Here is a 68915-nt window from a genome sequence, read left to right on the forward strand (position 1 = left end):
ACTGCAAAGGGAAACTCAGTATGCATAGCACTACAGCCACGAAAGGACAATTGAGGTGTAGAAGGCACAATCCTGTTCAGCTCATCCAGCAAATTAAGTCAGGTTTAAGGAGTGGGGTGGTTATTTTTGGAGCAGCCTCTAGGATGATAACATAGGTCCTGCCTGCACATTAAACTCTGACCTACGGGCCTATCTCCGTAGCAGTATATTCATCTAACATGATAACAACACTGAAGTCAGCCAGGGAAACTTTTTAAATATATATATCAAATCCCTGATATCCTTGAGGAAATTATTCTGACCTTATATTGCTGGAAGTTCTCCCACAGTTATTCTGCCAAAGCTCCTTTGTGGCATATAAGTTTATTTAAAAAATGCCTGTTGCGGATTCTCTGATCAGAAGCTCGTAACGCGAGTCAGAGGCTTCTGCTCAGCTGATGCAGTGATAGCTCTCTTCAGTAGGGAGAAATTACTTTTGTGTAAGAAGCAATACCCAGCTTGTTTCAAACCTCAGCCTCTGGCAAATCTGTCATAGCAGGAGACATTCCCTGTTTCTTTGACAGATTGGCCTGCGGCTGAAAGTTAATCTAACATGTCAGCAAAAGTACACAGTAAGTAAAGAAAAAAGCCAAAGCTAACCCTCTCAGCATTTTGCATCAGGGCATATTTGAAAGAAATGCTCGTTTATAGTCAGTAAAAATATTGCTCTAAGTCTTCAAATTAAAAGAAAAAGAAGGCATAAAGAAATGATAGTAAAAAAAAAAAAAAAAGCTTACAGAATGAAGGAACTGGAATTTGTAACCTACACCAGGGATTAAAAAAAAATACTACCACCAGCTAAGATCTAAGGCTGCTCATTTTTACTGTTATAGATCAATTTTCTTTCACCTTATCACTCAGTGCCAAACTCATAACTGGTTTCAACTATGATGATGAAGAAAAGCAAAAATTCGGCTACAACCACAATACAGTGTAAAAAAAAATAAGTGAATATTTAATTAAATCACACTTGCCACTGCTATCAATTAATAGTTTTATTATGGTTATTCTATAGATCATTCCACTCAACAGCACAAATTTGCTGCAGTTTCTCTATTCTTTCTGGCTGACAGGGTCCCTGCAGTTATATAAAGCATCATTCCTAGAAATGCACAAACATGTAAACACACTGAAGCTGTACCCCAGATGTTAGACAAAGTCAATAGCATTGCTGCAGCCAGCAGTAGGCTTGGAAAGCCAAAGTGAGCCAGAACAACATTATCTGTAGGAAATGTACTTTTATCAAAAGTCTAAACATTCTGCAAGAATAGTTCAATGGCTGAGCTCCCTTGGCGAGTACTGAAGCAAGAATTTTTTATTTTTGTTCCCGTGATTTGATTTCCAGTTGCACCAAAAGTATAAGATTATATTTATGATTTTACATTAGTAAAATGAAAATACTGAATCTCTCAAAACTTACTTTCAATGAAATATCTTAGAACTAGGGGGAGAGGCTGGAGAGAGGAAGGGTCTGATACAGAATGAAAATACATTAAGCTGTGTGAGGTTTTCCCAAGGGGTTGTACTTCCAGGCAGCCATTAAAACAGGATGAAATACTGCATGCTTATTGCTATTATAAACACGTAAGGAAAGTTTTCATAAAAACTTCTTATGTTGCCAACTTTCTTAGGCAAAGTAACACTCCTGATTCATCTGTAAAATGCTAATGTAAAATGGCTAAAACTGTGAGAAAGGAGTGTGATAATCTTTAATCTCTGTATCATTTTATGAGTCGAAAAGAACACAGAGAATGAAGCAACTCACCAACCAGTCTAGAAGTTGTGTTGAGGCTCTGAATGCCCTCTCATTGTCACCTGAAGCATCATTTTCCACTTTTCAGTCTCCAACTTCTTATTCCAATACCCTGACAGTTTTTCTCGTAATCCGTTAATGCCAAAATAAGGGCAATTTTTAAAGCAAAGCATGTTTGGTACCAGATGTCATTTGATGTCGTTTGGTTATTTTTCACTCCCCTGTGCTCTGCAATGGAAGGTGCAGCAAAAGGTCAGCTCAGTCCCACAGCTCAGCTCCCTGCTGGACACTCCTGCACTGCTACAGCTATGGACAAAGCAACAGTTCACATGCAATTTCTGTTCACTGCACAAAACATTGTGCTGAAACTACAGAAGCAGCAGACCTGGGCGGTATCTGGAAGGAGGCAGCAGAACCAGGAGATGAAGCAGCCAAGAAGGCAAAGGGCAGCGGAAGTACAGGGAACATCTAGAAGGGAAGGCACCACCCCAGATCCTTTACTGTTGCTTCCACCCATGCACCTCCTGGCTTAGGAGGACTCCAAGTCCCTCCTGACCTCATATGACAGAATGGCTACCTGCCCCCCCACCTGTCCCTTCTTCTTAGTTCTAGGTCAAAGAAAAAATTGGAACATGATAAAAAGTGAGCAAGTCTAATGGAAGAGTGACAGCAGAGTACTTTAGGCTCAGGTAAGCTGAGAGGTCACTCAAGACCTCCTAAGAGACAGAGAACCAGGCCAAGTTGGAGGAGGAACAAAGCTGAGGACAAGAGTTTAACTCCTCTTTCTGCAGGGCACCTTCTCTCTCAGGCAGCCCTATAAACCCCAGCACCCTCTGCCCTGCCACTTCTCACATTGGCTCTGCACAGGACATCAGTTGGGCACCTCCCACTGTGTTGACAACTTCCACATAAGGATGACAGTGGGGACAAAGGGGAGTGGGGAGTTTAAAATGTTTGAAAACCAAAGTCTTACTGGTTTCTACAATGACTAAATAAATCCTCAATTAAATTCTTTCCAATTCTTATTAAGCACATCGTTTGTATCTCTGAGGATGATTTCATGAATGGCTGAAAGCACCTTGAAAATATAAAACAATAATCATTGCTCTTTTTATAAGATGTTTTGGAAAATCATCCAGGCTCATTTTATTCTAATAAATGGCAGCTTTCCAGCCTGATAGCTTCATAATGGGTACCTTGGCCTTTTGAGAGTCTTTTTTTTAAATCCCCAGAGAGTATATATGTGCAATTGCATGTGAACTATCAGCCTTCAGAAGGAGGAGGGTCTACATCATGCTTTGCTGCTAGCAAGCTGCTTCTTCTAATGAATACACCAGTCCTCATCCTTCCCATTATGATTTTTCAGGGAAGTATTTGTGACAGCAGGAATGAAGAATCACATCTGCTTTTGTTGTACATTTTGTTCCCCCAGAGTTTTGGGGAGAAGCTACAATATATGAAGAAAAACACATGAGATTTCTTCAGATAAAAAGAGAGAAATGTATTAATCGATGTAGCTTGCTAATAGTCAGGGAAAGAGTTCCACTTGCATACCATCTGAAACAACTTTCACAAGGTAACTCTAAGCTTCAAGGGACAAAAATTCACAGACTTGTACAGTGCAGAAAGTCAGCTTTGGTTCCTCTTTTAGGCAAGTTCTCCTGTGGTGCACTTGTAACAGATTATTTGAATGAGGCTACATCGCAGAGATAAGGGCTTTCCCAAACTTAGTTTCATTTGATTACTCAAAATAGTCACTAAATAACTAATTCCTACTCCAAGCATGACAGTCAGTTATTTTGACAGTCATCAAGCAAGCAGCAGGATCATATTACCAGCTAACATCACTGTCAGACTTCAGCATCACACAAGGGAGAATACAGGTGCTCACATGGAGAGGACCAGATGCTTCCCACCAGTCTGCACATGTATTCCTCACTGCACAACACCACAATAATCTACATTAAAGCCACTGCAGGGACAAACACGAAAGCTGTGTGAGGAACAGAGGTCTGGTATCATAAAAGGCTCTGTGCTTTCAAACCTTCAGCTTTCTGCCAAATCTGAATGGGAACCTTTGAGTTTCCCCTAAAATTACTAAAACTCTGTCTGAAAGTCTGGTTTTCACTTCAGTTATATGCTGTACATACACACACACATATACACACAATCTTTAAAAAAGCTGCTTCCAATTAAGAAGAAGAAAAAGAAGAAAAAAGGAGAGGTGAAGGGGCCCAAAGAAAACAGCTTTCAGTTCCCAAAAGGTGAAATGGGAATGACATCACCAGATTTTTTCTAATTTTTTCCCAAAACAAAACCCCTAATCAACCTAATTTGGCATGACATTTTGGTTCATATAAAGCACTTACCCCAGGAAAACATGCTTTCATCAGGGTGTTGGACTAACTTTGGCAGGCCTACTACTCCAGAGAAAGAAGGGTTGATACACTACAGTAACAAACACTGTAGCAGTACTGGAAAGAAGAAACCACATGAACTATATGAGCCCAAATGCACAAAAAGAAATTAAAACAAGACCCTTCATCTAGAACCAGACATGGTCACTGGCTGTGCAGCCCTCCTGCTCCACAGGGAACTATGCAGCATTCACAAATGCTGTTACACGAGGGTGTCTTTTAAGGGAATAACCACTGAGCACAACTTGAAATCCTAGTATTAATCCTTAACCGTCTGCTTAGGAATGGACTACAGCCCATTTATGAACACACTGTTAACATTTTACACAGCAGATATCTAACAGACACAATCTAGTTACTGTGTTCCACTTCCCCATGCAAGGAGAAATCTAAAACCAACTTCAGAAAGGCCCTTGTCCTTTCACTCCAAAATACCAAAATACCAGCTTTATAGAATCTGCTGCTAGCAACAAAAGCAAGTCAGATTGGCATCAACAGAAGAAGAAAGTATTTCCCCTTAGGATACTGTTCCCAAACACTCCCAGCAAAAACCTTTTTATTCTAAAGACTTCCTCTTGGGATAAAACAAGTCCAGTGCTATGTCCCTTGTGGGCAGATATTTACAGCAAGAGCAGAGGAGCTCATGTGAGGAGTCCTTTGACTCCAGGAGAGTAGTTGCAGAGCTGTCAGAGCAGCACATGTGACTTCACATGTGTCTGAGGAAGAGCACAACGGATGTGCAGAGGAGACCACTGCAATAGGGAAAGGATCCTATTTCTAGTCTGAATGCACAGAAGTGTCACTGTGCAGCTTGCCCTCTCTCTCAACACTCCTTGATTTTGGTTTCTGGCATCACAGGCTAAATCAATTTCACCCTTCTGTACCAGAGTTATAAAAAAACCTTAAGTAAAATGTCTTTGTCATAAAGGATATTGCTCCCCTGCAGTGCCAGATGGGTCCACAGGCATGCAATTTATCCAGCATCAAGAGGTGAATATGGGGTTAGCAAAACCATTTTCTCACTACTCTTACACTTTTTTTGCTTTTGTTGTCCCAGGCTAAGGTTCATAATTTCAGGCTTTTCTCATACTGCAAGAATTAAAACCCTGAGCAAGCACACAGAACAGGAGGGGAAGAACAACACCTGCTGAAGAATATAAACCTGAATTAGGTTTCAAAAGTCAATCACTGAACAGAGACCCTCTGCAAAAACTCTCGATCAGAAGTAAAGTATTAACATACTTGCAAAGAGAACTCAATCAAATTATAACCACTTTGATTCTGAATAAGTAATTAACTAGATTTGCATGAGCTGAACAGACCATAATTAGCAGCAGGCAAGCTGGTGAGAGTGCATTCAGAGGAAGTCAGGGAGGATTTTCTACACACAGGGTGGAAACTTTGTTTAGAACAAAATCTGGATCTACATGCAAGGGGTCTGCACCACTTACAACCTACCCAGAGGAACCTGGCAGCTTTGGGATCACAGCCACGTGCCCCTAGAGAGAAAAGAGCAGATGCCAACTGCAAACTCTCCCCTAAGACTGTGGTAGCCAGTGGCTTGTGCTGAAACAGGGAGTGAGCATCATTCCCTACAGGTATGGGGAGGAAAAAAAAAAAATCAGATGGGTTAACCAGTCAGCAGTACAAATTGGTACACAAGCTGGCTGTAACCTCCACTTTGGCTAAGATAGAGGGAGTTGTCAGAACTTCATGACAGTTAGGAACAAGTAATTAAATACCAGATGACTACTAAATCTGACCTCTTCCTTATCTGCACAATTTCTTGTCTCTTGAAACTATAGCCACAATTCCTTTGCTGGAGTTTGCTTTGTCCAACTCAAGGATTTTATATTTTCCAGAATTTATACAAGACAGAACACCCAGACACAGGGAAGCATGAAGCCTTAGCAGTATCAATGCTCTTATTTGCACACAGGAAAAAACTGCACTGAATACTTGACGATATCAAAAACTGGAGAGAAAAAGAAGGAAGTTACTTTCCTTGAACTCCCTCAACTGCAACAGGAACACATCATCCAAACTCCTCCTACCCCAGCTCACCTTTCTGGCTCCTAAGAGCTTAGCAGCTTTCCCAAGCAGGTAAATAAGAATCTTTTTCGTCTAGAGGGCCTAGAAAATTAAGGGAACAAAGTAATACTATTCTTTGTTTTTTAAAACTGCCACACCCAGGGAAATACCAGCAGAGATACTGTAGGAAGACATTGCTAGGTCAGGCTTGGCTTCTGCCCAGACAGCAGATGTGTTGCTGTTAAAGAAAAAACACATCATGTGCAGGTAAATAGCACTCATCTGATGAAATTTCCTTCTTCTCAATAGCAGACAAAATGCATTTATCCCAGTTATACTTTCACTGTTTTTCTGCAATTTTGGATTTTCTGCACATCTTGTTTAAAGCCCATTGCTTACAAGTTGTCAGAAAAAAAGTCTCCTGACTAACCTAGTCCAATTTTGCTCAGGTGTTACATGACATTAGTTAAATGTAGGACTTAAATGTACTTCAGTCTTCCCACCTCCATGACAAATATATTTCTCACACATGTTAACATGCGAAGAGGGAAGGACAGCAGAAAGGAGATAGCTAGGAGCAGGCTACCCCAGCTAAAGAACCACTTCTTTTGCCTACAGACTTCTTCCAAATTATCCTGGGAAACTGGCCAGGTTAATTACCCCAGCAGACCACACACAGTCCATGGGTAAGCAGCCTTTGCCTCAAAAAACTGACTTGAATTATCTCATTCTCTGTTGAAAGCATTGTCAAAGGTGTCAGGCTTAGAAAATAAAGCTGCACAACCCTACCTACATTCAGCTGCTATATTTTGAGTTGTACTCATTTAGGATGCATCCTATTGCACCATGCTAGCTGTTGGAGGGGAAGTGCAGAGCTGTAGGAGTGGTATTTCAAAATTCACCAGACCCTACCCTGCTGTCTGGCTGACTTCCAGAATACAGAGGCTGCTTTAATCACAGGCACATGTGTGTGTTTCCCACCATACTTCAAATCTCACTGCCAGATCCACTTTGTATGAATGAGTAAAGTATTGAAACCAGCAGGAATCCTGTTTTCACAAGGTTCAGAAATGGGAAGTCTTGTGAATCTCAAGACCTGCCATGTAAGAGAAGCCAAGGGACCACATATTGCACACTGGATGGGGGCTGAGATTACTGTTAACAAGTTCCTGAGGAGCCAGAATGTTCAGTTAAACACTTGCTTGTTTCCAGAAGCATCCTTTGAATATCATGCAGAAAGGACTTTAGTTTGATGGCTGTGCAGAGCTGTGCTTTCCTTGGGTACCTGAAGTGCTAAATGACTTTGCAAGTATTTGAAGCAGCAGAGCTGTACTACCAGTGCCTCCCAAGTGCCTTACTATGGTCAGAAGCCTGTTTCTCTACAACCACAGAGCCTATGGCACCATTTGATTTGATATGCGTTGGAGCTACCTTAAGGTGGACCTTGCTGTTCCAACCCTTTGTCCTTACACTATAGTTCACAAAACACCACACATACCCTTGTGTGAAACACATGGAATTAGATTAGTTTGATGATAAATTGAATTGTTCTAAGGTGCTGGACTGGGGAATGGAGTGGCTGTGTTCCCTTATACCAGCTCTGCTGCAGGAAGGCAACCTCAAGCAGAGGAAACATAGCAAATCACTGCAGGGCAATGACATCAAAGTTGCTGCAGCTGAGCTCAGGCACACAGAAGTCACAACCATCACCCTGCAGTCAGCAAACAGCAGCAGGTTTGATGACTCAATAGTGGGCACTTCAGGACACAGAGGAACACTAAATCCAGATACCTTGAGAAAAATAATATTTCTTCACTGCTGGTCATATCATAGGCAACAAAATTAAGAATGTCTTGTTAAAAGCTGAGCAAAATCCTCTGTGAGAAAGGAGGCTTGAAGGTGGATGGAAGAAAGAACGTGATGCATGAGCAAGGCTGTACTTACCATGAGAGGGCAGCAGCTGGTTCAGTGGAACAAATACTAACTCCCTAAGAAAGGGAAATTTTTGCTTTTGTTTTTGTCTAGAAGCTTTTTCCTGTGCCAGAAATATCCTTGAAGAAAGTCTTGCTTATAAAATTGAAATCCAAATAAAGCCCAAACTGTCTGCCTGACAGACCAATGTCTTAAGTCACCAAGGAGAGTCACTAGAAAAGAGTCACCACAGTGACTCTCAACTGTCAGGACTTGATTTTAAAAAGTCCCCTTCTCTTTCAAGACTTGAGGCAAGGTTGACAAAAGCTGAGAAAAAGGCTCAACAAATACAGATCCTCCCTGGAATAAGGGGAAGAGAACAAAAATAAAAAATAATAAAAATCATAATCAAGCAAAAAAAACCTCACCTAGTCAAAACCACTGTAGAGATACCAAGCTAAGCAAGATGAGGCTCAGCTTCAATGCTGCCAACAGTCAGGCATGACCACTATCACCAGTACACACCCTAAGTGATAACTGAAGCATTTGGCATCAGGACACCACTCCAGGAGCCTCTTTCTCTAATGCTGAGTGGCAGATCCAAAAGCAATGAAAACATGAGATTCTTGAACTTCCAGCCACAGCCAAGATCAAGAAGCCCAGTAAAAGCAAAACTAAGTACAACGGTTTTAAAATAAAGATGTGGGATTATATGATATGCTGTTGTAAACATCCTTTTAGGAACATAATAAATACTTATATTCAAAAGTCACCATCAAATAAAAGCCACTTTCTTTATATGTAAATGGCATGTCAAGAACAAAAAGAAATGTGCAACAGAAAAAGGATGTTTATGCTCTGTTGCTACGAGACTTTCTGTCCAGTTCAGAAATGATTTCCAAATATTAAAATATTTGATACAGCATTAGGGATTATTTAAGAAAAAGACACAAACATTTACGTAACATTACTTGCGTTTTGAAACAAAGTGCTGGAAGTGCTTCTTAGTAATCTATCACGTGCTGTATCACTCAGTGTGTAGCATTTCAGAGGGAAAATATGAAATATGCAAGAAAAAACAGATGAGCATTTACAACGTTAGTTACCATGCTCAATACTGAGCATGCCTGGGTTTTTCATTTAAAAAACAACAAACTAAAAAACCAAACCAGACACAAACAGAAAAATTTTAGAGCTACTTCTTCTGCTTGGATAAGACCTTGTAACATCATGAGAGTGTTGCCACAGACATACACAGCCACTACATAGGGAATTAAGAGCACTGGTACCACTTTGGCCCTTTATTCAACTTTACAAAAGAAGGGAACTTGTCCATATGTCTATTGTAAGTATTTGCATAAGATGCGTGTTCTGAAGGCAACAAAACCCAAAAAAGATAAATCTACAATCAGCTTCTCAGGAAGGCTGCACACACTTTCAAATCAAGATTCTGAGGACACAGGGGTTTTGACAGGTTCAAACAGTCATTCAACTGTTACAATTTATATTACAAGGGAAAAGAAGTGCAAATAAAGCAAAGAATTACTTACCAGTACTACTGACTGCTTCTGCCTTAAAAATGAATTTTCTTTAGGACCCAGAAAGGGTCTGAGGCAAGTTATGGCACATAACCACTGCACTGGCCAGCTGGGAATTTGTGACACTCAGTCATCCACATCAAAAGCAGAATGCGTTTTTTTTCCCCAAAGGTAAAGCCCACCATTTGGAAAAAAAACTACACACACATCATAGGTAATGGTACTGCTGCTGCTGCCATGAGTTTTAATCAGGTCTTAGCCACTTGTAAGAAATCCATCAGGTGATAGCAAGTTATGCTCTCCTGACCATGTAATTAACAAAGCCCTGGTTCATCTATGTTACAAATACAGATTGAACAAAAGACAAAGTGAGAGTGTGAGAGAGAGACTGAATTATAAATGCATCTAATTTGGCTATAACACAAACTGCACATGTGGACCAAGAGTCCACAGCCCACAGTATGTAAATTGTTAGCAAATTGCATTTTGCTAATAATTCATATCTCTAGCCAGCAAATTACACCAAAGTGTCACCTAGGCATAGGGAGTTATGCTGACTGTCTTTAGGGATCAGTGTAACAGCTACAGCTCGATTTAGCTTAATATGGTTTCTCAAAAAAAATTGACAGCTGGCTAAATGCTCTGGTAGTTCTTAGGCAAATTACTGCAAGATTTCAATTTTCATCTTAAATTCTGAAGATATTTATGTAATCGTATTATGCTAATAAATAATCAGTCCTTTCAAGGTCAACAAAAAGGGATCAAAAAAAGAAAGGGATCAAAAACATTGTACAGATAAAAATACAAATAAAAGTCTGAAGCAGACAAGTTCTAATTGATTTGACATTGATGCTCAGCACTGTTGGTCAAATTAATGTTTTGCTTTCACTTCTGCCATTCATTTTGATATCCTGAGGTATTGTCACCGACCAGAAGAGAACATCACTTGTGATGAAACTTTTGCCTCTGAGAGCTCTTGAATTCCCCAAGCCTCAGAAAAACATCATCTGTTTTACATGCATAACCTTACTCTGTATTCAAACAAGCTTGTTACCTGAGAACTAAATATGTAAGAGTATGTGGCTGTGATTTTTTTCCTTCTCCAAACAGGGTGTTATGGTAGCAATTTACACACATAGATAAACTTTTAGATCCACAATGACCTAGAAATTTAAGTATCTTATTAACAGAGTGTCATGTTTTTAGCTAACAACCAGGTGACAGATGCTCTCTGTCACTATCCCCACTGCCCTCCCAGGGGAAGACAAAAAGGGAAATAAGGAAGAGACACTTTATAGTTAGGGGGAAAAAAAAAAAAAAAAAAAGCAAAAAAGAAAAAGAAAAAAAAAAAAAAGAGCATAGTTTTAATGAAGTAATAATAATAGTGATGATTGTGAATTATGAATACATAAAAATCTGTGAGTATGAAACCCACACTCCTCTCCTGGTAGTTATTTTCTAACCAGAAAAGTCCCAAATTGGACTAAGTAGCAGACGGGGATGCCCGAGTCCAGGGTCCCAGTGACAATCCACAAAAGCCTTGGAGCAGCCACCTGGGTCCTACTCAGGAAGGCAGCAGAAGTTTACATTTTCATCCTGAATCTTTCAAACGAGGACACAGAGTAGATTATATCTCATCAGAACTTGATACAACATCAGAAGATGGTTTTTCTACTGCAAATTCACAAGACCTATCACTTCAGCTACAGGTGGATGTTCTCATAATGTCACATGTAGTATAAAATTCCATGCAACAAAGGATAGCAGTATTCCCACACTTTTCAGCTTATAAATCTTATTAACCTCCAAATGGGAGGGAAAAAAAAAGCTTTGCTATCTCTATTAGTCCAATGTGGTAAAAAGTCTAATTTTTTTCCTACTTTGGAAAAGAAAAAATGAAATAATTACAGTGTTCATTAGCACATCTGCTAATTAATAACCACTCTGCTTGCACCTGAGATTTGTCTGCAGTTGGATACGGCTCCCAGACATCTGGATCTCTATCGGCAGCTTTGAGATTTAGAACTAAAGGTCACCAGGATTTGGTTTGTAAAATTTTCTCTCATGAAATATTTTAATTATATAGCATATCAAATTCAGTGCAGGAGAAGAAAATCATGTGCAGTACTTGAATGAATGAATCCAAACATCTTTTTTTCATATGTATATTCTATCTCTATAGAAATATACATGCATAAATGTGTATAACTGTATCTATCATCAATATTGGTATGGAGTTAAGAACTTAACTTTTTCTTTAAATTTGTTAATTATAATTAAATATCATTTGCACACTGCACTTGTATGCACTCCAGGAGGGAATGCAGAACAAGGCAGCATGTGACAACAGCAAGCTTTAGGGAGACAAGGTTACTCCACTAATAAATCCATCTGGACTTCAACAGATGCCATCTCCTGTCAAAGTTATTAGAAAACACTTGATCACTTGCTCCTGTTTTGTTTACCATGTATAGTATAATCAAGAAAATTACTTCTCAAGTAACACTTTGCTACCACTTTTTACCCCTACACAGAACATCAATATTGTTCTTGTTTTAAAGGCCACAAATATGGGGTGGAATTGCTAAACACATCCAGCCAGGCAACAGCAGAGCCAGTTGTCCATGCTCCTGAGTCCCATCTCTCTGTGCTTTGCATGGTCACTGTCCCCAGACAGCCATGAAGTAGCCACCTGCACACAGGTACAGGCTCACACAGCACAGATCTGTGTAGCATTTGTATAATAAAACACATAAGGAAACAGTGGGGTTAACTGCCAAAAGGCAGGGAGAAGACAGATATGCTGGGGAATAATGCACATGTGCCTGGAAAAAACACCAAATAGCTACCACACAGCACAGCTTCAGAGACCTACATTGCACCACTAATAGCACAAACCCCAGAAATCACAGTAATGTGGAAGAATCACAAAGAATAGTACAAATTATTGTACTCCTCCAAGTCACGACAAATCTTCAACATAAAAAATTCTTCCCATTTTATGAAAGTCATAGTGCACTAATTACAGTTACAGAAACATTCATCATATAGTGTTGCTTTACCTGTTTTAAGTCTCTGCTCTCACCAATGGATTTTGAAGACATGCTTGGCAGGACTGTTCAACAAGCTCTGACTGAAGATCTTAAAGACACTCATTCTTCAATGAGAACCACTGGAACAGAAATTGCAGCCACAGCACTCAGCCAAGCACGAGTGGTGCATATTACACTGAGAGCCTGAAAGAGACCAGACTGTAATAATCTTGGGCCTTTAAGACAACAAATACTATTCACCAGCTGACACCAGCAAGTTCTGCTCTCTAGCAAAGTGCAGTCATTTTTGTACATGCCATCTCAAGTATCATCACATTTTTAATTGCTTTATACTTTGCAGTGATGGTGCCCAGGACTCTTATCTTCAACCTGTAAATTAATGGTCTTGCTGTGCAGTAACATCATGAGGAGACACTGCAAATCACAGCTCAGCACTCCCCACAATATCCCTGTCAGACAGAAAAATAATTTCCATTTCTTATATGAAGCAAAAACAAATTTATTGAGAAAAAAGTGTAGAACTTCACCGCTTCCATAATTATTTTCCATTATCTGATTCACTCCTCTTTAACTGCACACACAGCTCCTGTAAACATCAATGGGACATGCATGACAATGACTTGGGGAGAAGGGGAAATTACCATCTTCCCAATAGCTTCTTTTCCCCTCAGTTTTAGATAGTTTATGTCCACATGAGTTATCTGAAAATAGCTGTACTCTTTAAACTCTCAAAATATAAGCAGAAATGCATTTCCTTCTAGCAAAGGACACTACTCCATTTTACTAGTTTTTAGACCAATAAATATTGATGCCAGCAAACCTTGCAAACAGGGCAGATGATGCAGTCAGTGACATTAATGGGCAGTAGGGATAAGAGATTCTCTCAACCCTGGAAAAAAAATAAAACAAACAAAAAAACAGCAAAACAGGGCAGCTGTTCTACATATGCACAAGATTCATCTTAATTTATCACAAGACACCAGAAGAAGGTGGCATCAAAAATGTGTCAAAACGTAGTCAGAAGTGGAAGGGTCTGTGTGGCACAGATGCACAAGGTGTCATGCAAGATAAAAGTATGCACAGGGCATTTAAAGAGCATGCAGCTCATAGATGACAAACAGCTGGAAAAATTATTCCCCAGTAGATACCATTTCAGATTGATAACACAGCTGGCTATAAACCTCCCACAGAATTTGATGTCTCTTTTCAATTTCAATACAAATAAAAATCACACTTTAATATCCCTATGAATGATACAGGTTTCATGTGGGTCTAATGCTGGACCTGATGTAACAGCACAGGAAAAATCTGTATCACTTCACAATTATTTTGTATAGTTCTGCTTGACTGTTTGAGACAGGTAGCTTGCTGTAGGTAAGATTAAAGGGGAATAGGAAGAACCTGACAGGAAAGAAAAACTATGATCTAGATAAGAAGCATCCCAACAAACATTCAAACTACAACAGGCAGGCCATTTCTTCACAGCTAATGGCCTGCCTGCAGCCAGCAGTTTCATACCTGCTTTCCCAAAGCTAAAGGAAGAGATAGATACAAAATAAATAAACAATCCAAAACACTGGTAAAAGGAAAGGGCAAACAAGGCCAAGGTAGCGACACTTTCAGAGCACACATCAGCCAGCAACAAATCCAACCTGCAAAAGCTGGAGTCAGCTGGCCTACAAACCCCACAAAGAAAGCTCAAAGATGCAGTCGATAAAGAAAGGCCCTCCCTTCATTTACTTTTTGCTATTGAATAAAGAAATAAATTGTTTCAAGCTTTGCATGGATAAATCACTTTGCTTACCCTACTGGGAACAACTCTAGTAACAGACAGCAATGCCCCCAGGCAGGTGAAACAGGCACCCTTTGGTACAATAAAGGAGCATATTACACCAAACCAGAACATTGGCAGCCAGGGTTCAGATGCACAGGCAGTCCAGCAGAGCTCAGCCACAGCCATGCTCACCAAGGCTGGGGTGTGCAAGCCAGTCCAGCCCACATCTCCTCTCATTAGGCAGTCCAGAACCAAACCATGGCAGCAGACACCCATTTGAGTCTTTGTACCTCTTCCCATATAAGCTGTCAAAGAAAGGGAACAAGGAGGTGCAAGAAGCACGCAGGTGTTCACTGCTCTCTTCCCTGTCTACCACAATGAAAACATGTATAAACACTTAATACACATGTACATAAACACTTTATACACATATATAAACACTTCATACAATGACCACTCCCTTGGCACAGAAGAAACATGATGGCCCTAATCTGACCGGTCAAACACATGCTAGAAACCTCTAGAGTACTTCTCAATGCAGTGCAGAGTGATGCTGCCCAGGACAGCCAATTTCACTTGTATGCAAACTTCTGTAACACAAATTTTATTAAAATATTATTCTTCCCCAAAAAACATATATATGAAGTTCTATCAGAATGTGCTTCCTCATCATGCTCTTTGCTGTTGGGCTCAGGGCCAAAATGGTTCTGCTTTAAAGATTCCAGTCTTGTTTTACTCTGGATAGATACCAGAGGGAGCAGATTGATAAACACCAGAATGAAACCCTCTTCAGGAAGAATAAAGGTCAATACATTGCATAGCAGAAAGTTTTCTGCTCTGCCAGCAGTGGCAGAAATACTATGATATGTTCTGCATAGATAGTGACTGTAGTTTATATTCACATACTCACATTTGTAAACACTGTCATGGTAATATGATGAACAACACTTGTGGTTCCTCCCAATGAACTATGCTTTGAAAGTTGTCTGCTCTGAACAGCTGGAGGAATTCTGGTCTCCCAGTCCTCAGTCAGGTCATAAAACATAGGCCTTATTGACAGCCCCCCAAAAAAACCTCTGCTGCAGTGCTACACAACAGAGCCAGCTTCTTACAAGCCATTGTCAGCCACGTGTTGCAGGGATATTTTTATGCTATCAACTTAATAATGTAATAAAAAGCAGAGAATAGTTTTAAGTAAAAAATATAAAATCCTAGCACAGATAGTGCAGAGAAGATAGAGCCTCTTCTTACAGACTAGAAGTGACAGCTTTGCATTAGAAAGCAGCAGTAGATACTCAAAAGCTCCAGGAAAACCTGTAGTAAAGGCACCAAAAATCAAAGTGCAGCTGCTCTTTTTACTGTTTAAATCATTATATATTAGCAACAAATCTTGTTGTTGGCCAACACTCAGAAATGGCATATGGCCAGAAAAAGGTTCAGTGGAGTTTTCCATCTGTCACTGAAATCAGCCATGGCACCAACTCATACATAGTAAGTTTAGTGTCATAATTATTTGTGTACAGGATGTCAGCCACTCAGTCTAACATAATGGTTTGAGTACACAATTTGCTAAATATACTGCCCAAGCAAGGCATGGCATAACCACCTAACTGGAATGCTGAGAGATTGTGGTATATAACAGTAGTATTAACAAGAGGCAAGAGGTAAGCAGGGCAATAAAACAGCCACAGCAGGTTATTCAAACACACTAATGTATACTCTTGATATGTAAAAAAAGACAGTAAGAAGCACCCGTGCTCTTGTTAAAATCAAAGTCAAATGCCTGCAGATCTTCTGCATGATAGCCACTCAGTAAGTGGTCACTAGATCTATTTTTGTGCCCCTGCTTTTTCATTACAAATAAAAAGCATAAGGATTTGCTTTGCTGCCTTCACTGTCCGGCCAGCACAGAAGGCTGACAGACTAAGCTTGAAACTATTTCATGTCACTATAGATTCAGGTAATACCTTAGTAAGAGCAGTGTCTGAGGCTTTAAAAAATTCTTTCTACAGCATTGTCCATCAGTTCTATCAACAACAAAAATATTTTTTCTCCCTCCCCCCACATCACTCTGGTGCTATGATTCTTGCACTGATAGGTCTTAAGGGCTGCATTTAGATCTGGATTTTCCAGACACCAGGATTTATATTTCAATCAGCCAAGAGTCACAGTCTGCTTGGCCCCAGATCTGAGTGCAGAGACAAGCATATTTCTATTTTCTATCTAAGTCAGAAAAATGTGTAACATTCCCAAATGCAGAACTTTGACAAAGGGAGGGGGGCAAAAAGTGCTCTAAAGTGTGCTGAAAGTCAAAATCAAGAACATTTTTGTTTGTGCAAGTTTGCTACAGCACTCTTTGTCTTTCCTAAGCCTTACTGTTTCACTTCTGCTCCAAGGAAACTATCAAAGTAGTTTAGAGCTACTGGATGTGACCTATGGATGACTTTTAATGTTTAGAACTTGGGAAGATGGAATCACGGTAAAGACGTATGCAGGAATTCACTGAAACCTTTTACAATATTTAACAATCCCTTTGTGGTTTGGTCAGAGCTGGCACAACTTCACAGCAATAAGCTGATTTGCACAGAAATGAGCTTATGACTCCATCAGATGACAGCAGCTCACAAGAACAATTTTTTACTGCAAATGAAGTCCTATCTGTAGTGCTGTTTTGCTCATCAGGGAGGAGAGTAAAAATTTATCATCTTTTAAAAAAAAAAAAAACCAAAAAACCAACCCATCTCAAACAATGACAATAATTTAAGCGCTCTACTCAGATGCCCAAATATTAATTATCTTGATTAGCTGTGGGTCCTTAGAGTACTCAAGACTCTATCATGAGTCTAGCAGGCATAGGAGGACCTATTTCAGGGGAGCAGATGGAAGGAGGGTAGGATCCCCTCAAAAATCAAAAGATCAAACACCCACAGTTATGGGACTGGACTGGAGTCAGTAACACATTCCAATTTTTGGACAGCAGATATCCCATTAAGCAGATCCAGTATTCAATATGTCAAGGACAATTAAACTGAACATTTTAAAAGCTAGTTTAAATTTGCATAATTTTATCTATTGCTTCTGTGGGATTGAAACAAATACTTAAATCAGAAAGCACACCAAAAAAAAAGCATTTCCAAGCACAGCTTTTAAAAGCCTTGAGTTTTATATTGTGCAAGGTGTCTTACCAAGACCATCAACTCATTAGACAGGCAGGAGACTAAACTAGAAAAAAGGTTCAAGTAAGTCCCTCAGGAGACAGCTTTAGACAGATCCCAGAAAGGGACTGAAGAATACATAGATCATGCTGCAAAGACAGGGCCCCTCACCTTGCTGTGCCAGCAATTAAAACATCAATGTGTTCATTTTTTAAGGTCTGATAAAAGCTTTTTTTAAAGTTGCCTTAGAATATTCAAGATTTTGTGTTCCAGCACACACAGCAATGACAGAATTACTATTAAATGTGTGAGGTTTTAAATATTCTCCATTTCACAGTGGAGCTTTTTAATGTTAGAATTCTTAAGGAATAATCAGTAGTAGCTCACCAGTAGTTTATGCAAGCTTGGGAGCAGCTAAGTCTTCTGCATTTCTGGTGATGAGATATCTCATGAGGAAGCAGTAGGGAACTGCAGAAAAGATCTCTAAAGAGACACATTTTCAGAGATTTCAGGGATTTTATGCTTCAGCTGCCTCTACTGCTTAGTCTGAGCAGTAATAGTTCCATCCTCTCCTTCACAGAAGCACGGAATCAATTTTGTTCTTTCATCCTCGTGTAATGCTTACAGTGTTTCCAGAGGAAAGGCAGGAGTCTGCACACATGTATAACTTACATATTAGCCTGGATATAATCTACATGAACTCTACCCAAAGTATTAACTGGGAGAACCAATCTGTCGAGAAGTTCCAGCTGAATTTCAGCTAGTGCTCATAAACTCCAGGTTCACAGACCTGTCAATCTATCTAGACCTTTTTGGCATGCAGCCATTCAGCTATGTGTTATCAAAAGTTTCTGCTCTTCAGTTTGTTGCCCCCAGGCCCCCTTGCATTGCAGAGGACTCAACAGGCTTATGCTTCACTGTCTAGCCAGGCTGCTGCAAAGGCCCCTGCTCCACCTCCTGAGAAATGTGTTCTCTGCTCCCCCCCTTTTCCTCTTCTCAGTGAAAGCACAGTCAAAAAGCAGCCAGCCTGTTTTTTTCCCCTGCTGGCCTCACCCCTGAGGCTGCACAGAGAATTTCCAGGAGCATATAACAACATGCACAAAGTAAGAAAGGTTAGCATCACAGATACTGCACCAGAAGCTGAAGGTACTTTAAAATGCAGGGAATCTCCTCTAGACTGACACACAGTAACACAAGCCAACATCTACAAGTAGTTTTTTGCAATACACTGTCTTTCAGCAAACAATTTCTGAAACAGAGAAATATCCTCAAATCAACAACACCTATTACATTGTAAATAACATTCATACATGCTGATGTTACCTGCTGAAACAACTGGGTAGCCTATAGGACAGAATTAAATGTGTCTCTTCTCTAGTATGTCAATAATAATTATTTTTCTCATGCTTGTTTGGTTACAGGAATACATGAAAAGAAGCATTTTCCAATTGCATTGGAAAAAACATGATTTGATGTTGTTTATATACAGACAATTATGTACTGAGAGTTTGTTTTATCTCCTGAGAGATCACTGAGGTTACAGATCTTGCAGGCAATAACCATAAGAGTAATATTATAATAAGAATAATAATTTCCATTTTATGTTGAATGCAAATTCCCAAGTATTCACAAACCCAAGGTCAGATGAAAGTTGCCAGAGCAGCTAGTTGCCAGACTATTTCATTAGCAGTACAAGGAAAAACAACAGCAAAATTCTAACAAACTCAGCAGACTCCCTGAGATCACAGGGGCTGTGACATTCAGCCATCAAACATCTTAATCTCCAAAACAGTTTGAGATGTACACTGAAAGAATGGCAGATAGCAGGTAAAGCCAAGCCTCAGGACAGCCAGAGCCAAAGTAAAAAAGTCATAGAAAACACAGACTTGAAAGAGTGGGAAAAACAAGTGTATACTCCAGTGTTAAGTACAAGCGCAAGTGTTTGTTGAAGTGTCTGTGTCAACAGAATAGGGAAGAAAACAAGTAGAAGCAAAAGTCACTGAGAAGGACCGGAAAACCTTTGTGCACAAAACTGGCATGAAAAGACAAGCTTAGAAATTGCAGGCAAGGAAGCAATTTTCTGCTCTTTGGTTCTCCTTTGTCCACAGAAACAAGACCTTGCATAGTTGAGAGGGGAAGAAAGCAATAATAATAAAAACAAACAAATCAACAGAATACTAAAACGAGCATTTATCAAAGAAATATATGACTCACTCATTGCTAGTGTCTACTCTCCTGTATACTTTGGGGTGTATTTACCAAGCCCACTGACATTACTGTATATTTGAAATACAAAAGGTGGATGGGTATTTGATTTACAAATACAGACCTCCAGAAGGATGGACCAGAGCCACCTCAAATGAACATAGTGCAATATTACTACTACCCATAGGACTCCCATCAAAAACCTCAACATTTTAGTCCATTCTTTGACCATCCTGCATGCAAAAACCTAAATGATGTGCTTGAAACCTGCTGGCTTCAATTGCACACCATCCACAATTTTCTATCCTTTTTATACTATGTGTAGTTTTCTGAGTTTCACAGCCTTAAGAAATTCTAAAGGCACTGGGTATACTGAGATACCAAGAGCTATATAAAGAAACCTCTCTACAGCATTATTACTGGCTAGCAACAGTCCTGCATTCCTAGTAAATATAGGTCTGTCTATACATAAGCAGAACATATAGGTATGTCTAGTTTACGTGGCAAGATTTTCTGATGTGCTCATTCTCAGTCATCCAAACACCATCACGTTTGGTTTCATGACACCATGAGCACTGACATTTTTGATACATCCCCGTTGTCTTAATGAGGGCTTCTAACCAAAGAAAAGCAGTTAACACAAAGGAACATTCAAACTGCTACAGAAGTTCTTCCTGACATAAATATTAAATCATTTAATCTGGGACATTTTCATTTCCTGTATCATTTTCAGTTTGACCGACTCCTTCTGAACAGGTGATCAGATCACCCAGTGAGCAAGCTACGACTGCAAGCAGTACTGTAGAGCCTCACCAAAGAGACAGCAGATTGAGAGAGCTCTATGTTCCTGGAGATGGGAGGTACAGTTTTGTACCCTTGAATTACTGGAAAAATAGAAATCCCCAGGCACCAAAATGAACAGATTCAATCTGCTCCATCAATAGTACACTCTCAACAGGCATTCACTTGAGAACAAGCAAGCAAAAAATCCTTCCAGGGAGTTTCTAGCTTTCGTGTCATTGTGGGTAGCTGTAAATCAAGCTATGCCTTTGTCAGGCTATGATCCACATTATCACAAGGAGTGGCTTTACTCCAGAGCTTACATGAAACATACTCCACAGCTACAATCCCCACAGAAGAGAGAAGGCTTAAATAACTCTACCTCTCCTTGACTACATAACCTGAACACTTCCATGGTCTGCCTGCCAAAAATAACCTTGTCACTCACTTAGAGACTGAAATACATACAGTTGGAGGCAGCCAGACAGAACAACTGAAAAGCTGGGAGGTGCCTGCATCTAGCTCAGAGATGCACTAGCACTGAAATCTAATTACCGACCACCTAAAAATACACACAGTTCACAACTTCACAGCTTAGCATCAATAAAAACCATTCACTGCACATGGAAGGTTAGAACACAAAGGACATGGGATAAATCTGACTCACACAGGCTTGTGCTGGCTACCACATGCTGTTCCTTCACAGCTCAGCAGCTTTCCTGGTTGTCACCAGGGACTCCAGTTGGGTTCTATCTTTTGGTAATTTTCAGAGATATTCACAAAAAGAGCATTTGGCTCCTGGGTACTTCAGGGAGCTAAGGGCTAGAAATCAAATCCTTTCCTTTTGCATTGTTCTAAAGCTATGAATTAACCTAGCACCCCTTGCTCAAGTCATGAGATTAGCTTGAAAATAATTTTATCATGTGTTTATTTGCCTCTAGCACTTGATGTTCAGATTATGATTTTCAGTCTTTCTCTACAACTATCTATTTGAAACAATGAAAAAGCAAGCTAGGATTCTTGTGTGGCTAATGCACATCAAGCTGATGTTTTAAGAAAAACAGCAGCCATCATGAGAGTTGGCAACTCTCAAATTGCTGGTTATGGAGGAAAGAATATTAAATAGCTATCATCAATCTATCTAGATCCAGGAAGCGAGCCATGAAATGCTGACAAAGGGGAATATCTGGTCTGACAATGACAGTATATTTATCTTTCAAATGAAGAATAATGAAGTTACACTGAAAAGACTCATTTTAACTTTGCAACAGTAAAGTATCCATCTCTGTACCTTAGGCTGATATCTGAGCACCTCAGGGTAAGAAAAATCATTCTACCAGCTATTTCAGAGGTGACCATTTTACACAGGTAAACTCTAGCCTCCAAAGTAACCACGCAAGCAGAATGAACAGAGGGAACAGAGTCTGGAAAAGTGGCTTTTGGGACAGCACTAGCACAACCTCCAAACAATAATAAAAAACAAAATCGCAATGAAAGGATGACACAGAAAGTGAACCCTGATTGAAACAGTAAGTCACAGCTTGAGTTAGAGGAAAAATCGCAAGTGTATTTCGAATTAAGAAAGCCAGAGAAAATCAGCATTCTTTTTACAAGTACACACAATCATCTATATCTAAGCTAGCTGCAGATACCTTACTAGGATCTCTACCTTTTTTCTTCCTCCAGCAAGACTAAAATCCAGCCCCCACAAACATATTTTCTGTTGTGGTTTAAGCTAGTCATGGATTCATTATGCCATTCCGAAATCTTTTCTATCCAAGGGCTGAATCCTACCCACAAGGACTCACAATCCCCTTAAGCACTGATAAACTTACCTGATTTTTTCTCTCTCCATCTATATCTTGTCTGCTGCTATTATGAAGAAAGTAGCAGAGAAAACCATCAAATTCACTGCTAAACAAATTTGTTGCTTGTAGAGAAACTCCTTCTTGGACTTGTACAAAAGTACTGAAGTCTTGCACCACTCAAAAGAAAATTATTAGCTGCTGTGTGGAGACACCACAGCTGGTCCCAATGAATGTTTTCTGCCACCTGCCCCCTAAATTGCACACAGCTGGAGTCAGACCTCTAGACAATGCAGTCTAAGGGGCAGCAAATTAACTCCCTGTCCTCAATTAAAATGGGCATTCAGATGTATGCTAACTGGTGCACACAAGAATATGATCACTGGGTAAGGAGCTACAGCTGCTGCAGTTTGATGTTACCTCACTCTTTTAAGAGGTTTAAGCTTGGACAGCCATAGGAGCCTTTCAGCACACTCCTGTGAATGGCAGGGCATCAGTCTTAGCAACCTGACTAGAAAACAGCTGCCCTCCTCTCTTCCTCAGAAGCTCTGAAAAATGTATTTATTACTTTTTGCTACTGAGGAGAGAATGGCTTAAAAAAAATGCAGCAGCACACATGAAACCTACATTATTAGTTGACCCACCTCAGCTTGCAGAAATTCTCTCTTAGACTGAAATAGCCTGGACCAGGCAGCCAGCCATGCTGAGGCCAAAACACATTCTGGCTCTCAGTATTTTTTGTGCTGGGTCAAGCATGCAGACATGTAGCTCGTGGTTCCTCATGCTGGGAAACTATGAGAGGGTTTTTTTCTGTTTGTTGCTCTCTCCAGGGGTGTGCTTGGCAAGGAGGGTGTGAGCACAGCAACTTCACTCACAACTCAGCAAACTAAGTGGGCTTCAGTCTTCACTAAAATCAAAGCTCTGGCTTTGCTTCAGCTATGCATGGAGAGGAGGTGCCTATGGAAAGGAATTAAAGTTGGAAAACAGAGCAAACCCAGAGCACACTGAAACCTCCAAATCCTGAAATCACATGACTGAGCTTTCCCAGCTACACAGCAAGCACATTACTGTACCAGAGAACTAAGTTCCCATCAGAATGGCATGCTTGTAAGGAACTTGAGCGATAAGAAAAGAGCACACCATCAAAAACTATCTACACTGAAATGAAGAAGCTGATATTAGAAAACTGTGATGAAGTTTTAAGTGTAGATAAATGACCAACTGTAAGTAAGAGAGGCAGTGGCAAGGAAGGCTCCTGCCTTGACAATGAAACTGTTTCTGTTGACTTATGTAAGGAACAAGACACCATAGATTTTGACAGCAAAGAAAAAAAAATTGTTTTACTCTGGTTGAAAGGGGGATTCAGAAGAAAATCCTTAAATCTTTCAAGACCAAAATTATTTCTTTTCTGCTGTAAAGCAGGAGAAGCAGCAGCTGACATAACTCCTGCAATCTGCTTTTCAAAGAGTATGGAAACCTCATTGCTGAAAGTTAGTTGTCACCCCTAATTAAAATATTTCTTTAAAATAATTACAATAATTCTTGCTCTGGTAAAAAGCATTCACAGGTCGCAGAGGGGTCAGAAATAAGGAACAGCAATTGCTGCAGAGTTTGTTGTTCTGGATCTTTTCCTCTGAGAGCCAATGTTCATATTTTAATAGTGGATGTTTAATTTTGTTTGATTGAATCCAGAAGAAAAATGTCCACTTTTTTGCCTTATCTCATGTCCAGTACCCTAGAGAGAGGGTGATGAGGTATTAGCCAAACCCCCCAGGATGCTGGGAACAGCAAGATTTTAGAGGGATTAGATGGAATGAAGCAAAACAGAATTTAGCAGTGTGCGGTTCTTTCTCACAAACATAAGCACCAGCCCTGCACCTAACAAACGATTAGTGATAGCACAGGCACCTCAAAATGTTGTTTGGCACAATGGGTTTCCAAGTGCTTATGGAGAGATGTCTCTAAGTGCTTCAGTGGAAACACAACGCTCTTTCTTTCTGAGAAACCAGTGACTAGGGAGGAGCAGGGAGAGAGACTTTACAAAACCATCTTGCTAAAAGACTGTATTTTACTGTTTAATCCTCAGTTATACACATGACTTCATTCCGCAAAGGTCACCAGACAAAGAAGTTTAGTGAACTGGGTCTGAGGGGTGGGATTGCTCGCTAGGTCTCAGCCTTGCTGTCGCTGTACACCTAAATAGCATCAACATCTCCTCTCCGGGACAAGGACGAGCCCGGGACTCGCACAGGAATTTTGGTAGATGAGTGGCAATAAACAGAAGCTGTCACAGAAGAAAACAGATACGGAGGAGTAAGCCTAAATTCACCTTCTGCCTCTCCAGCCACCCAGCATCTGGGCAGCGCCGTCAGGAGCCCGCAGCTGAGGCGCGCAAGCCGAGACCTCGCGTTCTCCCACGGACACGGAGCGGGAGGTGCCGAAGCCGGAGCGCGGCCCCCCGCCTGCTTCCTCGGACACGGTGCCTCCAGGGGAAGGTCCCGCGGCAGCCGCGGGGAGCCCGAGGGGAAACCCCTCTTCCCATTCTCCTGTCCCCTCCTTCCCCCCCCTTCATCCCCGGTGCCTGCGGAGCTGCGGATCCCGGGGGCCCCCGACCCCGCGGAGCACTCAGGGGGGGAGCGACTGCTGCTCGCGAGGAGGGCAGCGCGAGGCGGGGTCCTCACGTGACCCCCCCGGCCCTAGCGCGGGCCGCCGCCTCCGCGCGCTCAGAGCCGCCCTGGGGCCGCCGAGATGCGGGCGCGCGCGCGGGCGCTGCTGGTGCTGGTGCTGGTTCTGGTTCTGTCCCCCGGACCCCCCCCGCCCCGGGGAGTGCGGGCACAGCGCCCCACGGCAGACACAGGTACGGGTGCAGGGAGATGGGGAGGAGGGAGAGGGGCAGGGAGGGAGCCCACCCGCCGGGCGGCGAGGCTGCTCCACGCTGGACAGCTCGTCCCGTCCCGTCTCGTCCCGTCCCGTCCCGCGGGCAGAGCCTCCGCCAGCTGTCCCGACACCCCCTCCCCAGGTGGTGTTTGGTGACATTGCTGCCGCGCTATCGGTGTTGCCGCAACTGCCCTTGTCCCCAAGTGAGGAATAGATCCCTGTGAAAGGCAGACACCCACCCCAACCCTCCTCCCCTGAGGGTTCCACAGAACTCCGAGAGCCTGGAAAAAATCGAACGGAATGGGGATGTCTTAACACCTTTGTACTCCATTTCCAGAAAACAGGACGGTTTGTATCCTTTCTTCTTCATCGGAGTTTCCTGAAGGATTTTTTACGCCGCAGGAGAGAAAGGATGGAGGAATTGTTATCTACTTCATGATTATACTTTACATGTTTTTGGCTGTGTCCATTGTGTGTGATGATTACTTCCTACCTTCCCTAGAGATCATCAGTGAAAGTAAGTGAACACACTCATCTTCCTCCTGGGAAACTAAGCAGCTTGGTGTAGAAAAACTTTGGAAAAACTTTTGAGTGCTCTGGAGACAAAACTGAAGAAACTTCAGAGACTCCATTAATAGTTCAACTTATCAATATAATATTTAATTTGATACAGTGTATCAGTCACTATTAATTTACCTATTCTATTGAAATAACAGGAAAAAAATGGAATAACTGTCCATTTCCTATTGAAAAAAATTAATTTAAAATTTGCCTTCCTTGTGCCTGGAGGAAAAACTTGAAGCTTCATCAATCACTGTTACGTAAGCTGACAAACTATTAACTAAACTTTAGCAGCAGGCTAGCAGTAATGTCTAGGTTACTAGTAAAAGAAGAAGAAAAAAAAAGAAGGAAAAAAAGAAAGAAAAAGAAACAGAAAAAAAGAAAAATAGAAAAGAAAAAGGAAAAAAAAAAAAAAAGGGGGGGAGGGGACAAATGGGTCATGGGATTGATGGGATTGGACACCCAAGCAAGAAACCAAAATTCTAAACTCTCTGTATATTAAAACATGGAAATGAAGTGCCTCCTGCAAATTTCTATAATTCTCTTAAAGTAGTGAACAAGTATCAGGATGAGCTACTGTTAACACATTCGAGGTATGACAGGAGGGAAAGGAATACCACAGTTAAACAGTTCTATAAATCTAATCAACCTCTAATAATTCCCCTGGCTTCAGCAAACCACTGAATTAAAGGGATAGTGTTGGCCAAGAGTTCATCTTTTCATTGCCAAGAATTAAAGTTCCCTAGGGAAGCACATAATTACAGAAAACCAAAGCTTAAAGATTGCTGTAGAGCTGGGTTTTTTTGAGTTTTTTTATTGATGATAAGGTGAAGATTCAAACTTTTTCTATTGTTAGCTATACATCCCTTTTCTCAGTGTGCAGAACTTGATCCAGAGTTACATTTCAGAAACAGTCAACTTATCAGAACAAAAATTTCATTTCATTCAACCAAGACACAGTTTCTTACACTGCCCAAAATTTTAGGATCACAGCACTGGTTTGAATTCAACTAGTATTTCTGGTATGTGAAGACACAGTAGCATGGATTTCCCTGGAAGATAGACAGACTTTACATGGATCATGTAGCAATATCACACTAGCACTGAGGAATTTCCCCACAATAATGACCCATATGAAACAGGGCCTGCATACATATGCCTTTTACATTGAAGATCATGCCCAAATATTTTGTATTATCGATACATCTTTTCTGGCATTTAAACTGATTTTTGTAATAAAGGTACAAATAAATCAGCCCAATAAATGAGGCTATGTTTTCAATATATTAATTTAGCAACTTCACATAAGTGTAGTATCTGTACAAAAGTTAGAAAGTTCATTCGATTAAAGCGTAGTAGTTTTTAAAATTATATACTAATGCAAGTAGTGGGTACAGAATACTCAGGTTTCGTGGGTTTTTTAAGCAATTCTTTTGCTCTATCCTCAGCCCTTGGCCTCTCTCAGGATGTCGCTGGAGCAACTTTTATGGCTGCTGGAAGCTCTGCTCCAGAGCTTGTCACTTCGTTTCTAGGTAAGACCCGTTGTGTTTTGGCTCTTCAAAAATCTAGAATTCTTTTCTTAACATGGCAAACTGAACATACCAGAGAGTCATTTTCCTTATAGGAGTCTTCGTGACAAAGGGAGATATTGGCATCAGCACCATCCTTGGGTCAGCAATCTATAATCTTCTTGGTATTTCTGCAGCTTGTGGGCTGTTTTCCAGCGTGGTATGTATCAACTTTCATAATTCTGCTCCGAAGAGCCAGAGGGTTACCCTTTCTGATTTGCCAACAAAAGCCAAGACAGACTTACTATGACAACTGTCAAGTTTATTATTTAGTAGCAAAACCAGCATGTAATCAGTTTTAAGATAACTTGCTATGAAAGTTTTTAAAAACACTAACTCGTTAAATATTGTACTCAAGTCATTCCTAAGAATCTTAACTTTTTACATAATATAGAAACAACATAGTGATGCAGCATTTACAGCACTTAGTGAAAGTATTACAGACAAATTGAAGAAAAGTAAATGACTCTGTGATCTGCAGGTTTCGAGGCTATCCTGCTGGCCGCTGTTTAGAGACTGTCTGGCATACACAGTTAGTGTAGCAGTGGTCCTGGCGATGATATCTGACAACCTAATTTACTGGTAAGAGCACAAGTAGCTTTGAATTAACATTGACTGGAGATTAGTGAAACAGTGTGTCAAAAAAACAGCCAGCTAACCCAAACTCCAAACTTTAAGTAGCCTGAACTGCCATTAATGGAAGAAATAAACATCCTGTTGACTTTAAAAAAACAGTAAGTCACTATGTTTGTAAAGATTATTACCTAAACATTCAAACTCTGCATAGTTATGAAGTTTGATCTGCCTAGGTTTGTCTGTACAGACTTTAAAATTTCTATCATAACTGTTGTGGTGTAACATTTAGTCTTCAAAGGCTCAAAAAGAGTAAACTGTGCTTTAATAGCATCACTGTTAAAAAATTTGTCTGCCAGAAGCAGATAATGCGCTTCTGATGTTTCAGCTTTCTTCCATCAACAATGAAACTCCTGTTGCCTCAAGTCAGTGACATCCAACACTCAGTCTCTGAAATGTGTAACTCAAAATAGCACATTCTGTTCCTCCTCTCTTTAACCACATGAAGACTCAATTTTGCACATATCAGTAAGATGCTCAATCTGTAAGACATCCTGGAAAACATGCAGCTATACGGTACACACATAAGATTTTGCAGGGGAGGGGAATGAATCAAACTGCTGAAAGAGATGGAGACACTTATGAACTTCTATGACACCAGCCATACAGCCACAGACAGATAATTTTTCCTTTTGTTACTCATGCAAATTTTCTCTCACTTTTCACTACCCATTTTAACAAGTTGAAGAGTGTGTGTGGGGGGGTGTTATATGTAAAAATCTATTTTTCATCCTAGGTATGAAAGTGCATCATTATTATTGGTATACGGGTGTTATATTCTGGTACTAAGTTTTGACATTAAAATCAACCAATACCTCATGGAAAAGTTCAGTCCCTGCTGTACATACTTCACAAAAGCTATGGAAGATGCTGAGCAGCAGGCACTGGTTGGACAGAGGGAAGAGGGTGGACCTGTAATTTGCCACCAGTCAAGAAAAGACAGTGGAATTTTTCAAGATGAGACAGACTACTCTCAACTTTCAACAAGCTTACGTGGGAGGCTTGATGAAAACACTCAAGGTATTATTATAAGTATTATTATGGTTGTCTCTGTCTTCATCAGTTCTAATAAGAGTAGATTTTGAGGTATTACTAAGATTTTGTTCACAACAGAACTTCAGTATAGTATTTAGAGTAAATAATTACTCTTCCCTGGAATATACCATAAAGCAAATTTGTAGTGGTAACATTTATATGAACATTTATATGAAGTTAGTTGCTAGAGGAATGCCAGGAGAGTTGCTGATTTGTCTCATCCTAAAACAGCAGACTTCCATTAGTCTTGGCTGGGCACATTTGAAACTTCCCAGCAACACTGCCTGTAAAATGCAGCATCAGCTGGAAAAGACACACTGGGGTTTTATGACAATGGCCCATGTTGTCTCCTCCTGAGATGGTAATAAAGAAAATCTGATTTCAGAATTTTTTCCAGTGTGATGTGGGTAAGAGCCACTAGAACTTGAGGAAGTATTTTTTACTTTGAGTATTCTCTCAGAGGCCAGTAATATGACTGTATGCTATGGATTCATCAACAGATCATCAAAGTGTCTTCACCATGCCTGAAGCAGATATGAAGAGAATTTTGTGGGTGTTATCCCTTCCTATTACTACACTACTCTATCTGACTATACCAGATTGCAGAAGACAGGTTTGGAGGAACTGGTTCATGGTGACATTTTTCATTTCAGCAGCATGGATTTCTGCAATAACTTATGTTCTTGTATGGATGATAACAATAGCAGGTAGGTCCCTGAAGTGCTGCTGCTATACAGAATCAACCAACTGAGAATCACTGAAAAAACAGTTTTCTCCCTGTGAAGAGTCTTCTACAATTAACAGTCTAGTTTAGCAACAGATACTTTGCTGCAGAAAAAATGCAAAAAAAAAACCTCAACAAAAAAACCCTTATTTTTAACTTAGTTTGCTTAACTTGCTTAGTTTGCTACTTTCTTCCATCTAATGAAAACCACTTAAAACTTTAGCAGCTTCAGACTCATTACCATTACATGAATGAGAATGTGTTTACTTACCTACAAAAAACCCCAGCCTGTAGTTAAAAAGAAAGTTTTGTTGAGCTGCTTCATGAAATTAAACAATTACATATACACAGCAATAAATTTGCCAAGATGAAGTCTGACAAACATGGAATCCCCCAAGACTGGAATTAAAGATTCAGGGTTCTGTAAAAGATCCACTGTATTTCTATACCTATCTTCTTCTACAGTAGGAGATATACTATTGTCTGCCAAAAACAACTCTGAAATTTTACTGGTTTATTTCTACTATAGCATCATATTTTATTAAACATTTTTGGGGTGTATGTATGTACCTATACCTCTTACAAATCTGCATCATGAAGTGAAAAAGTAAAAAAATTGCATTTACATGAGAGAAGGGGTATGAACTTCTGCCTAAAAATACTATATACAATATTTTAAGGTGTTAAAGGTCTTCTCATTTTACTGTTTTTCCAGTCAGCTTGAGAAAAATCCAGTTTTTAATTTTAAGAACATGCAGAAAACAATTCTTTAAACAAGAAAGGCTACAAAATTTGCCATTTCCACATTATAGCTCACTAATCCTACTTAAGTATTCTGCTAGTTCAGCATCCTAAACTTGTTTTCAACTTAAGTTCAATGAATAACTCCTTGTTCAGTGCAGAAACAGACGTACACATTTGGTAAATCTTTCAGCAATTACTAGTAGATCACTGGATATAACACCCACCAAGTTCTCTCCTTGGTCAAATGATTTTTCACTTGTATCTAAAGAGCAAGGGTACTGTCTGAATGCTAAAAGCTTTTGAAACAGGATCCAAATGAAAGTTATTGCTGTTCCACTAGACAGAGCATTAATTCATATGAAAGTGGGTACACAGAGAGTCAAATGTGTATTAGTGTTACTCTGTTTTTAAGAGTCATCTCAAGCAGTGTTGAGGTTTTTGATCCACTACTTCTAGGTCAAATATGTTCTATTTACACATCAAAATGCTAAAAATTACACATGTCCAGGTTCCTTCATGACAGGTGACTCGAAGGTTCTATCACTGCATAAACAGCCTATCAGAATGTCACAAAGGTCTCCTAGCTAGGGACTAAATTTTGATGGTCAAGAACAAACCTAACTTGGAATATGTTTTGCTGCTTGCAAAGAAAATTTGACTACTTATAGCAATGTATTGCTACTGATACACAAAATTAACTAAGGCTAGAAAAATAAGACCATTCTCTCTTTATGGTCAGTTGCAGGAAAAATTCCTACACATTAAATAGTAGATTCACCTGAGTTTAGATTCTGTCTTGTAATGTTCAGAAAGCCAGAAACTACTGTTGGGTACATGAGGCTGGTTCCTTCATCTCTCACCCTGGTTTGCTTGGCATGAACCAGTGTTTTCCAGCCTGGATTGCCTATAGAAGTTGATCTTACTGGTCCCACATGCTACAAATTTTACATTAGGAGTGATGAAAGAATACCAGTACAAACTCTGCAACAGGATCATGTTAATCCCTCTGAACCAACAAATAGCTTTCAACATAAATTTACTGGGCTGATCTACACTAAGCCAATGTATTTATTATTTTAAGAAGACTTACCAGTGTCCAAATATTGCAAGTAGGAATTCAGACTTAAAAAAAAAAAAAAGAAAAAAAAAAAAGTACTTCTTAGTGAGTAAAAAAGTTTGAAAAAAACAAATTACTTATAGTTTGAACAGAGGTATTAATTACTTCAGCATAGTAATGCCTGTGAATGGTACAACTATTGCAAAAGTCTTTAAGATCTGAATCCCTCTATTTTAAGAAATTAATTGCTTACAGTATACATGGAAAAAAAAAAAAAAAAAAAGAAAAAAAATAGTAGTGGAAAGTAAGCTGCTGTTTTACTAACAATGTAAGACTTCTTAATTTAAAGCAGAAAGTACCTAAAGGATTACCTGCACTTGTAAAAATTCTGCATTTTGAGTCTTACAAATCCAACAGAAGAACTTTCTAATTGGAACGAAGTGGTAAAGCCATGTAGTTGGGACAGTACTGCAGTAATGATCTTCATGACCTTTCTCCCCAAGACAATTCATGTGCTTTTTTTCCTCCCCCTTTAAAGAGGATGGTTATGAGTTATTGCTTCATGAGACTTTTGAGCATCAACAATCAGATGCCCTAAACCATAGAAGTCTATTGTATCTTTCCTAAAGTTGAGGGGGAAAAAACCCCACAAGTAAAATGTTAGATATTTAAGCTTTCACTCTATCAGACAGAAGAAATTAATTTCTGGTCTTGACCACTGGAGATATTCCACTCAGGTGTCTGAGAAACTTGTTAAGTAAGATGGTTACTGTACTTACAGTTCCCTATTCATTTGATTGAAGAAGCAGCACAAGATGGTATTTTTATGTTGTTCTTGTTTTTAACTACTTTCTGGTTCAGTCACCTTATAGTTAGCCAAGTCAGCTGACAGATTCCTTTTGAAATTACTGTATGATTACTAATCCTCTCTCTGGCAAAGTCCAAAGCAATTTCTTTAGATGAAACAAACTAAAAAGAGACTTGCATTTTCTATTGTCATTTATCAACTGCAGGTGACACACTGGGGATTCCAGAGTCAGTAATGGGTCTCACATTACTAGCAGCAGGAACAAGTGTACCAGATACAATTGCAAGTGTGCTGGTGGCTCAAAAAGGTAAAGATTTTAGAATTCAGGTTCATTCAAAAGGATGTGTTTAAAAGGTATTATGAAAAAAGAAGTCTAGTCAACGTTTCCAGAAATTCAAGAAGTCCCTTCAAAATTTTTACGCCAGATTCTACAGCTTAAGTTTACTAATAATAAATAAATAGCTTACCTGAAAAGAATATGTGGCTCAGACATTTAAAAACCTCTCAGAGTATCTTAGAGAAGTATTCTAGATTGATTTGATTTGCTGTTGATCAATTGTTAAGAGTTTTACTGCAAAACACAACTGTAGGTGTTGGTATTATGGATTTTGTAACAGCCTGTCTAGCTTTATTTTAAGTGCAACTGTGCAGATGCTGGTGATTTAGGGAGACTTTTTTTTATTCTTGTGGTACCCAAAACTATGTTCTGTAGAATTATCACAATAGTTCTTTCAATGAAAAGTCTGAAAATGGTGCACTGTGAGAAACTGAGGGCTGACAGTCTGTTCCTCCAAAACAGTTTGGCAATTTCATACAATATATTTAATCAGACTTATTTGTATTTCTTCTTTTACAGGAAATGGAGATATGGCTATGTCTAACATTGTAGGATCCAACGTATTTGATATGCTGTGCTTGGGAATACCCTGGTTTATAAGAACTGCCTTCATAAATACATCAGGACCCATAGAAGTGAACAGCAGTGGTTTGACATATACAGCCATTTCTCTAATCTGTTCTGTTGCTTTTATTCTTCTGTCAGTTCACCTAAATGGCTGGAAAATAGATAAAAAGTTGGGAGCAGTTTGTCTTGCACTGTACTTAGTATTTACTACATTATCGATTTTATATGAACTTGGAATCATAGGGAACAATCCTACAAGGGTGTGTGGTAACTAGTTTTAATCAGTGATTATACTGATGAAAAAAAAATGAAAGCAGAAGAGAAAGATCAGTTTCTTCATTTAGTCAAATAAAAAAAATATTCAAAACTCCCTTTGGGCTCTAAATCTTATTTACAGAACTAAGTCATGTCATTAAAGTAATAGTAAGTAGAACAAAAACATCACAACCTAATTGGAGCCCTTTCTTTTAGAGTCAAGAATTACAATATGACTACAACACACATATAAAACCAAAATTCTGAAAAAAGAGACATCTAGTTTTTACATTACAATGTTGATACACGCTGGGGGAAAAAATAAAGATCAGAAAACACTAAACAAATCCCACTATGCAATCTTGAGATTAACAAAGAAAATGGCTTATTTTATTAAAAACAGTATAACCATTCATTTAAACTGAATGACTAGAGACACTTGGCCTAATTTTCCAAAGGCGCTGAGCATCCAAATCTTCCATGGTCTACAGGGACCTGCAGGTGCTCAGTGCCTCTAAAAAAAATAACAAAAATCAGGCAAATTGTCTTTAAAAACCAAACATAGTAAGATTCAGTTAACAAGTATCACAGTATATTAAACACTATACTGTTAAAGGCTGGTGGGATTTAAAAGTTCCTTTTTACAGCTTTTGTAAGCATACAATGTTACTAAAAATGACTTACTAGGATAGAGAAGCTAAATAGACATAGGAATGTTCCTGAACACAGTTTTAAATTATGCATTGCGATCCAAGCGTACATCAATTTCTCTGCCACTGATTTTTATGCCGTTCATTATCCTACAGGCCTTTTCAGCAGATTCTGGTGAGTCAAATCTGACTGTTCCACAGCCCTTTGATTTTCCATTCTCCATTTTTATTTCTGCAAACATTACATGACCTGAATAAATAAGTTAAACAGCAGTTATTTCCAGTCTTCAACTTAAAGTACTCATCAGAAGTTGTAAAAAGGCATTTTTAACTATCATCTAGGAGGACACATGGAATTAGCCCTTTCAGACTGATGGTATACTCACTCATTCAGGGAAGGTTGCACAGGTCAAAACAGCAAGGAAGAATCAAAATTAAGATCCACTGTTTCAAATCTTTCCTTCACACTATGCCTGTATTTGACCTCAAGTTTGAAACGAAGCGCCCTATAAGGCTGAGGGAAAGTTCTGTATTTCATTTGCAGATGTTTCCAGGAGCATAACTACTGACAGGCATTAAATGAATTATAGCTCAATCCAGTCCACCGTACTTATCACAGTGACATATCAAGCAATCAAAACAACCCAGCAATTTGATAAAGAAGCTACAGAGCAAAATTAGAGCCTCTAAACCAGTAAAGCTAACAGGCTAGGAGTGGTGGAAAATTATTCAAATATTCAGTTCCTTCAGTGTCTTCTTGAGGTTGGACACACAACTCATGAGGCAATGTTTTTATGTAGATGTGTTAGTACCTCAGAGAATGGTCAATGCCTGGAGCTAACGAGTTTTTGCTTATGGTATGCTGTAGCACACCATTTCTGAGCCCCTAAATGCCACTAGGAACAAAAAACTTTTCTAACACACAGAACTTTATATTTTTACATATCATATGGTAGGAGACTGGCCTTTTACTGAAAAGAAATTGAACATATGGAACCATGGTCTTTATAATTCCTTATAATCCTGGTGTGAATACAATCTGCTGCTAATATTTGTACTTGCAATTCTTAAAAAAATCTCAACATAATTGCAACATCTGTAAGTTGCCAAGGAGATACTGAAAAAAAAAAATATAATTCTGAACTATCTGAAAGTTGCCCGGGCAGCAGCAAAGACTTTTTTAATAAAAAAAGAGAAAACCTGTTCCACGATAGCCTCCAGCTACATAAAAAATGTGCACACCTGACAAATTTTCCAGAGTTGAACTTTGAGTTCTGGTTTATATCAAATCTGCAAGTAGGCATACAAAGACTGTTAGGTATCACTCACACATTTTAAATTATTTGTCTTTTATGCCTCTTGAAAATAAGAAAAGCCATCCTGTATTTCAGTTAAAGCTTTCCATTCTGAAAGTACTTTTTCAAAACCACAATAAACATATTTCTACACCCAAGCTTCATTTTTCATTCACTTCACTGAAAAGACAACTTTCTAACTGGATAAAAAGAATTATTGGATATTGCTAGCAATCTTTTATGTTACATAGAAAGGGCTTGTATTTCTTAACATAAAGTGGAAGCATTACAGCCTGAAACATGATAATCAGGATCATCTATTTGCATAAAAAGCACACTGTCACTTGGGCAAAATTACTATCTCTGATTTGATACAGCATGATTTCTAGAAGTAATGCATAACCTGGGCAGGCCCAGGACCCTGCAGGTAGTTGTCTTAAAATAAATGCTACATTATATACTCTATGCTGGCCACAGGATACATAATACCTGCTTTGAAAAAAAAAAATCAAAAAGTAATTTTATTATTGGAATGGGTTAAAAGTTTATAGCTGACAAGCACTTAGAGCCAACATAACGCATACTGTACCTTAGTCTCATGTGTTATGGCATGCCTAAAAATTATTAATATAACTCAGGAAAGCTGGGGTAAGTAAGAAAGATTAGGCTAGCCAGACTCTTCTTCAGGATAAGGCAACAACTTTGTCTTCCTGTTGTTATCTAACAAACACAATATAAAACATTAAGTCAATGGAGCTGAACAGGGTAAGATTCATATACATACCACACTGACTGAATTTCTCTTTTAACTTCTGCCAGGTCAAGTCAAAAGGAAGCTAAAATAAAAATAAAGCCAAAAAAAAAGCATTATTAATACCAACTATTACAAAGAGAAAAAGAGCATGTAATCAAACATGCACACAAAATAAGCTCATGGGTTTTATGTACTGATATACTTACATTTCTCACAAATATCTGGTTGCCTTTAGAAGCTAATCTCTCTCTCATGCCACCTGCCATGGGGCCAGGCACAAAGCCTCGGTCAATATCCATGTTCCTGTCCATGCCTCCACCCATACCTGGGCCCATTCGATCAAAACCAGAACTCATCCGATCCATTCCCATTCCCATTCCTCCAGGCATATTGTTCATGCCACCTATTCCACCACCTACACAGAGAAAGAAAGCAGGATAACACCAGAATCTCTTTAGTGATAAATACACAGGCATTTTGTAAAAAGAAAAATTCAGGAGAAAAATAATAAAACTGCTGTAATATAAAAAGTAACTTCATACATACACAGTGATCTTTAGGGCAAAGTATCAGAAGATAAAGCATCAGATCCAAAATAAATTTAAAGACCCAACAGCCTCAAGGTGTTACACCATCTAATGCAGTGAAATGTTGAACGCAAGTAAAGAATTAGGATTGAAAGACTGTCCTGCACCTGGTACCCTGTACCAAAAAAAGACCAGTTATTTAACTGTGGCAATATAAAGATACAGATAGTTGACTGTCTACACTATTGTTTGTTTTGCTTTCTGCATTCTCATTCAGCATTACTTACTGCAGCCATACCCACATTTAATGACACCCCTTTCTAGAAAAAGCCTATTTTGCAGAGAGCAGATGTTACTGCAAGCATGTTACTAAAGACCAGATGTTACTGAAGAGCATGGATTGTCCTATGATACATGAAATTAAATATATCAATGTATATCTCAGTGGCATTCAAATACCCTATTATAAACCTTTTTGATTCATAATTTAAAAATAAACTATGAAGATGATTCATGAGGGACCTTCTCCTTAAGTCTTATGCCTCTAAATACTGCCTTATCTGCTCTAGCCTGAGAAGCTCAGACATTTGCTGTGATACAAACTCAGCGTATGAGCTTTGCATAAAATTATACTGAGGCTGATTTTTTTATTTCAGTGATAAGGGAGCACTGCAGTTCAGCTTCATGAAGTTCACACAAATAACTGTCCCTGTTTGTTGTTTGGTGTTTTTTTTCTGGAACACAAGTTTACTTAAATCACTCCTCCCTCCAAACCAGAAGCTAAAACCATTCTGAAACTAGGATTAAGAGAAAGACAGCACTACCAAGTTCTTATCTGAACTCGTATCTCAACCAAACAGCTTAAAGAACTACAAGTCTTACAGTCAGATGCAAGAGACTCCTACTCCCTGTACTGCTAAGACTCTATAAAGAAAACCTCTGATACAATTATAAATATGCCATTACATTGCCCATGCATTTACATTCTATTGAAACAAGTTAACCTACTCATTCCAGATCTTACTGGGCCCATGCTAGGTGCTCCCATTCCTCCTGCAAAAACACCGATCATTGCACCACCTAACCAGAAAATAATAAGGTGACACACTGAAACCACCAGTTAGTGACCACAACAAAGCACTCTCTCTGTAATGGCATTACAGGTACTCTTGACTTCTTTCTAGCTTTTCTCCCACCTCTGACAGTCTGTCAGCAGGACAAATATCTTAAAACTAAATGAGCCATTTCCCACATTGGGAAGAACAGCCCCAAAACTGAAGGGTTCACCTTCTTTGAACGTCACAGTACAGAAATGCCCTAGTTTCTGCTTTTAAGAAACCAATGCAAAAGCTAGAAGCAGCTTTCCTAGTCTCTTTCTTTACTGCACACAAAGAGCAAACTAATGGAATTTGGTAGGGGAAGGGAGAAAGAAAACTGACACTTAATAAAAGCTACTTGGCCGAACCATGGACTGTCCAGAATAGTATCAGAGACTGATTCTAAAGTGGGGCAGAAATGATTATTTTTATTGAAGTTGCAATATTCAGCAAAGTAATCCTAAGGGAGCTTCTAGAATTGCAGAATCTCAAAAGAACTACATTCCTGTCTCTGCAGAACAAAGTAGAACTGTCAGCCCTTCTTGCTTGATTTTTGTATCTAAAAGAAACAGTTCAGTTTTACATATGGCAAAATAGATCAATAACTCCTGTCTTCAGGCTAGACACACCATTGTTTTAGTATCTACAAAAGGTCACTACTAAATCTTCCATTAGATTAATTTTCTCCACACAGTTCAAAACAGCAACAATTGTTCCCTGCCAGTCTCTTGTGGGAAGTATTTGTCTTCTCTTAGACAACCTGCAGCTATAGCCACACCAAGACCCCAAAAATATAAAAGCACAGAATCATCAAGGTTGGAAAAGATCTCTAAGATCATCACATCCAACCGTTCACCTTACAACCCCTAACCACTAAACCATCCACAGCAGCACCTCATCTACCCATCTTTTTAACACCTCTAAGGGTGGTGCCTCCACCACCTCCCTGGGCAGCCTGTTCCTGTTTAATCACTCCTGTGAAGAAATTTTTTCTAATATCCAACCTGAACCTCCCCTAGTGGAGTTTGACCTTGTCCCATCACTGGTCACAGTGGTCTTGGAGAAGAGACCAAGTTCTGTCTCACCACAACCTCCCTTCAAGGTAGCTGTAGAGACCAATGAGGTCTCCTCTCATCCTTCTCTTCACTGAGCTGAACAGCCCCAGTTCCCTCAGCCTGTCCTCATATGGACTATCCTGCTTCAAAAAAAAAAACCCAAAAAACTACACTGCCAGGATTACTTCCAGTACATCAGCCAACAGTCTGAATATGAGGAAGATCTTGATACTCATTATTCATTAGGCCACAGAGGGTCTTGCAATGCAACACCAAGTCATTTTTGGAGATAGCTGTTCACAGGAATGTTTTTTGCCCTTTAAAGGAATTGTGAAAGAAAAAAAATTCCCACTTTACTAAAGCCAGAAAACAAAAACAAACAAAAAAATTACATGTATCCAGGTAAAAGTTTAATAACAAAGTGCAAAAAGGCTATGCTTTTAAAACACTTCAAGACATCATCTATAAAGAAAACAAAGCTGGCTCAGTTACAGAAGAGGCCATTAAATCCCATTCCAATATGTATGTGCTCAGAAGGCAGGAAGAAAACTAAGGGGACAAAAATTCACCATTCCTATCCAATGCTTCAGTTTTCCAGCATCCATTTGCAAAAGCAGACTCTTGGAGGTTTCAAAGGTGGCACACATGGGCAGTTTGTTCAGGATTACCAGAAGCATATACTTTAATACACAAAAGACTTAATACCTCACAAAGTATGAAGCTGAAGGCTTTACTCAAATTGTTTTTTATATTTTACAGGTGGAAAAAAACCCATCTGCCCTTTAACTTCCCTCCAAAGCAATGGGGCTGTAATAAACATTCAAATTACATTTCTACAGTAATAACTGAAGGAGAAGGAACAGAGAAAAAAGACCAAATGAAATCAGGTTTCTTCGAGAACTCTTTCACCACTATGTTGCAATTTGCCTCAAGAAATTTAATAGTTACCATACCCATCCTTCCAAAAGAATCTCCAAAGCCACGGTTCAATCCCATGTCACTCCGACCAAAATCTCTTTCCATGTTTCCTCCCATTCCACCACGGAACATTTCTGTAGAGACAAAAGCAAAAAAGTAGAAATATTCTGTTACATAAACCTAAACTAGTGTTCATATGACACTTGTTTCACAGCTATTTGTTTAGACAGAAGTGGCTTTAATGCACAAGTTAGAGGCACCTATGAAATATTTAAATCTCATACCAGTTCCTATGCCTCCACTCATGCCACTGATAGTACTACCTTTTTATTTATTTACATTACCTACCCCTAAAGGAAGGGCTTTTAATAAATAAATATTAGCAAACTAATAAGAGTACAGGAACAGTGTTCACCTACCTCCCATTCGGTTGACTCCAAATCCTCCAATATTAGGCATTCCTTCCATTCCACAAAACCCAGCAAGTCCTGTAAAGTAAGGAAAAGTGTTTTCTATACAATATTAAAAAAAAAATTAATACAAAGAACTTCACTGCACGTACCGCCTCCCATTCTGTTCATTCCTCCAAATCCTGGGCCGTCCATTCCCATACCTTGAAACCAAGCAGATAAACACTGTTTAGAAGATATGCAATGTCCCAATGGACTTGAACAATGCAGGGACAGTTAGCATCTCAAAAGCACACTACAAGGCTTGCTCTGTCAAGAGTATGTCATTCTTCCAAACACAGAAATTACAATTTTGAACTTAAAGCTCTATAAAAGAACACAGTCTTACCTCCTGGGCCCATGCTCCCCATTCCACCACCCATGCTCAACTGTGTTGCACTGATGGGCTGTCCACCTGGTCCAAGTCCCATACCAATGCCACCAAGACCACCTTGAAAACAAAAATAAGTATCATCAGAACTAAGATTTTTCTTCTGTATCATAAAAAGAAGACAGTATGCAAAAATCCTACTAAACTGTTTCAAGCCTCTAAATAAACATTTATTAGGTGCAAGGAGTAGAAAACAGTGTGCACTCACGAGGTAACTGTGAAGTTTTGCTGTCTGCAACACGGAAATCTTCATGAGGGACTGATTTGTCATCCTGATAGAAAAACAGGGATGTTATGCTATGATCCTTTCAATGTATTGGCAGAGTCATGTAAGGTAGAAATCTAAGCAACTTACCATTTTTACATGCATGGGTCTATCAAACAGGAACTGTCCATTGAACATAGCTGAAAAAATGCAAGTCAAGGCATCTACAGAAGACAATAATTTAAAAAAAAAAAAAATCAACGTAGTAAGTTATTTCTATACCATTTTAGGAGTCCTGTCTTTCATTATCTAAATTTCAGAATGCCAATTCAAAGGCCAGAAGAGACTATGCAAGCTGTTAGGCTTATAAAAGTTAGTTTCACACATCACATTCCCACATATTTTAATCTTGTTCACTATTCTCAGGAACACCTTTTTAGACTCTAGCAGTAAACTCAGTCACTAAAAATTCAACCTGCATTGTTACACTCTAGTCTGTATATACTAACTGCAAGGCAAATAAGCATCATTTGCAGAACTAAGCTAACAAAAATCATTAAAGACTAATCCATACTTGATCAATTATTTTTCAAAACCAAGGATACAAATTGCTTGAACAGCTTCAATTGCTTGTTCAAAAGTAACAGTTCCCATTCCTCGACTCTTGCCGTCTTTATCTTCTTTGATGTCTGCACGCTTCACAGTTCCAGCAATGCTGAACACCTCCTTCAGTTTCTTCCAGCCAACTTTAAAGTCAAGCTTACACATAGAAATACATTAGTGATTTCAGTACACACTTCTGTGCTGGCTGACATTACATTTGGAAGAGATTTTCTGCACTGTCGTTATTCTTCAGCTTGACAATGTTTGATATATTTAAATAGCCAGGATTTTGTAATATACATAAACTGCAACCAAGTCCAAGAATGTCAACTAAAAGCAGCATTTTATGCTACATGCATGTATTCTACTTTAATTAACACACTAACATTAACAAAATGGATGGGTTCTTGTCAAGAGAAACTGTACTCCCACAAGTCCCGCTGCAGACAAAACAGCGCTTTGAGCAAAAAAAGGAACTTAAAGTTCCAGCAAATATAATAATTTGTTAGCCTAAAGTAACTAGGCAAGATAAAGTACATTTTATACTTAGTAGCTGTAAATAGATAACAAAACAAATGATTGTGCAATATCTAAAAGTGTAAGTCAGCCTCAAGACCTTTACACATCTTTCGTGTCCAAAATCTTAATACCTTTCCAGTACTTTTAGCTGAATATACCAACTGTGAGCTGATTTCCCCTTTATATTAAAGCTGAACTGTGCAGAAATATAACATGGTTTACAAAGATCTAAAATTATTTACAAAATACAGTTTTAAACTTACATTAGCAACAAAAATAGTGGACCCAAGCCTGCCTGCCTGCAAGTTACTGATAACCTCAGGAGGAATGTTTGGATTATTAAGAATAGAGGGTGGTAAATTCATTATGCCAGGTGCCACATCAGGTCCATGTCCTCCAGGAAACTGTCCTCCTCCACGCTGTAATGCCCTACGAGCATGTTCACCTTCAGGATCCTGAAACAGGGGCAAAAATAAGCCAACTTAATCATCAAGAGAACTAGCAACAAACGAAAAGGTACTACTGAAATTTTATGTAAACCCATCAAAATTATCAACTAATATCCTTGTCCATGTCAGAGGGAGCAAGAACTGAATTAGCATGGAGACCTGATTCCCTCACCTCTAGAGGTGGGTCCTTTCAGATGAGGGTTGAGGCATATTGGCAAAGCACTTGTGGAGGAAGAGTGCACTGCCACTTCACATGCTGTACCTAGCCTATGGACAAGTAGAAGAGATTTCAATCTGAAGGACTGTCAGTCTAGCACCTTCTTCCAATAATTGACTTAATTAGGCTTTTTTGTTAATTATTAATACCATTATTAAAGTTGTAATGGGACAAAAAGAACTGCATCAGGTACATCACAGGAATCTTGGCATTAATTTCACTTTCCAGTCAGCCCAAGGTCTCTACTTCCAGCCTCATTTTGCACATATGTAGTAGTCTGATATGCATCATATTTCAAAGGAGGTAATGTAAACAAAGAATAATTTAGATTGGAAAAGACCTCATGACACCAAAGAAAGAATAAGAAGCAGAGTCAGTTTAAAGAAAAACACTATTAGATTATTATGACTTCAGGACATAGCTTTTGTCAGTTCATTTCGCATAGTATCAAGACCTTCTGCAAGCCAACGGGCATTTCAGCCCATTAAAAATATATTTAAAAAAAATTAAACTGGAAATTGCACAGCTAAGATGCTCAAAGCACTCCACTGTCATCTCAGTAGTTACAGTATCTTTGCTATTTCAAATTAAAACCAGCAGCAATAATCATACCTCTTTAATATTCAGCGGTCTTCCACTGAGATCATATTTGTTCATAGTTTCTAGTGCTTTCTTAACAAATTCTTCATCTTTGAATTCAACCACACTAAAGAGGAAATAAAACATTCAGAGTATTACAATAAAGTCTGAAAAGTTAAAATTAACAGAATGTTTGGATAGTAGTGTGTTTCTACACACATAGCAAAAGACACTTACCCACAACCCTACATCCATGATGATTCGACATCATATGTAAAGAGAAGAGAAGAAAAAAGTCAGTCAGCATATATGATGGAACAGTTATGATTCCAGTTAAAGATCCCAGCTCAGTGTTAAGTAACTAACCAAGTTACTTCCATCATCAAAATCCAAAATACGTGTTCTTTACCGGTAGCCAATCTGAATTTCTCCTATTTCCTCAACACACATACATTTTAAATGCAAGAGAGTACATTATCTTTTATTCTCTTTGAGCCAAACCAAAACTGGAAAAATGCCACACAGATCTATGTAAGGACAACTGGGGAGAGGAGGTGGGGGAAAAAGGTAGAAAGAAAAAAACCCAAAAACATAACCAAAAACCAATCAAGACACTCAATGTGTCATTAAGAGCTGCCCACTGACTACAAAATTCAGATCTACCTATAACAAGTATACCAGTACAATGAACAAAGAGTCTGCAAACCTCTTCAGTATTACTAGAATAATTGAGAAATTACTTGGTAAGAAAATAACCTTACTGACTGCACCAGAAGCCCTCTAATAAAGCAAAGAATTGAGGATTGCTTGAAGTAAAGCAAAGCAGACAGCATGTTTTAGTTGTAACAAGCATTAAAGAAAGTAATCTACAACAATTGATACAACCTTAGTTAAGACTCAAGCCTGCAGTTCTCATGATCTCACTGCAGGTTCAGAGCTACTATTGGCCAAACTTTTGACAATTATTAAGGAAACAAAGAAGCTTTAACAATCTTCACTCTTAGTGCCTCATTGCTGGCACTCTGTTGGCTACCAACCATCTCCATCCATTTAGTTTTAAGAAACAAATACCTTACCCTGTTTTTAGAGTATCAACCCTGCAAATCTTTCAAGTCAGGCACTTCAAACAGTATATTCTTAGCTAACATGTTACACTCATTGGCCCCAAGAAGAGAGTACTATGCTAACAAAATTTAAATAAAATCAGGGGCTTATTGAATGTCCTTTATATCAAGTAGATTTGTACCAAAACAAAGATGTTTGCTAAAAAGAATTAATGCCATTTGTTCACTTTTAAAGAATTATTTTGTCCTTTACAGCCAGCTAGTTTGAGTTGCATGAAAGTGTCAAACTACTTCTCATACAAATCCCTCAAGACTACCTTAATGAAAATCAGTATGAAAATGAAACTTACTTTCCAATAACTGGTACAGGTATTATACAAAAATAAAACTGCTGAGGAACTTTTAAACCTCTAGCAGATTGTTGCCCACGGCACTTACCCTTGATTTTCCTTCAGCATCCTTAAACAGCTCCACGTATGTAACCTCACCAACTACATAAGACATACAAAGGGAAAATACCAAGAGACAATGCATTTAAACACCAGTATCTTTCTTTACTGTGCCCCTGTGCACAACTCTACAGAAAAGCACCTATTATTCACCAACAATCAAAACCAGACCAACGTACCTCCTGTCAATAGCTATGTAATTTAGCTAATTTTCAGAAATATGCAGCAGCCACATTCTCAAAAGCTAAGAACAACTATATTTAACCTAATTCATACTACAGATCATATTTTGGCCAGTATGATATAGTTGGTGAACAAATTCAGATATACACAGTCCCTTAACCTAACAAAAGAAACGTCAACAATCACTGGAAACGGTTACATTTATCATCCTACTCACAACACCTGTTTTAAGGTGACTTCCTACCTGAATGTCTTCAATCATAAGTTTGCCTTCAATAATAACCAAATTTACACAGCAAATATTTCACAGCAAGCCACTCACTTTCTAAAATATGAAGTTTCAGAAAATAAGCAAATCAAATAGTCACGTCACCTTACAACAGATAAGCCAACAGTTACAGAAGGGAGGTTTTGGCATTCTTCACAGCCTAAAAGCCAAGTGTGCTTTGCATTACTTTTGAAGAATCAATTTTTTTCAAGGAAAACACAGAACTAGCTTTTTACAGATTTCATATATTAGCTTTATCTTACCCCAACTTAAAATTAAACGTATGGGGTAATAAGATTACTCTATCAGAACTGCAACAATAGTAACAAGCTTTTAATAGGAATCTCCAGACAAACAGTCATGGCAGTAGTGACTATGCAGACAAAGTTAATTCCACAGCCAGATTCCACCAAAGAAATACAAAACAACTTTTGAAAGACATCCTTTATTATTCATGTTAACACACTAAATGTGTCGCTTAAATACAATAGCCCTTAAAAATTATCTACAAAGACTACAACTAGACAAAACACAATCTCTTTTAAGAAGTCATGAGGTCATGCATATACTCTCTACTGTCACACTAGAATGGCAGAAGATTGTAAGCACTTCATTTACCCATCCTACCCTGCAATGCAATTGTCTCAGATGAAAGAAGGGGAAGGGAGAAAGGTGTACCAAGTAAAGGCCAAAAAAAAAAATAAAAGGAAGTCAAATCAAATCTGTGTGGCTCAAAGGACATACACCATTGTATTTAGGCCCAACCCCTTTCTACGTGAAGTGTATTATAAGGAATAAGTTACCTTTCTCTCTCATAAGATCTTTAATAGCTTGCCACTTCATGTCATATGGGATGTTGCTAATAAAAACTCTATTACGATTTATAGCCTTCTTCTCTCCACTGCCTGCATTCTTGTCCTTTGAATAGGGGTGGAATCTATTCTTGTTTCCAAGAGAAGGGATTGCCTTTGGTTTTGCAACGTACTTCTCTTTCACAGGTGCTTTCTCTTCTTTTGCTGTCTCATCATTATCCCTACATTTAAAAAAAAAAAAAATTAGTCTTGTATTGGATCATTATACTATTATACCTCCTATGCATACAGCTATACACACCCTATGTTACTAGAACTCCCAAGATGTCAAATGCTGCTTTTCAAATTAGGAAAAATAATTTATTTTTTTTTTAAGTGAATGTTACAATAGATTCATTGACTACTGTAAGTAAAATAAAATCTTGCTACTTCAGTTACATTCCACTTCCATTACATCTGTCAAGATTCAGCAAGATGGTACTATGAAATATCAAAATACAACAATTTAGCTGAAAAATAACCTACAGCATCCATACTTTGGTGCTTCAATAAATTCCACATCAGACTTCACTAATTACATGTATTCATCACTTAAGTGAGAGCTGAAATGGACTAACGGAACAGCTTAGTATACTTAATTCAATGAAATAATAATAGTATATAAAAAATAAACTCTAATAGTTTGTAAATCAATTTACGTTTTATTTACCACAGAAACATTAACAGTTCATCCCAGACTACTTTGAGATAGAAATTAAAAATAAGTTAAGAACAACAAATGCTCTTTCATTTAATTGCTTCACACTATTAAAATTTGCAAACTTGATAAATGCATAGTAAATAGGTTTATAAAGGCATGCCCTGCCTCAAAGGCTAACTAAGTCGCCAGGTATTATTGACAGGAAATAACAGCAAAATGGATTTCTGGCCCTCAGTCTTTCAAAAATTTAGCAACAGCAGTGCTCTCCTTTTAAATTAAATCTTTTTATTTTTAGAAAACGTAGGAAAATTTTCTTCCTCTCCCTCAAAGCAGGTCAAATCACTTTAGCACTCTCCACAGCATTACTCTTACGAGATGATTTAGCATGCTTACAGAGAATCAAGTGGCCTGAAATGGTACTTTAAAAATGGTGAATCACTGATCTGACAGGATCCAGTGATAAAGCCAGGCAAATGTGATTCACTAAACAGATACCACTTAGAGATACACACCAACGTCTAGTTCAAATCTTACTGCAGTTACTGAGACGCTTAGAAATCACTTTTACACAGACTATTTTTTAAAAGCCCGCATTAGCCACTCAAGTAGGAAGTATTACAAGAAAATATCCAACAGGATTGTCAGATATGATTGATTGTGAACCCTCTTTCTTGAATTACAATCTTTACAAAGCTTCCCACATTTCAGAACACTTAAGTGTTTAGTTTTATCTCATTCTGACACTTTGGAAGGTTTCTGGTATAGAACTACACAAAACAGGCATTTCAGTTTACAACTGCAATGTATGGCAAGAACCCTGATTTTGATAAAATGAGTATTTTCAGCTCTCTGCATAGTTACTAACAAAAAACTGAGTAATCAGCAGTCTCCCACTCAAGCACACATGCAAGTCTTTTGTTAAGCTAAATATATTATATACTCAAGCTCAGGCACCTTTAAGGGAGGAATAAATTAAAATACATCCATATTTCTCCCATGACTTCTTTCCAAATTCTGAAGTACTCATATGATAGGAACTTCACAGCCCTTGTCCCTTGCGTTTACAACTGGATTAAAAGAGGATTAGAATCTGAGAAATGTGTGGACATTCCTCTGGGCCAAGTATTCATAAAATTTAAAACATTCGAAGTCAGCAACATGTTATCTGGTTCAAGCATTCTTCAGCTTCCCTCTGCATCATCCCTTCTCCACACCATCCTGTCTGTTCTGGCAATATAATTCTTGTGTAGCTGTGTAATGAAGTGAAATGGGGGAAACAATGAAGAGTACTGGAGGGAGTGGGAAGGAGGGGGAGAGAAAGAGCAAAGCCTGAGATTTGCCAGTGAGATCAGTTCCTTCCAATCCAGTCCCGATTGCAAATGCAAAAGTCCTACTCAATGAGACCCCCAGTAAAATCCGAGTTCTTCCTTAAATTTCAGGATTAGAGCATTGGATTCTCTTTATCCTTTTAAGCTCTTTCCTGCTTAAAGGATTATGAAACAGCCCCCAGGCACTCAATGTAGTGCACAGGAAGAGCCAGGTCTCCAAATGTGGAAGCCACAGGCTCTACCAGACCTGGCTGTACCAACCAGTAGAGAGCACAGAGGATACAAGTCTGGCATAAACTCTTAACTCTGGGAAACAAGAAGACAGTTCAGTTCATCTGGGGATCACAGCCAGCCTTCTGAAAATAAAGCATTAATTAAAAAAACAATCCTTCTTGCAAAACTCATCTGCCAAAACCAACGGGCCAGTGAGCAAGCTGGAGACAGAGATTCTTCTGTGGATGTAGCTCTTACCCTCCTTCTTAAATATTAAAAATAATTTCAATCAAATAATATACCCAAAGCAATGTCACGCTAGTCACCTATAGACCACCAAAAAAAAGTCTCAGAAACTATGAACTGACATTTCCCTAGGGGAAAACCAACAGTAATTTCCACACTTTACCTTTTGTATGAACTAATCATTGTATATGTTAACATTTGCCTGTGAAATCACTAGCAAATTTCTAGGGTTGAAAAGAGATGTCCACATTAACTTCTCTATAACAACCAACAACATCCTCACTATTAAAAAATCAACAATTTTTACTTTTTGAAAAATAATGCCTTTGAACTTCTGTAAAGTTCTGGAAACGAAAGCATCCATACAAGCAGGATCAGCAGAGACAGAAATACAGGAAGCCAAAAACATGGGATTCTAAAACAGACCAGTTTAGTTTTGTTGTACTGAGCAGTGTAACTGTTCAGCTCAGTAAACCCAGGCAAGTGTGGAAGTTGAGACCAGGATTCCCCACCAAGTTAATCTGCATGTTAAGCAAACCTAGTTAGTGAAATACCTTCTTTTTTTTGAAGTAGTACATTTCACCTGTACACTGATGTTTAATCTTTTGTACACATGTGAGGAAGACTGGTAACTGAATGCAAAAGAACAGGATTTGAAACTCTGTCAGCAAGAACTCTACATTACTTTCAAAATTAAAGATGTGATTTCTATCTACACAGAACTGGAATATTTCATTTGCTTTTTATTACTTTTGGAGGGAAAAGAAAAAAAACTGCTGACAGGAGGAGCAAAACAGAGAAATTAAGTAATTACTTCAACAGCACCAATGCCAAAAGGCAGTAACATATTATGTGCCTCAAAAGGTGAAAAAGGATCACAATCTTCCTGTGAAATTTCAGTCCTAGTGCGTGTAGTTTAGCAGCCGAGTGCTAGGCCCAAGAAATAAAAATAAACTGCTGTGTATGGTAATGTGAAGTTTATAACTCATAAGCTATTTGAATTTCACAGGGAGTCAAGTAAAGGCAAGAAGTAAGCCTTTATTCCTCCAGCTTTATATTGCACTTGATCCCATACACTGTTTTGGTAACAGTATCAGACTTGGGCTGCTTAGAACATGCCAAAACTTCACAGATATCAGCAGCTTTGAAGTACCACTACAGGAGGTACTTTCCCTCCAAGATGTGAATGAGATTAGAAGTGATACTGGAATTCTAGTAAGGCCAAAATCTAGTTCATGTAAAGAATTACGACCCCTGAAGCTTGACTTCAAGAGCAACCAACCCCTTAAAGGATTATTCTAAGTATTGCTCTAGAAAACTGGCACTTGTCTTCCTTACACTATGTTACTTTTAGACCTGCTATATAAGGCACAGTTTACATCTTCCACCTATGGTAATGCTACAATTCATTAGGAAAGTTTACATGTGGGGTTTCGTGTTAGTTTTTAAGAAGTAAATCGCTATACATCTGTCTTACTATTCTCATTCTAACAAAGACGACCCAGAACACTCCTCGAAACAGATCCTCTGGGTCCCGCCCAGAGCCCGGTACCACACAGGCGGCTGGGGCTCAGCCCCTCGCCCGCACCTGCGGCTCCCCGCCCAGCCCCGGCCTCTGCCAGCTCTCCGAGAAGCTCCACCTTCCCCTTCCCCATCCCCAGCCACGGCCTCCTCCGGGCGCCCCGCAGGAGTTCACTGCGGCGGGAGATGCCACCCCACCGCCTCAGACCCAGCCACCCCCCGCCGCGGCCGCCGGCGTACACCGGGGGTTCCGCGCTCAGACCGCGTAGCTCCTGACCGACCCGAACCCCGCGAGGGGAGGAGCCCAGCGGGGCGGGGAGGTGGAGAGACCCGGCCGCCCGCCCCCCCCCCCCCCGCCGCGGCCTAGGCGGGCCCGCCGCACTCCCGCGCTTCCCCGGCTGCGCTGTTCCCCCCCGGCCCCGGCCCCGCACACACATTTTGACGCCATTAGCGCTGCCCCCGCCGCTCCCGGTTGCGGTCGCTGCCGCCTCCTCATTCTGCGGCGTCTGTTGTGGCGGCTGTTGCTGCGGCGGCGGCTGTGGCTGCTGTTGTTGTGGCAGCGGATGGCCGGCGGCGGTGGCGGCCTCCTGGGCTCCGCGCTGTGGTGCGGCGGCGGCAGCCTCGGGCTTGTCGTTCTCCGCCATTTCGTGGCCGGGCCGCGGCCCCGCTACCGCTGGGTTTGAAAAAGGGCCCGGAGCGCCTCGGCCTCGCCGCGCCGGGCCGGCCAAGTCTCGCGAGAACGGGGCTTGCGGCAGGGGGAGGGGACGGGACGGCGCCGGGAGGCTTTACGGGTTGCCATGGCAACGGCGGTGGGCTGCCAGGCCAGGGGCCCGGTCGCTATGGCCGCCCGGCAACCGCGGTGGCCGCTTCCCCCTCCCTCGAGCGCGGCACAGCGCGGCCTCCTCCCACGGGACCGCTGCTCGGGGGTGGGACCCGGAGGCCCTGGCTCCGCGTGGGCATCGCCCACCCCGAGTGAGCCTCGGGTGCCCACCCCGCACCGCGGGGCCTCGGGCCTGCCCCCCGGGACTCAGTCGTTCCGCCCCAGGCAGGCTGTCCCCATGAACGGGGCTACCGGCCATGTCCAAAGGGAAGATTTGTCTTGCATTTTTACTGCATTCATAGTCTCCCCATTCCTTCAAAAATCAGTTTAGTCACAAGGAAAGTACTCCTCCTGCCAATAAGATATCGTATGGTCTTTTTCCAAATATTTCAGTACCTCCAGCATTAAGAAGGGAGAAACATTCATGAGAAAATGAGGGCTCCTGAATTCTATGGGCCCCAGTAACCCCTTAACCTGTACTGAAACAGCTCACAGACAGAGGGACAACCTTTATACCAAGCTTCTAGTATTGGCTAAAAAGCTATCAAATCTAAATCCTACTCCAACCACAGACAGTTTATTATTTATAAGCATATAAAGACACTGCACAGGTTAACCTGCAAGTTCAATTATAGTCAGAGCATTGGACATCTACATGGACATTTGTTTTATGCTTATATATAAGTATAAATTAAATATTAATAGCCACACATGATTAAACTTTTTGCATTCTCTATCACTCATCAGAGAAGATGTTCATTTACTTACAGGGCATAATGTACAACATGTTAATCTCAGCTTCCCTTGGCTTCTTCAATCCCAATTTCTCCCTATCACATGGGGAAAAAAGGTTTTAAGTAATATTTTTAAATGAAAAAAAATAATTTCTACCATGTGGACATAGCTTAATCATTTCATAACCACAAATACCAAAGTATTTCTAAAGGGGTCACCAAATGTTATATCAACATCAATTATCTAAGGAAATCCATTCAGTCCTCTAAAGTGAATTTATATCTGTGGCTTCTGGTTGCTGACCCACAGGAATCCATGCACTTCTTTTAAGAAAACCATAAATGAATGTTAATGAAAGATGAGCAGTACACAGGCTCTGCATCTCTACTGGAGTGTGTTTCTGGCATGAGACAGGTCAGGATGCCTGGTTTGGAAGAAAACTCCTTATGAGCTACTGGGACTTTTTTGCCCATCTATCCTCCTGTCACACCAGGTGGTGATAACACCTGAGATTGTAGAGAAAGCTCAAAGATACTATGAACCTCCCTAATAACCTACATCCAGGATGAAGATAGAAAAGCATGTCTAGGGGGCTGATAAGAGATGTAAAAATTTCAGGTCACACATTAACCATAATTAGATAGATAAATTGGTATTTGTGATAATAATCATCACTGAAATAGTTAATGTTTACTTAAAATTGCAGTCATTACTTTTTACAGCTCTCACTCGTACAGGATGAAAGGAAGTAATTCTTATGTTCAGGTTACTAAATCCCATTACCAGACTTTTGCTTAGTTGTTTTCTGCACAGAGCATCTCAAGTGTTGGAACTATATATTCCCTAAGCCAATATTATGGCACCAAGCAGCTGATGCTGAATTCCTATGCCCGTGGGCCTGTGGAGTGAGCAACAAGAATAAGTTACTTTTTTACACACATTTTGTCTGTTTATTTTGAACAATCTACTGGCTAATTCAACTGCTACACTCTCAATTTTATATACCTTCTTGGCCTAGCATGCACACAGATTTATACCAGTGAAACTTTTTGTCACTCATCATGGTTTGTAATAAATTCTGGTACCTGTAGATACAACCCAAGCAGTGATACCCAGCTATAAACAGAGGGGTGTTTGGTACTAGAGCTGCATGGATGCAGAGCTTAGCTAAAAGCCTGGAGGAGTGCTGCTAGCTTTGCCCTGTCCCCCTTGCACCACAACTCCTACTTACAGCATTCTATTTACCCCAGTTGCCTGTTTCAGGATTTTTATTGGAGTCTTGCAGCCTTTTCCAGAAGTCTCACCTAAAATCAGTCAGTGTTTCTGTCATCAAAGTACAATAATAAAAATGAAGGAACAACACCACAAAGAGCTGTTAGGGAGTTAACAGGAGTGAATTTGGATTAAAAAATTATAATTTGATCTCTAAAACTTTTGAAAAAAGGTTTAAGCTTTTCCCTGGGAAGATTTCTTTGTAAAAATTATTTAAATAAAAATTTAAAAGCCACTTGGCAGTGTGTAAAAAAAAAAAGGAAAAACAACATCTTTGTATGCTTATAGTTGTGCTGAGAAGGCCTCCTTTGTTATTCACTATTGATGTATCCTAAGAATATTTTTAAATTATCCTCTGATACACAGGCTCCCAACATCTCTTCTGCCCCTGCTCCTGTCCTTAGAGGAGCTGAACATGGTCTCTGAGCAATGTTCCTTTTACAAGAGATCCCTCATTTCATTAGAAATTGTTCAAAGTGTTAATGATCTGCTCTTCTAACAAATTCCTCTTGTCCCCTAATGTAAAGAGTGTTTCTCAGTTATGGGTAGGGTGTGTAGCATTATGGCTTTATATTCTTGGCAAGCAGAGAGTTTACAGCACTAATTTACACAGGGAGTTGAGGATAATGCAATATTATTAGTGCTCTTATATATACATATCAATACAAACAACTGTAAAGGAACTACCCTTGGAAGTCTCTTGTACAAGTAGTAGTTATGGAATTAAAATAATTACAGGTGTTCTCAGTATCAGCATTCTTTTCAATACAGCAGTAACTGTCCAGTAAATTCAAGTCTCTAGTGTCACTGCCAAGTCATTGCTCATTTCAATTGGTCTTTGCTTTATCTCAATATTGATTTTAATTTTGTATTCAGTTAAGTCATGATCAAAAGCAGTCCATCAAGACTTTCATCAGGTGGCACTTGTGAAAAAGTTCTATTTTCCAGAAAGTCACTTAGTATGGAACTTGAAAGAATGGGACTTCTGAGCCTCATACATTTCAAATCCATTGACTTTTTTCTTTTTAAATTACTGTTTTCTGACAGTTGTTGTTCCCATCTATGTGATGCCTGCATGGTTAATGTATTGCACATATTTTTTCTTGATTTATTTGCTATGGCACCTAAAAATGCTTTGCATTTCCTAGACCCTGTCCCTTCTCAGAAGGCACTGAGTCCAGCAGGAGAAGGGTTGCTTTAACAATAGATTTGCTTAGTAAATTGTTTTACTTCTGCAGCTCATTTCAAGATTCCACAAGTATTTCTAAACCAGTCTGCCTCGCCTAAGGCTGCAACCTAGATACCTGTGCTAAAAAAAAATAAAATAAAATTAACCTGACTCTGCAACTGATACCCTCTATTGCATAGCTGTAATGGACATGAAGTAAAGCAAATACTATCTTCTCCAAATGCTCTCTTTACCTTTCCAGGCTGACAAAAGTGTAGTTGTTATTTTCACTTTGGAAAACAAAACATTTTACACTTGAAAAGGGCAAAGTATCAAATGCAGCAGCCTGCCTGCCAGCAGGCATCTTCCAGACTCACTGCAGCAGAGCACAGAGATTTCCCAGCTAGAGCCCACCTGGTGCCCAGATCTTCACACCTGCTGCTGGGGGGCTGACTGCTTCTTCCAGTCTCTCCCATGTCCTTTCAAAACCTTTCCAGTTTATCCTTTCCTTCTTGTTCTCTCCCCCCCCATCCTGACAAATTCTTCAACAGCAGTAACTGGCTCAGACCCTGTCCCTAGGTAAAAGATGGTACAGATGTCTGCTACAGCAAAGAAATTCTGTGTTGAGGCTTTTGTTCTGCACATTGTATATTTATAACCAGAAAAACTGCTGGATCCTATGCCTCCAGCATGGAATCAGCCACACAGGAGACCTGCTCTACTTGATCTGGAGGGATCTAACCTCCTTCTTCCCCACTGCAGACTGAAAGCTCCAAAACTCTCATTTTTTTAGTATTTTTTCTGGTATTAAGCAGCCCTTGACCACAGTTGAGAGCCTAAAACATCATGATGTCTTTTTTACCCCTAAAAGGCTGCACAACACCAGACTTTTGATGATCCTTCTACTCATCCTATATTGACACAGATCATATTACTCTCTTTTCCCCTAAATCATTACTGTAGCTACTGAAGTTACAAGAGAAAGAAACTGAGCAATTTACTTGCATTTTGGTCCCTCCTTCCACAACACTTGGTCCTTACTGACAGAGGGTGCCCCTAACATACTCACCACCACCCCCTTTTCACAGGGAGGCAGTAAACACCCACATCCTGCAGGTCTAAAGAGAACACGTCCCATGTAAGGCCTTAGATGTCCTTTACCTTCTCCTTGATGGCTTGGGTCTTGCCCCAGCCCCAAGGCAGAAGAGCTGGGGACATTGCTGGGTATATTTGCCAACCCTCCTGTCCCTTTCACACCAGGTGGCACTGTTGGTTTTCACCGTATGCGTGCACTCTGTCACCGTCCCCAGCACTAACACCGGAGTGTGCTGGACTTAAAAGCTGTCATTTTCACCCATTTTCAGTTCCTAAATGCCTGAAGTTTTTCTATTTGAAGAGTGGGCCTATTCAGATATTTAACATGGGGAGACTGCTTTGAAGAACTTGTTTTTCTGCCTTGTCACCAGAGGACTTTGTCACCCTCTGGACCCCCAGGACTGTAGAGCACGTTTAAGTTACTGGTGAAGTCAGTACCAAGGAAGAGTCTGGCATTTAGACAAGCACAATCTTTTAAGATTACAGAAATAAACACGGTAAACCAGAAGCATTTATCTCCCTAAAACCCCTCAATTAAATGACATAGAATAATATTCACTTGCAACTCTGATCAACACACAAATTAATATATAATCCCTCTTCTTTCACAGTGCCCATCTATTAATGCTTTTATCTCTCCCATATACTATTGCTTTCTGATGATGCATGTTCCCATAAACTTATTTAGTCTTGCTTAGGGGAATTTCAACTTGATTTGTTCCTTCTGTGCACAATATTCTTCACAGACTCTACCTTATCACCGCTTTTTAAATTTCTGCCACCTGAAGGGAGAGGTTTTTTTGTGAAGGAGCACTCAAAGAGCTGTTTAAAACTCAACTGAAAAGCAAGTTACAACTGAATTAGTTATCCCTCAAGAGAGTTTATATTTTTTAACACAACACTCAAATGATCCCTTAAAAAAAAGTATTAACCAGTCAATAGTTCTAAGAGCTCCCCATTGCCTCTCACTTGACACCCACCTGATTGGTTGTTGCTGAGCCTGAAACTAAGCCATCTGAATCTGCAAGGTTAATGTACCAAATTAGTAGATGATTATAAAATCTTTATTTCTGTTCAAGGAATCTCCTTTGAGGACAAACTTAACACTCATTAAAATAAGGATCAAATCAACAGCATATATGATTGAAGTAAGTTAGAAATAATATTTATTGTGCTGTTGATCACAAAGAAGATGGACCCTCATATAAAAACAGAAAGTGAAGAGTAGTGAGTGTTCCATTTGTATATGTATCCAGAACAGCCACACACACACTACTATTCTATTTGCCTTACAAAAAAATCACAATTCCTGTGCAAGATCAAAACTTGGGACTTTCAAGTGAAAAAGCAATGAAATACAGAAAAAAGATTAATTCATTCCATCCCCTTTCCATTTTAACAGATAACACCTTGAGCAGAAACAGTGTTCCTTGTCAGCTGACAAACCACAGTTGAAGGAGTTGTTTCTGTTGTTGGCTGCCAGTTTATTTTCCAGTTTCATTTCCATGAGAAGTGGACCTCCAATGCAGAAATGCAAAAGTAAAGTTTTTAAAAGTGAACATAGGTGTCAGATTCCTAGAAATAATCCCATGATTTCAGTAACCTCTGCCATGACATAGTACAAGAGGAGTGATTATTTCAAGGTTCAAAACAAAAACAAACCAAACAAAAAACCCCACCTTTAACACTCACTCCCACAAGAATAACAAGATGAAAAGATAATATCATATCTATAAGGAAGAACATATCAGAAGTAAAATGTTTTGAGGAAAAAGGATAAATACCCAGCATTCATGCCCAAAATCAGACAGCAGAGGCAAGACACACCCACTGAGGTTATGTAATTCTGTTGTCAATGTTGCTCCTCATTCTCATACTGCGAAGACCAATACACAGTGAGGTTCTCCAAGTATAGAAATGTTCAACCATAAGCAGAAAAACCTGGATTGGTATCACTCTCCTCAGTTATGCTAGGTGGGCTGGGCAGCACCATGAAGTTCTGAGCTCTTGTGTTTGCTCATTCCAAAATCCCAAGCCGTAGCTTCTCCTCTACTGAGATATTAATAGGGCCCCAAGTAAATTAGGGACATGGCTAAAAAAGAAAACTAGAGATCCTTAGGAACAGAAGAGGCTCCTCATACACATATCCTGAAAGCACAATCTTACTATTTAAAACAATCTATTTTTAAAGTCTTAATGAATCGTTAAATATGAGAGACACTTCAAAAATAAGCTTGACTTGTAATTTCAGCAACTGACACGTTTTACCACATGCCAGATGCTGCAACATTAGAAGATCAAACTAATAACTATTAGCAAGTGCAGAGTTAACTATCAGTTTAACCATTAATTTTACTAGCAGAAGAAAGCTTTTTTTTTTTTTTTTTTTTTGAGACTACCCAGTGCTTAGAATTAGAAGCCCACTGCAGCAGAAGGACCAGGCATTAAAATGGCAGGCAGTACAAACCCCTGGTCCCATCTTGTATTAGGAAGAAAAAGGTTTAACTTGTTCTAGTGTTACTGCATGGAGCAAGGAACAGAGAGGTTTTAAATTATTATCCTGCTAGCAGCTCTACAGGAGCCTTCAAAAATCTCGTGATGTGACACAGTGCTGTTCTACTGCCCCATGTGCATCTCTGCAGGGGGTTATTGACTAGGGTGGCAATACAGATACGGAATCACTATCTTTTAAAACAGATTTGCCGTTAAACAGACACGGGTTACGGAAAATAAATCCTCTTTGCTTATCCACCTTAAACACCTGCTGTGGCCAATAGAAGCATCTCCCCAGAACCAGCTGAATGTAGCTAAGGAAAGGATGAAAAGCCAGGTCTAGGCTTCCACACCACCAGCAGCTCCCAGATACATGTGGCTACGTGTTCTGTGGTTTAATCGTTTTTATCAGCACAGGTGATCGGAGGACTCGGGGCAACACTGCAGGTGCAGCCTAAGAGGTTTTTAGCTCGCCACTCAAACCAATTCGGCATCAGCGTGTAAAACCCCTCCGGCTGACCGCACGCTCCCTGTTTCTGGGCAAGCAGAACCGCCCCGCTGAGCCCAGCGCGGCTCTACAGGTTCCGCTTCGCGCCAGCGCTGGGACCGCGCTGCTCGGGCACGGCGGGGCGGGGGCTGAGGGCTCGGGCAGCCCCTCCCGCGGGTACCGCATCCCGGGGGTACCGCATCCCGCTGCAGGCACTGCCCGGCCTTTGCAGCCCCGTTATCCGGCCTGAGCGGCGGGGGAGCGGAAAGAAGGGGGCGGGGGTGCTGCTGCTCCGCTGCGGCCCGGGCCCGGTCCTTACCGATGCGCCGCACGTAGCGTTTTGCAGGAAGTTTCCACGCTCCTCAGTTTAATCCGCGCAGAGGGCAGCTGGAGAGGAGCGCGGCTGAATAGTGATGGAAGGGGGCGGGCAGAGAGGAGGAGGAGGAGGCGGTAGCAGCAGCCGCCGCCGTGTTTAATTTTTTAATTAGGGAGGTTTGAGCATCTCCCAACGGGGCCGCATCGCCGGGCGGCGAGGGGGAACCCGGGCGAGCCGGCCCCGCCGCCCGGGACCCTTTCCTCCGTTCCCCCGGCCCGGAGCCGTCTGAGCCGTCGGGGCTTTCGGCAGCTGGCGCGGAGGGCCCGGAGCCACGGAAGGCTCCGCGCTTCGCCACCATGGGCAGCGCGGGCGCGGAGGAGAAGGGTTGGTAGTGCGGGAGGCGCGGCGGGCCGGGGAGGGGAGGCAGAGGTGACCTTGCGGGACAGAGGCACCCCGGGGGGCTGGGGGAGGGCACCCCCCTAAATCTGCCCTACTGGGGGAGCGAGGCCGGTGGCACTGAGTGAGGGCTGGGAGTTCGATCCTACAGCAACAATTGCTTTGCCGGCGCTGGGTCTCTCGCAGCCTGGGAACCAGGCAACACTTTTCCACGTTCACAAGTTCAGGGCGATGCGAGTGAACGTTTTCTTTTCCTGCCTCTATATTGCACAAATCAAGACCACATATATGAACTCACAGCACAGAAGTTCTTGTCCAGTGGAGACTCCAGGCTTATGTATTTACTATGGATAGTCTCATTTCTGCAATTCATTGCTTGTCTGTAAACTGGGTATGTCACTGCCTGGCTGCTGCTTCTTTGCAGGTAATGCCATTCCTGTGGAAAAGTGTTGCCTGCACCCAGTTAATGTGCTGCAAAGTATCCCTGCAGAACAGCTATCCATGCTTTCATTTGCTGGGCGTTCATGTCCTTGTCTTCCTACCTTATACCTCTCTGTATGTTAGAAACCTTACCCTGAAGAGAGAGCCTTCTCCCCACCAGCTTAGAGAATATAGGCATGCAGTGTGCAATGGGCATGACAGGTGCACTGTGCTTCCAGACCTGGCCGTATTTTGTTAACTCAGATAGCTCAGACCCTCTGGAGAATTCCAAAATCATTTTGATTTCTGTTTCATTAGGTTGTCTCCATGGTAATCCTTTCACCCTACCATCTTCTATGCTAAATTGCTGTAATAGCATTCCTGGAATACAGTTCAGTTACTTGACCAGGTAGTTAAGTGCAAATGAGGTGCTTCTGAAACTCCTAGAGGATACCTGCTTGTGTCCATAACCACACCAACACCTTCTCAAGTCACAAACACAAGCTTGCAACTGAAGCTATTTGAAATACCTTCAAAATTACCAGATAGATCCATGAACCATCAGCTGGGCTGCAGATATTCAAGGGGAGGAAAGATGGCAACTGATTCTGTCCATTTTCATAGAATCATAGAATTGGATGGGTTTGAAGGGACCTCAGAGATCATCAAGTCCAACCCTTGATCCACTACTGCTGCAGTTACCAGACCATGGCACTGAGTGCCACATCCAGTCTCTTTTTAAATATCTCCAGCCACGGAGAATCCACTACTTCCCTGGGCAGCCCATACCAATGCCTGATCACCCTCTCGGTATAGAAATTCTTTCTAATGTCCAACCTAAACTTCCCCTGGCACAACTTGAGACCGTGCCCTCTTGTCTTGCTGAGAGTTGCCTGGGGAAAGAGCCCAACCTGCCCCTGGCTCCAACCTCCTTTCAGGTAGTTGTAGAGAGCGATGAGGTCTCCCCTGAGCCTCCTCTTCTTCAGGCTGAACACCCCCAGCTCCCTCAGCCTCTCCTCATAGGGTCTGTGCTTGAGTCCCTTCACCAGCCTGGTTGCCCTCCTTTGGACCTGCTCCAGGACCTCGATATCCTTCCTGAACTGAGGGGCCCAGAACTGGACATAGGACTCGAGGTGTGGCCTCATCAGCGCTTGAGTACAGGGGCAGAATCCCTTCCTTGAACGTGCTGGCCACACTGTTCCTGATACAGGCCAGGATGCCATTGGCCTTCTTGGCTACCTGGGCACACTGCTGGCTCATGTTCAGCTTCCTGTCAATCCAGACTCCAAGGTCCTTCTCTGTCTGGCTGCTCTCCAACCACTCTGTGCCCAGCCTGGAGCTCCCCATGGGGTTGTTGTGGCCAAAGTGCAGGACCCGGCACTTGGCCGTGTTGAAGCTCATCCCATCCATTTTGTTAGACAGTATTGTTTATGAAGTGAATTTTCAGGCACCTGAGGCTTAACCATGCCAAGAGGATGAATGCTTCCACCTTGAGCAGACATTAAAGGTACTAATTGCCAGTTCTGAGCTATTACAAAAAAAAAAAACAAAACACAAAACAAACCCAAAACCAACCAACCAAAAAACACAACCACACCACCTATGGGGTTTCTGTATGGGGAGGACTGAAACCCCAAATACAAGAAAGATTATTGAGGAAGTCTTTATTTAATACTTACTGACTACTTTCTTAATCTTCTCAGTATTTCTGAAAACATGAGGATGAAGGGTAGGTCTCAAAATAGTGGCACCCAAACCACCAGAGGTGGGATCTTCAGTCTATGGCAAACATTATCAGAGCTGGGCTAGTGATGCTGCTAGAATATTAAGAATTTAAACATCTTCCTTCAGCTGCTTCACAATACTTGGTGCCCATGGTGTTCCACTTCACCCTCCACACATGCAGCCAGCACCCCCACCTGATACCTCCATTCTCCTTACCTCAGTGGTCTATGTGATAAGCTATTTTACTCATTCATATTTTCTCTAGGACTTCAGTTGCTTCTTCTGGCCTCACAAGGGCCATTTATTTCAGAACAGGATGTTAAGGAGCCTTTCTTTATGCCAGTGTTTTTATAAAGGCAGTAAGTCAAAAGATGAGTAGTAGGTCCTGACCTACAAAAAGAAGTAAAGAGATTAGTCTGAGGCCAGCCCCTACAACACTGCCCTGCAGATTCCAACTGATAATCCCTTCCCCCATCATACTGCCCTAGAGGTTATCCTCAAGGATTTTTGGATCCAGGCCATGCTAGTTAGTATTCAGTCTTCTGACTCATGACTTGACACGTATACTGCAGCAAATGAAAGGATATCTGACTAAGTGGGAGAGGACATGTAACCTGTAATGCAGCACTAAAATGTGAGAACAATAATAAAAAGGCACTCAAAGTCAGTCTTGGTACCACAGTTTTTGGGATACATAATTAGAGCAAAATGTTCTGTGAACTTCAGTGCTTCAATTACGATTTCTGCAATTCAGGCTAAGGAAGAGGACACAAAGCTGCATCAAAGTTTCCCAGAACCAACCTTCCCCCAAGCAAAATGCCCACTGCTTTACCATGCAGCTGTTTCAGCCAAACTCTTGCCAAATAAGACTGAGATCTATTCCTTACCACTCCATGTTACAGTGTCAGTCAGGCACAGAGGTCTCTCCTATAACATCTCCTGACAATCCTAATTCCAGTGTGTAACCTGCAAAAATAGTGAGCTGGAATTTATATTCTTGGAAGATGACTCTATGGTGAAGAAATCTTACCATAAACATATCTGTTTTCCTGGACTCAGCTCAAATGCAGGGTTCTCCATATCCCACCTTCCATTAAGATTTCTTTCCCTGTCCTTCAAGATAGAAATCAAGGGGTTTGGGTCTGGCTTTCCCAGGTAATGTCTACATACCATTTTCCCCCAGAAGCCTCTAATTTAATTTTTATAACCCAGCGTGTCCTAGGACTTTTGGAACATAATATTTTTCCACTACTGGCTCTTGTTCAAATCAACTGATTTGTAACGTAAATTTGTGATACTGAACTTTGTTGCCGTTTTTTTTCCATACATAACATCAAATTTAATAGAAAAATTGGAAGTATGCCCAATGAAAATCCATACAGCAGGTGGGCTTTATCTATGATGAATTTTCAGAAAATAGTGATAAATAAATTGTGATTGTTATTGATGTTACTTCTAATTCCCATAGGTTATATATCTGGATCTTTTCTCCAACTTAACAGGAATTAAAACAGCATGACCCAAGTAGAAGAATTTCATTCAAAACCAGGAAGGATCTCATACAAAGCTCTACAGAATAAACAGAACATTGGTTGTTATGCTCTGTCAAATGTGTAAAGACTGTAAAAGGAAACCATATTATTTAATACCTGATATATTGAGGGTTATTGCAAAAACAAAGATTTGTGCCTTGTCCTTTTAATCCTTCTTCTAAAATTTTCAATCCTTAGGATAATATTCAACAATCCCAGAAATTCTGATATGAGAAAGGACACACCAAACAAGATAAGTTCTGTCCATTTTTGTCTTCTCAGGAATACCAACTCTGTTCACTTTTTCTCTTGTCATTAAATGTAGGCTGAGTGGTGATATGGCTGCTTTCAGCCATCACTGCAACAGACTGGAGATGCTGGAGCTCCCATTAAGCTGAGCAGCAGCACAGGTACCTGAAGCAGTGTAGCCATGGCAGCACAGAGCTCTGAGTGGCCTAATTAATCTGCCAAGAAATAAATGGATACTGGGAATTCCCTGGGGAGAAAGACAGTTGAATCGCTAACAAAAAGAGTTTTCCCCTGAGGCACCTTAGTTAAATAGGTGTTAACAAGAGCCAAAATATCTCAAGCAGCATCCTTGGAATAAAAATGCCTTTGTCCTTTGGGACTTCCTATGTCCCAGTCCTTCCAGTTCTCTTGCTGTCTATAGAAAGGGAAGAAAGATGTGATTTCAAACACAGCAAGATTTGTGTGATTCACAAAATTCACAAACACAGAAATATGTGATGGAAAACTTTTTAAAAAAAAAAAAACAAAACAAGTCCCATCCCTGACTAAAGTCTCCTAAGAGTCTCTCTTGGCTGGAAACACACAGTTCTCTTTTGGTGGGAATGGTGAGGTGGAGATGCTTGAGCATTCTGCCTCCATATGACATCTCAGGGTCAGTCCCCTGAGCTCCATAAGGAGCTTGTGATTATAATGCCTGTAAAAATACCAGAATATGTATGTATTTAATGGGGAAGACCAAGGAGAAGAAACAAATGAGAGCAAGGTTATGGAGAGGGTAGTTTAATTATGTTATCTCTTCTCCCACCAGTCTTTCCTCATACACAAGTGGATGTGTATAGATGAAGGTGATGGGGCAGTTTTACTACTGTATTACTTCCTTACAAACTCAAAATGCACACAGCAGTTTTATGAAAATGGAGCCCAAGACTTCCCTTAAATTGCACAAACGATGTTTTATCTTACAAGTTGGATCTATTTATTTAATTTATAAGCTAAATTGTATAAATTGCAAAATCCATGTTATTTGTCTGAAATTTCCTTTGAGGTCAATGTGAGTTTAACTAGTTTAAGGACTGGGGTCCTTAAACTTACTGGATTCTTCAGGTGGAGACCTTGGTGAGTATTGTCTAATCAGAATCTGTAGGTCATGCCCATTCTGACAAAATTCTGTCTGGAACAGCCATGTGCTGAAATTCCTCTGTTTTGAGGAGACAGCCAGAAAATTGTCATTCTGCTCTGTCACAACTGAGTGCAGTAAGTGGATGGTGTGGAGAGGGCTAAAAGTCGCAATTTTATCACATATAATTTAAATGTGAAAAAACAGCAGGATACTACTAAAGTCCAAGCTGGTTTTTCTTTCCAAGTGTTCATAAGCTACAGCTCAAATATACACCCCTCATTTAGACCTAACCAAGCCAATTTTACTTTTCTATACAGGCAAAGAAGCAATCGAGGTGAAAATCCCACAGAATCCCCAGGATGTGATGCCCAATGATGAGCAGTAATTACTGCAGCAACACTTCAGCCAGCATGAGTGTCAATGAAATGTCTGCCTTTCCTCTGACTTTAGAGCAAAAAACTGGCTTTGCCTTTGTGGGGATTTTGTGTGTTTTCTTGGGACTTCTAATTATCAGATGCTTCAAAATCTTGCTAGACCCCTACAGTAGTATGCCTTCTTCTACATGGGAAGATGAAGTTGAGGGGCTGGATAAAGGAACATTTGAATATGCTCTTGCATGAAAACTCACAGGATATCCTGCCTTAAAGTTGATGTTGATTTCATTTTGGAAACCAACTGTTGTTACATTTGTTATACATACCTGCATTTTGGAGATATGTTGGTGGCATTCATTTTGTTAAATAAATATTTGTTGCAAACTCAAAAGGCATTTAATTTTGCTCTTATTCGAGGAAACAATGGAAGGGTAGATAAGAAATGGTTAACATAAAAGAAAAATTATAATAAACAATTCACTAGAAAGTTACCATGGCCAAAATGTATTTTAAGAATCAGATTATATCTGCATCCTCAGAGGATCCCATTTCTACTGTGTCTCAGGATAGGCTGGAAAGAAAGGTGAAGGACAAAAGACAGGCTCATGAATGGTGAATGCTTAAGTGGTAACTTTGCCTGTCCTCCACTGACCCAATTTTCTGAGGCTCAGAGACTGTGCTTGTATACTGTAAATACAGAAGTGGAAGAAAACAAATGGTTGTGGCTCAGAGAAGGTGCTTGCAAGACATGCGAGTCCATGTTGCTGAGATGAGAGGAACAAAGATTGGCCCACACACTACCAGTAATAAGGAACTAATGGGAAAACTTAAGATCACATCAGCTGCTAACTCACCTCTCATCTTCACTCTAGAAGAATTGGTCAAGGTGTGCCAGTTTTTTACTCCACTTGGTTATGGAAGATAATTCAGTTTAAACTGTCTGATAAACAGCTCCCAGCAGTAATTACACTAGGTTGGCAAGATCAAAGCAGAGGCAATTATGCTGCATACCCATTTGTACCTACCCCCCAAAAGGAATAGGGGCCCAGGGCTGACTTGAGAGTTCTTTAACTCTCCAGCCCTGTTTGTGCTCCTACAGCTGGGCACAGTGTGTGATCTGGACCGCCAGACTGAAGAACTGGTCACAGGAGACCCTATCAAGGCAAAAGAATTAACAGTGAAAGCAGAGGCTCAAATACGTGCATACAAGGTCACCCTCATATACCCAGCTGTTTAGCAAGTGTGACAGAACCTGACAGAAATTCAATTCCATTTTCAAGAAGGTTGGCATCTGAATTTTAAGCACCGTCACTTTCACTAAACAGCTCTGTTTGCAACAAGGAGCAACAACAAGGAGATCACTTAGAGCAGTTGGATTCTTTTGCATGGATTCTGAAAAAAACAGTGTTCTTTTTGCTCTATATACTAGGCAGAGGCACCCAGTGGAACAGCAGACCTCAAGTGCCATTTGGAACATGAAATACTTGATTGTACTGAAAAGGACATGAAACTTCTCTCTGAGGAATATGAGAGGATCAGCCAACACTTATCTACACTTGTTCATTTGAATTATAAAACATAAACAATTTTGTGAATGTAAGAGCTTTTAAACATCTTCTGGTTCTATATAAGAGAAAATGCCAGACACTCAGAGATTCAGTATATTGTATTTATCCCAGTTAATTTAACCACAAAATCAAAAGTAAATATCAGTATACTGATTCATGTGATCTGTTATTCCTGGATAGGTTCATCCACTGCAGAGACCTGACACTGCCACTCTTTTTATGTACATATAATCAGCCCAGCAGATCTTTGTGCTCTCAGGTTAGAATGCTGAAGGTACTTCAGTTATCTGGGTTAAATACAGTTCAGTTATCTCTAAACTGCACAGCAAACCCAAAGAACTGCAATACTGTCTTACTACTTTTGTTCCTGACCCAATCTATTGCTGGAAGCAATTATCAAATTCTCTTACAATTACAAAAACTTCATTTCCTGCCCACCCATCTGCACCCCCAAAAGACAAGGGGTGGGGGGTGTCAGCCTTCCTGGAAAGAATACACAGAATTTTTCAAAGGTTTTCCTTAAATATACAGAGTAAAACTTTGAACTGGATTAGGAGCATGTGGTTCAAAAATGCACGTAGGACAAGGAGACCCACCAACAACTCATCCTGCTGACTTCACTGGAATCTCTTCCACACAAAACACGTACAGCAGAAGCCTGAACTTGTTATCTCTATTACTAAGTGTGCAAAACTGAAAAATAGAGGTATCGTGAGCTAGGCACAGAATCAGGCATAGCTGGGAGGGAAATGGAGATAACAGAAGTATTTCCAGGCCCCCCTTGGAAATTTCACAATACCATAAACCCAGTAAAGGTAATGGATAGGTTCATTCGCTGGTTAATAGTTAACAAAGCTAGAATGCCTCTCTAAATCACCATCTAGAAATGTTTTGGAAGAGAGGGATTGGACGGTGTATTCATTATATTAAGCAGGAGAAAAATCTGGCCAATAAGGCAGAGTCTCTAATGCCTAAAAGAGAAGGACGCACTATATGCATGAATAAAAGAGGTAGATTGTCCTCCCCTAAAAACCACAGGATTAAATGGTAAATTACATTATCCTGAATAAGGTAAACTTGATTATTTATGCATAATGTGAGAAGACTAAACACAAAATTAACGGTGAATTACAGTTGAGAGACCAATGAGCCACTGTGAAAATCAAAGTGCTGTTTTCAAGAACAACAGAAAGGTAAGATACTTTTCTTCTCCTAGCAAAAATAGTAAAATTATGGAAATAAGATAGCGAAATTACAGAATCATTTTACTTGGTATCAAGTCTCATTGTCATCAAAGAATCAAGATTTCATTCAGTCATGGAAATGGAAACAAACCTAATTTCACTGACCTTAATGAGAAAAGATTTGTTTTTGCTCCTTCATGCCTGAAGATGAAACACTTCCTTACAACTTTAAAAGGCTGAAGAAAGCAGAATAATATCTATGAATAGAAATGTGTAATAATAATAATAACAGCCATAATGGTCGAAACTGAATAGAAGTAAAATAAACTAAGTAAATGTTTGCTGTGAAGCTTGCAAACATTAAGGAGAACCAACGTGAGTATGAGGGGGTTATAAAGTTGTATAATAGCAGAGGTGACTGCAGAATATAATATATAGCTGGTGGAAGAAAATATGCTTCAGCTGTATGTCATACCAAATACAGAGAACATTTGATTTTTACCTCTTCAAATGATAATTTTGATGTGCAATTTCTAGGGAAAATTTACATTGCCAATGTATAAATACTGATGCAGTACTGTATCCTTTGGTGCCAAAGGGCCAAAGGCATTTCACAAAATCATCAAGAAATCTATACTGGAAAAAAATCTCTGAAGATCAATTAGTCTGACCTCTTGTGAAAGCACAAAACTTTAAAACTGTAGTGGGCTCATTAACCCAGTTTTTAAGCTCATCTATTCCTTTACATAGATACATTTCTGCTTTTACATGCTTGTTTCTAAAACTTTCTGCCTTCAATGTCTAAGCATGTGTTGGTTTAGTCATTTTGAACCGAGCTGGTCTCCTACTGAATTATACAGGGCTTTACAAACACACTCCCTTATCTCTTTAACACTCTCCTTCAGGACACAGGGATTGCCAGTGTTTCAATAGCTCACTGCAGGGCCATCTAGGACATCCTGTAAGTTGCTGCAAAAGTATTTAACCCACTAAACTACCCTTTTTTTTTTTCACTTGTTTGCTTTTTTGAGGGTGTCTGTATGGGAAAGTGGAAGCGGGAAGCAGATTATACAGCTATTTTACGTTCACTTCTTTATGGGTTACCACTCAAAGGGACCAAGACAGGCTAGAGAAATGGGCCAACAGGAATCTCATGCCATTCAGTAAGAACAACTGCAAATCCTGTACCTCAAAGTCCCTGCATGATACCAGCTGGGACCTCACTTACAGGGAGCAACTCTCCTGGAAGGGACCAGGGGAGCAGCTGGCACCATGCCCTGGGAGCAATGGAGATGAACAGAGACCTAGGCTGTATTTACAGGACCATAGCCAGTAAATCAAGCAAAGTCATCATTCCCCTCCACTCAGCACTCATTAGACTGCACCTGGAACACAATTTCTTGTCTACCTGTCTCCTCCACCTGCTCATGTAAGAAAGATGTTGATAAACTTGTGTGTATCTGATGGAGGACCACCAAGATGTTTAGGGGTAGAAGCATTTGCCCATTTGCTTGTTTAACCAAAAGAAAAAGTATTAGAGAAACAAAAGTAGTCCCACCAATACTTCTCAGGAAGTTGCTGGCAAGGCAGAGCTATGCTCTTTACTGAGGTCTTTACAGGAGAGTGAGAGAGGATGGTTGTAAGCGTAAAGTGACACGTGGAAGGTTCCAACATTCAGCTGGAACAGGAAAAATGGGAAAAAAGACCAAAAAAAAACCAAAAAAACCCCACCAAACCCCAAAATAATCACTCTGAAGATAATTTACTACTAGATTAGGCTGAGAAGGCAGGTTGTGAAATCTGTCCTTGAAGGATCTCAGGAGCTGACTGGTGAAAGCCCTA

General features: G+C 40.1%; 3 protein-coding genes across 5 annotated transcripts; 2 read left to right on the plus strand and 1 right to left on the minus strand.

Moving 5' to 3' along the window:
- Positions 1 to 25265: 25265 nt before the first annotated feature.
- On the plus strand, positions 25266 to 33730 carry SLC24A5 (solute carrier family 24 member 5). Its single transcript, XM_030456830.1, has 9 exons — positions 25266 to 25318; positions 25676 to 25855; positions 27348 to 27431; positions 27524 to 27627; positions 27949 to 28049; positions 28837 to 29120; positions 29636 to 29842; positions 32674 to 32775; positions 33325 to 33730. The coding sequence occupies exons 2-9, from the start codon at positions 25774 to 25776 to the stop codon at positions 33645 to 33647; spliced, it is 1287 nt and encodes a 428-aa protein (XP_030312690.1). The 5' UTR covers positions 25266 to 25318; positions 25676 to 25773; the 3' UTR covers positions 33648 to 33730.
- Positions 27713 to 50845, minus strand: MYEF2 (myelin expression factor 2). Of its 3 annotated transcripts, XM_030456827.1 has the most exons (17): positions 50555 to 50844; positions 46103 to 46332; positions 44838 to 44890; positions 43573 to 43580; positions 43369 to 43462; positions 42354 to 42545; positions 41574 to 41727; positions 41119 to 41168; positions 40972 to 41035; positions 40722 to 40823; positions 40486 to 40536; positions 40343 to 40411; positions 39959 to 40057; positions 37862 to 37933; positions 36533 to 36741; positions 36357 to 36408; positions 32482 to 34527 (listed from the first exon to the last, which is right to left on the minus strand). In XM_030456827.1, the coding sequence occupies exons 1-17, from the start codon at positions 50761 to 50763 to the stop codon at positions 34364 to 34366; spliced, it is 1872 nt and encodes a 623-aa protein (XP_030312687.1). In that variant the 5' UTR covers positions 50764 to 50844; the 3' UTR covers positions 32482 to 34363. The 3 variants fall into 3 exon arrangements, with proteins under 3 accessions (XP_030312689.1, XP_030312687.1, XP_030312688.1); XM_030456829.1 differs by lacking the exon at positions 37862 to 37933 and having other exon boundaries at positions 27713 to 34527; positions 40343 to 40384; positions 50555 to 50845; XM_030456828.1 differs by lacking the exon at positions 37862 to 37933 and having other exon boundaries at positions 33996 to 34527.
- A 13473-nt stretch (positions 50846 to 64318) lies between these two features.
- Positions 64319 to 64567, plus strand: CTXN2 (cortexin 2). The gene has a single exon (XM_008492021.2). The coding sequence runs from the start codon at positions 64319 to 64321 to the stop codon at positions 64565 to 64567; it is 249 nt and encodes an 82-aa protein (XP_008490243.1).
- Positions 64568 to 68915: the final 4348 nt, after the last annotated feature.

Source organism: Calypte anna, chromosome 10, assembly GCF_003957555.1.
Source record: "Calypte anna isolate BGI_N300 chromosome 10, bCalAnn1_v1.p, whole genome shotgun sequence".
Lineage (NCBI taxonomy): Eukaryota > Metazoa > Chordata > Aves > Apodiformes > Trochilidae > Calypte > Calypte anna.

Excerpts from the sequence above, each read along its gene's own strand:
- SLC24A5 (XM_030456830.1), top strand. The coding sequence starts at position 25,774 with ATGATTATACTTTACATGTTTTTGGCTGTGTCCATTGTGTGTGATGAT. Across the intron at positions 25,856-27,347 it reads CCTAGAGATCATCAGTGAAA|CCCTTGGCCTCTCTCAGGAT; the intron begins GTAAGTGAACAC and ends CTCTATCCTCAG. Across the intron at positions 27,432-27,523 it reads GCTTGTCACTTCGTTTCTAG|GAGTCTTCGTGACAAAGGGA; the intron begins GTAAGACCCGTT and ends TTTTCCTTATAG.
- MYEF2 (XM_030456827.1), bottom strand. The coding sequence starts at position 50,763 with ATGGCGGAGAACGACAAGCCCGAGGCTGCCGCCGCCGCACCACAGCGC. Across the intron at positions 46,333-50,554 it reads AGCGCTAATGGCGTCAAAAT|GGATAATGATGAGACAGCAA; the intron begins GTGTGTGCGGGG and ends TTTTAAATGTAG. Across the intron at positions 36,409-36,532 it reads ACCAGATATTTGTGAGAAAT|CTTCCTTTTGACTTGACCTG; the intron begins GTAAGTATATCA and ends TTTTTATTTTAG.
- CTXN2 (XM_008492021.2), top strand. The coding sequence starts at position 64,319 with ATGATGAGCAGTAATTACTGCAGCAACACTTCAGCCAGCATGAGTGTC.